The sequence below is a fragment of the Rhinolophus sinicus genome, chromosome 1 (genome assembly GCF_057876585.1).
Source record: "Rhinolophus sinicus isolate RSI-liver-muscle chromosome 1, RSI-T2T, whole genome shotgun sequence".
NCBI classification, from domain to species: domain Eukaryota; kingdom Metazoa; phylum Chordata; class Mammalia; order Chiroptera; family Rhinolophidae; genus Rhinolophus; species Rhinolophus sinicus.
In genome coordinates this window covers 54,705,140-54,759,311 of record NC_142501.1, presented here as the reverse complement: position 1 = coordinate 54,759,311, position 54,172 = coordinate 54,705,140, and the positions used below count along the sequence as shown (strand labels likewise).

At 49.8% G+C, this 54,172-nt stretch overlaps 2 protein-coding genes across 3 annotated transcripts; both read left to right on the top strand.

The window, feature by feature from the left end:
- The first annotated feature begins 5,553 nt into the window (after positions 1-5,553).
- Positions 5,554-18,282, top strand: KRT74 (keratin 74). 2 transcript variants are annotated; one of them, XM_074319132.2, is made up of 9 exons: positions 5,554-7,261; positions 7,856-8,070; positions 8,533-8,593; positions 9,070-9,165; positions 13,614-13,778; positions 14,980-15,105; positions 16,596-16,816; positions 17,223-17,257; positions 17,785-18,282. In XM_074319132.2, exons 1-9 carry the CDS (start codon positions 6,791-6,793, stop codon positions 17,985-17,987), a joined length of 1,593 nt encoding a protein of 530 aa, XP_074175233.2. In that variant the 5' UTR covers positions 5,554-6,790; the 3' UTR covers positions 17,988-18,282. The 2 variants fall into 2 exon arrangements, with proteins under 2 accessions (XP_074175233.2, XP_088653782.1); XM_088797656.1 differs by lacking the exon at positions 14,980-15,105.
- Positions 18,283-29,422: 11,140 nt separating this feature from the next.
- Positions 29,423-39,572, top strand: KRT71 (keratin 71). The gene is made up of 9 exons (XM_019724503.3): positions 29,423-29,866; positions 32,265-32,479; positions 33,174-33,234; positions 34,160-34,255; positions 34,622-34,786; positions 34,974-35,099; positions 36,502-36,722; positions 37,398-37,432; positions 38,210-39,572. Exons 1-9 carry the CDS (start codon positions 29,423-29,425, stop codon positions 38,419-38,421), a joined length of 1,575 nt encoding a protein of 524 aa, XP_019580062.2. The 3' UTR covers positions 38,422-39,572.
- Positions 39,573-54,172: the final 14,600 nt, after the last annotated feature.

Sequence of the window (54,172 nt, the reverse complement as noted above, 5' to 3'; positions counted from 1 at the left end):
GTTTACACTCTGGCCCCAGCCTCAGGTGCCAGCACTGAGCATCACTTAAGCCCCACCTGTCCGAGCCTCTACATCCTCGCCGGTTTGCATCCTAGAGGGTGGTGCTTAGGGCCCCTGGGCACAGCAGTGAGGAGGTTCCTCCCACCCAGGCTGGGCTGGGATTGTGAAGGACTCAGTTCAAGTCCCTGCCTCCAGCCTCTGGGCTCATCCTCCACCCTCTCTGCATTTTTAGCTCCTCCCCCCAGGACCAACCCATCCCTCCCCACTGACCCAGTTTTTTCTAGTTCCCTTTTCCTAAAGCACTCACTTAGTTTTCGTATTTCTTTCTTGACATCCCACTTTTACATTTTTCCTCTCAGTTCCTACCTTGCCTGGGTGTTTAATCTCTTCTCCTGTCCCCCTCCTAGCTTCTTCCCATCCCAGGGCCCAACAGACTCGGTTATAATGTGGGCACAGGGAAGGGTGATAGCCATTTCTCCCACCCCTGAGGCAGGTGCCCCCTCTCCAGGGGCTGCTCCTTAGGGGATCAGGTGGGGGTAGGGATGGCCTCCTTCCTCCTGTTTGGAGAGCGCTGTGTGGTGCTCCGATGGGAGATAGAGACCATGTCATTACTGCTGACTGGCTTAATTACCGCCAGCCATGAAGCCCAGCTTGTTTGCTTTGGAAATGGGCAAAGGAAGAGGCGGATCAAGATTCAAACTTCAGTCAGGATCAAAAGATTAAGGTACTTCCTCCAGCCTCTATTTATTCTCTTTCACAAAAAGAATCATGCAACAAAGGAGGTCGGGTCAGAAAAAAACCTTACAAACTTCCTCCAGAAGTGGCTGGGGTTGCGGGGGGGGGGGGGGGGGGGGGGGGGGAGGGGGGGGGAGGTAAGAAGATGGATGAAATAATACAGGAACGGGGGCCTGGTGGTATTTTGAAATGAGTAAATGGAAGAAAACGTGTCCTTCCCAGAACAAGACCGCGCTTGTCTGACATACCTCTGTGCATTTGAGCTTAAAGGAAAGTTCCCTGTGATGACAGGGCAGGGGGTGGGGTGGGGGGTGGGGGAATTGTAAAGAGTCCAGAGAGCTTGACTTTTAAAAAAAAGAGGAAAGAAAGAGAACTTTAGAGTGCTTGATTGACACTAAAGGGCTAGGACTCCGTCCTGTCATAAAGCCTGAAAATCCGGAGTAGGAGGAGAGGGAAACAAGACTGGAGGAACTTAGTGAGACACACGCAGGATGTGCTATGGGCAAAAGGACACTCAGGCTGGGAAAAATCAAAATGAGTTTTCAGGTCCCTAAGCCAGAGGGAAGTAGGGCAGGGCAGTTCCCAGAGAGGACAGAAGTGGGAGTTGGGGGACCATCACTTTCCCCGAGGGCTCAGAGAGGAAAAGACCCGGGACTGGAAGACAGAGAGTAGCCAGCCTTGGAGCAGTGGAGAAGCCAGGTGACACTGATGACCCTCCCCTTGGGAGGAGGAGAATTCAGGCCAGAGGCTCCAGCTCACCAGTATAACATGAGCCTCTCCTTGAGATTTAAGCAAGCCACCTAGCCCTGAGGGCCCTCTGGGTCGTGCCTGGCACTAGGGCCCGGTGAGGGGTGAGTGGGGGCTGGAATTCAGCTATGCACCCAGGCAAAGGGCTGCATCTGCCCAGAGGAAGGGGCACCTCTTCTAATTAGCACAAAAGCACCCTAAGGGCTCTTCAGCCACTTGATTAAGCTGCTGTGAGTTTACTCTCTTGAGGTGGGAAGGGCGGGACTGCTCCTCCTGATCTGGGCTGCTGCAGAGGGAAGGAAACGCTAATGCAGAGGAGAGGACGGGGAAGGCCCTAGACTCAGAGAAGGGTGTTTGTGGAGCCATGACTAGGAGTACCGCTAGAAAGTTCTAAGACGAACAGTGTTAAGGAAACCACCACCAGGTGTCAGGTTACTAAACATCCTCTGCTAAGTTTTAATAAATAGAGGCTTACTGGCCAACACTAAACTAACGTGGCACCAACAGACGGGGATTTGGGCCATGTTGATTGCCTGTCTGGGATTTCACTCAGCGCCATGCCTGTAACAGCAGGAATTTATTTAATAAATGAGAGTGGAATTGAATTTAAATTGATCTCGTCCAGCTACCTGTTTTCTTAGTAATCTGGAGAATTCACATTAACACGTGTGTGTGTGTGGGGGGGTGTGAGGGGAAGAGGGATAGTAGGGATAGTAGTGAATCGCTTGGTATTTAAGTTTCACAGACTTGGAGAGATGTAATTTCAGTGACCCCTACAAACTACTGGAGTATCTCATACTCTGAACTCTGCGGTATAGTGGGTGATGTTAAGGTAATCCACCGTCCAGGTTTTCCAGAACTGTCCAGGTTGCAGCACTGGAAGCCCTTTGTCTTGGAAAACCCTTCAGTCCCGGGAAACGACCATAAAACGGTCGTCAGCTAGCTGCTCCCAATTGTCTTGTCTGGGGTGCTTTTCTCATCTTCTGTGCCCCGTGTTGCCCCTTCCCCTTGTTACTAACACAGAACTTTCTGCCTCACTCTCTCCACATCCTCTCCCACCCTGCCCCCATCCCCATTTCTAGGGTCCCAGACCGCAGCCATAGGCTCTGCCCCTTCTCTGGGTGCATATTCTACCTGCCGGGGAAATCATAACGCCAGGACCCAGAGAATTTCATGTCAGAAAGGTGACAGGTGTTGAGAGGGGTGTGGAGGGAATAGGGAAAAGCAGATGAACCTCATTGTTTGAGCTAGCTAACTTTGGATGTGGATGGAAAAACAGGCTCCTTTCAAACTGGTTCAGACAGGCAGAGAGCATTAGGTTTCTTTGCTGAGCTCATTTTCAAATAATCAGAGAGCTCAGTTTCAAGTCCTTTCCATTTCTAAGGTGCTATGGTTTGTCTCCAAGTCTTGTCACCGCAAAGTTAGCTCAAGAATCTTTCAAGTTTCTTCCTCTTTCTATTAATGACCTTGATCTACAGAATGTTGGTTTCCTCAAATGTACCCAGCAGTCAAAAGGCAATGAACTAGAGTAAAATGACCTTTAGCATCCATTTCCCAACGAAGCAGAAATGATTTTGTATATGTCCATTTGGGGTTATTCATGGCACTGCTTTCTATTTACCTCCAGTGTGGTGTGCTCTGCGAAGCAGGACTTTTACCTTCCAGCAATATCCTTAAGCAAGATGGCAGTAGGTTATGGTGCAAATGGACTCAGCTCCTTTGGGGCTCTCTGGGGTCCTGTCTCTTGCAGAGTTCTCCTCTTGTAACACAGAGCCTGTTCTTTAATCTAAAGCACTGGCTCTGCGATGTTTCTTCCCCTCAGGACCTCACATGATTCCACACTATCTGTAGGGAGAAGGGAATTGTCTTGGCCACCATCTTTCTCCCATTAACCTCTGCTCCCCAAGTCAAACCTTCCCCTACAATCCACTTGGGCTGCTCACTGTTTCTTAAATGCACTATGCACCTGTCCAGTCTGGCCCACCTTCCAGTTCTCAACCTCCACCTCACAGAGCCCAGTGTATTTTATTCTGAGTTTTTTTAAAAATCAGAATTTCAATGACCGCTTATCTGAGTCACTCAAGTACATTATTGAATACGACATGTGGCATTAAACTACAGCAATAACAAGAGCAAAACAACTTTCACGGGCTTATATTTTGTCTCCTCCAGTCCAATTTCAGTTTCTTAGAGGGGGAGGAGAGTGTCTTAGATGTCTCCATCTTTCAGTGTCTAGCATTGAGTAGTACACACACTAGGCACTCAGTTTTACAATTGTTAAATAACGCAATCTCTTCAAGCCCTGGGACACGCATTAGTCCAGCGAACTCAAAGACTGGGGTGTGGAGTGTGACATTTAATTAAAGGGTGGCTAACATGGTGAAAATTGGAACTGTCAGAGACCCTACTGTGTAGGTCAAAGGAAAGTCTCTGCAATTAAAATCCCTAGGAATCAGCTGGGAGGGGCACCTGTGTGTGGTCACGGTCACAACACTGTTGTCAGAAAATCACCCTCTGCCTCCTCCCCTTTCCTCTGCATCACTACCACCACCGCCACTGCCATCATCACTGTCATTACCATCACTAGACCCTTGTTGACCAGCCCCTAGCACGTGACCTGGCCCAGGAAGGCACTCATTGCAAGTGTGTGGAATAAACATAAAAGGTGCTGGGACCCCAGCCCTAGTCCTGGCTCTCCCCAGCCTATTGCTTCAGAGTGTGGATGGGCTGAGTTCATTCGGCAGCATTTTTCCTGGGCACCTGAAACTCTGCTTTTTATTTACCATAAGTGTTCTCCAGCCTTGAGGATCCAGCTTTGGACCTTTCCTACTTCATAAATGTTCTTTTGTTAAGGTCCCGGTAAGAGGTCTAGCTTCCCTAGTAGATTGGGGTTCATACTCAGCCAGACAGTAGAGATGCAAACTTGGTCCAGGAGGCTCAGCTCATGTGTATTTCCCATTGGGAGCCCCTCAGAGAAGGCCCAGCTCCTGGGCGGTTCAAGGCAGAGGTGTCTAGAATAAAATAGTTCTGCATGAAACTGAGTCTTTTCCATTTTCTGCCCATCCCCGTTTCGGCTGACTTTCTCTCTGAACACTAGAGAGACATCTAATCTAGAGCAACTACCTTCGATGAGCCCCCAGTTCAGGGGCAACCTCCCCTTCTCCTCGTGTCATCAACTCATCTCAACAATGTAAGAGGAACACCACCACGAGGGACTCCGAGCCCGTGGGGCTGTGCCTGCCTCTGCATTGTTGGCCCTGACTCTCATCTCTATGGCAATACGTGATGGCGATGGTTAGGAACACGGACTTGGAAACCAGACACACCTGATTCCAGTCCTAGCCCTGGCTTCCTAGCTGACTGACCTTGGGCAAGTTCCTCAACATCTCTAAGCCTTAGTTTCTCCAACTATTAAGTGAACCTATTAAAGTAACCTAAGGGTTAACTGAGAAATTTTTACAGTGTTTGGCACAACGTCTGGTACACGCAAAAGGAACAATCAGCGTGAACTCTTGTTGTTACTGCTCTCCCTGTGACCACCTCTGAGCCTACTGCAGCCACCATTGTCCCTGGTACAGCAACTCAATCCTTCAATCCCCTGTGCCTGGGAGCACCTACTCAGGCAGCCCCTGCAGTGAGCGCCATTGTGGGTATACGCCTGGCCTTTGGGAGGTGCCTAAAACCCCTAATCAAAATTAGCCCCCCTCCCCAATGCACCTCTAATCCCTGTTCACAATGCTCTTTTGCTGTTCTCAAGCTTTGGCCCCAGATTAAGTTCTTTGCATAGATTCCTCTCATTGCTCTGCAGGCACCTGGGGGGCTGGGGCCACATGTTGGTCACCCTGGTCAAAGGACTTGCACCGTTTGTTGGCGTTTGGAACATCAGCACTCACAGTTGGGTGGGGAAGAGCATAAGAACCCACTTCAGTTAGGCCTTCTCATGCCTTAGGGCTGGGCCCTGCCAGGAAGGCTGGGAGACAGGGTCCCTGGAAACGGAGCTTCCACCACTGCTTCAGGGGCTGAGAGGAGAACACTGAAGGGAAAAACCCTGTGAGGCTGCATTCTAGGCCTAGACCCATTCCACTGCCCAGCTTACTGTCTCCCCCTTACCCTCTCCAGCAGTCAAAGCAGTTGGCTACTACTCTGTGGATGATGCCAATAGGTCAAGGCTCCCAACTTAGTTCCAGAAGTGGTCAGAGTCCTGCATTAGGGCAGCTACTGGTGCTTGTTTCTGAAATAATTTAACATTTCACCCCCAACCCCAACCCAGGACTACTTGAGGTATAAAGGGCTGGTCTCTTCTGTTCCAAGATTGAATAGCTTCTGACATGAATCAGGAAACTGGCAGAACAGCCCACCCTGAACCCAAGACTGAGCACTAGGGTCTCCTGTACCTTAGTCACTGGGCATGGAGTGTTTCCCCAGGGAGTGTGGGGGCAGACATTCTCCCCAGGGAGAGAAGAGCTAATGTCCCAGCTCCTAAGCCTGACCTCCTAGGATGGATGGAAGAGATCATCTTCTCCAGGACAAAAACTTCAGCCCCTGGAACTGCCAGCTGCCTGAAAAAGTTCTCACTACGGAGGAGGCAACATCAAGGTCAGCACCGTCCAGGCCCTGCCCAGTACAGAAAGCCTCAGACGTTGCCCCTAATAGGGAGCCATGCAGCCATTTCTGCTATTTTCCTGGGGTCTGTGCTATTGCTGGACAGCTGTGGTTCTTAGAGTGACCCCGAGAGCGGCCCCTGGAACTCCTTTCTTGGATCCATATCTTTGAAGACACCCATTGTGTCCTTTCCGAGTTTCTTCTTCTCAGGCATGAACACCCCAGCTCCTCAACAAGACCAGATAGTAGGGAGATGGGACCTCTGGGGAGAAACCTGGGGTTTCTCAGATGAGCCCTCTTGGATAAAGCCAGGCATTTCTCCTTCTCCTGGCTGATAGATAAGCTAGAAGGAGGCAACCCTGGAAAAATAAAGCTAGGAGATCTCTTGTGGGGATAACTCTCCAGGTCCTTAATTAGAAGCACAGATAAATGCGCGATTAGACCCCTGCAGTCTGCAAGGGCAGCATATCCCACTCGCTATCAGAGGCACTTTGTTGCTGCAAAGGGCTTGGAAATCTCTGTTCCACAAATTGCTCAGGGCCCCCAGGCCTTCAGCAGGAGAAAAGACGATAGCAGCAGAGAGACGCCCTTTTCCGGTGTCCAGAGCTCCACAGGATATAAGGAGCCCGCGCTCCGGGTGCCCCATCAGTGTTCTCTGTCTGTGGGTGATCTTTTCTCCATCTCTGTCCACTCCCTCTTTTCCACCATGAGTCGACAACTGAACGTGAAGTCTGGTGGTGACAAGGGTGGCTTCAGTGGGCGCTCAGCCGTGGTGCTGAGGAAGGCTATGGGCAGAGCAGCTTCTTACCGTGCGGCTGGCAAAGGAGCTGGGGCTGGCTTCAGCAGTCAGAGCCTCTACAGCCTCAGAGGGGATCAGTGTATTTCCCTCAATGTGGCTGCTGGTGGAGTTTGGAATGGAGGTTACAGCTTCCGGCCTGCCTCTGGGTATGGAGGGGGCCAGGCCACTGGCTCTGCTGGCAGCATGTTTGGCAGTGTGGCCCTGGGGCCTCTGTGCCCATCCATGTGCCCACCTGGGGGCATCCATCAAGTCACCATCAACAAGAGCCTCCTGGCTCCCCTCAATGTGGAGCTGAACCCCAAGATCCAGAAACTACGTGCCCAGGAACGGGAGCAGATCAAAGCTCTGAACAACAAGTTCGCCTCCTTCATTGACAAGGTAGATTTTACAGGAGGAGGATAGAACAGTCCCGTGAGATACGAGCGATTCCTGGCTGCCTGGGAGTGGACAGGGCATTGTAGGTGGGCAGGTTGCACCTGGACCTCAGGAACGGTTCCCTGAACATCAGAGGGAGAAGAACAGACCTGTAAGCTAATTAGCACAAAAGAATAAATGAATGTGTTGCTTTCTTTGGGGATTTTACAGGGAAGGATGGGAAATTGGGTAAAGTGCAGCTGTTTAGAAAACTTGAGAAAGAACTTTAAAGAAGACAAAGGGCTAACAGAAGCAGCACAGTTCAGAGGGAAGGACTCATGGTACAGAAGAAACACCTAACTGAGACTCAGGGAAGAACATCACCTGGGTTCTGGGTTAGGTGACAGAAGAAAGCTGTGAAATCTCCTTCAGTGAGTTTTCAGTGATTGGTTTTGTCCAGAAGGCTATAGAATGAACCCTTGTAAAGGGTCTAGTTTACCTGGAATTCCATGAGTGGAGAGTAAGGACTCGAGCTAAATAACTTTAGGAAAATCTACATAACCTAGGGCGTCAATGGTGTATGTCCAAGGGACATGATAGCATCTCTTGTGGTTCTAGGTGCGGTTCCTGGAGCAGCAGAACCAGATGCTGGCGACCAAATGGGAGCTGCTGCAGCAGCTGGACCTGAACAGCTGCAAGAAGAACCTGGAGCCTGTGTGCGAGGGCTACATCAGCACCCTGCGGAAGCAGCTCGGAGTGCTGTCCAGAGATAGGGTGAGGCTGGACTCGGAGCTGAGGAGCATGCGGGACATGGTGGAGGACTACAAGAAGAGGTGAGCGGGGACCACCAAGGGTCATGGGTCATGGGTCACGTTCCCAGAGGCTCCTGTGCTCACCCAGTCTTTGTGCCACCTTAGGAGGGGAGGGAGCCAGCACCAGGGTCAGGCGCTCACACCCTTTCCCTGGTTGTGGGGGAAGGACCTCTCCTGTTGGATGAGAACTTCTTACCTGGGTGATGGGGAGGGAAGAGTTCCTATGCTCACTGGTCCACTGCCTGGTTCGGCGGCTGGTTGGGGAAGCCTAATAGGCACCTGGCTATTTTCCCAGATCCAGCAAGTGGACGGAAAGTGAGGTAACTCAGGGACATAGTACTGTGCCCACCAGCCTCTGCAGTACTCGCCTCCAGGAGATCCTGGGGGGACTCTCTATTCTGAGCATGTACCCAACCTGGGGGAAGAGGAGGTGACTTGGCCAAGGGGACTGAGGCCTCTGCCATCTGCTCTCCTTGCCCACAGGTATGAGGCGGAGATTAATCGGCGCACAGCAGCTGAGAATGCGTTTGTGGTACTCAAGAAGGTAAGGGAGAGAACAGCCTATGGACTCTGGTCTTTCTTGTACCCCCATACTAACCAACTTTGCTCAGGACTTCAGCCCACGCCTCCTGGGAGGTGGCTGGTGCCTGAATGTGGATGGAGTCAGATGTTGGAGAGGCAGGACATACACCCAGGAAATGGACAGAGACAGGCAAGAATTCTGGTCTGGGAATTGGGAAATTCTGGTCCAGCTCAGCCTTCCTGTGTGACTTCAGGAAACTCACTCCACCTCTCTGGGCTTTGTTTTCTCCAGGTGTAACAGGAAGAGTAGGCCTCATTCTCCTTTCCCTAGTCTCAAAGATTCACTGAGTCTGAGAGAAAAGCAATATTAAGTGATTTTATACAATATGCTTCCCTTTGTGGGCAAAACATAAAAAATCAAATGGCTTTGGGGCAGGGACAGGATAGCTGACGGGATGAGGGTTTTATTGACTGATGGCTCTGGGTGCCTCTTGGCAGGATGCAGATGCAGCCTACACCGCCATGGTGGAGCTCCAGGCCAAAGTGGACTCTGTGGACAAAGACATCAAGTTCCTCCAGTGTCTATACGATGCGGTGAGGACATTTCCCCCCTCCCCATCCTTCCTCTTCCCAACCGAGGGCTTCATCTGGCTCTTCTAAGGAGATGCCACTAGGAGGGATTTAGGATAAACAGAAGGAAGGATGTTTTGATAGGAAGGTGCAAAACCCTGCACTGGGAGACCATGGAAGTCTAGGACCCTAGTCCCCGGAGACCACACACCGGAGACAATCCCATCTGACCAAGATAGTCGTCTTGCCCGCAGGCAGGGAGACATGATCCCATGAAGTCCTCCTAAAGCACAGGTTCTTTCTTTCTTTCTTTCTTTCTTTCTTTCTTTCTTTCTTTCTTTCTTTCTTTCTTTCTTTCTTTCTTTCTTTCTTTCTTTCTTTCTTTCTTTCTTTCTTTCTTTTTTAATTTATCGGGGTGACAATTGTTAGTAAAGTTACATAGATTTCAGGTGTACAATTCTGTATTACATCATCTATAAATCCCATTGTGTGTTCACCCAGAGTCAGTTCTCCTTCCATCACCATATATTTGATCCCCCTTACCCTCATCTCCCACCCCCCACCCCCCTTACCCTCTGGTAACCACTAAACTATTGTCTGTGTCTATGAGTTTTTGTTTCTCATTTGTTTGTCTTGTTCTTTTGCTGTTTTTTGGTTTATATACCACATATCAGTGAAATCATATGGTTCTCTGCTTTTTCTGACTTATTTCGCTTAGCATTATACTCTCAAGATCCAGCCATGTCGTCACAAATGTTCCTATATCATCTTTTCTTACCGCTGAATAGTATTCCATTGTGTATATATACCACAACTTCTTTATCCATTCATCTATCGAAGGACATTTTGGTTGTTTCCATGTCTTGGCCACCGTAAACAAAGCTGCAATGAACATTGGAGCACACGTGTCTTTATGTATAAATGTTTTCAGATTTTTTGGGTAGATACCCAGGAGAGGGATTGCTGGGTCATATGGTAATTCTATTCGTCATTTTCTGAGGAACCTCCACACTGCCTTCCATAACGGCTGCACCAGTCTGCATTCCCACCAACAGTGTATGAGGGTTCCTTTTTCTCCACAGCCTCTCCAACACTTGTTACTATTTGTCTTGTTGATGATAGCCATTCTGACTGGGGTGAGGTGATATCTCATTGTGGTTTTGATTTGCATTTCTCTGATGATTAGTGATGTTGAGCATTTTTTCATATGTCTATTTGCCATTTGTATGTCCTCTTTGGAGAAATGTCTCTTCAGGTCCTCTGCCCATTTTTCAATTGGGTTGTTTGTTTTTTTTGTTGTTGAGTTTCATGAGTTCCTTGTGTATTTTGGATATTAGCCCCTTATCGCAGGCACTGTTTGCAAAAATCTTCTCCCATTCAGTTGGTTGCCTCTTTATTTTGTCGATGGTTTCTTTTGCAGTGCAGAAGCTTTTAAGTTTCATATAGTCCCATTCGTTTATTTTAGCTTTTACTTCCATTGCCTTTGGAGTCAAATTCATAAAATGCTCTTTGAACCCAAGGTCCATAAGTTTAGTACCTATGTTTTCTTCTATGCAGTTTATTGTGTCAGGTCTTATGCTTAAGTCTTTGATCCATTTTGAATTAATTTTGGTACATGGTGACAGATAGCAGTCCAGTTTCATTCTTTTGCACGTGGCTATCCAATTCTCCCAGCACCATTTATTGAAGAGGCTGTCTTTCCTCCATTGTATGTTTTTAGCTTCTTTGTCAAAAATTATCTGTCCATATTTATGTGGTTTTATTTTTGGGTTCTCAATTCTATTCCATTGGTCTATGTGTCTGATTTTCTGCCAATACCATGCTGTTTTGATTATTGTAGCCCTGTAGTACAAGCTAAAGTCAGGGAGTGTGACACCTCCAGTATTGTTCTTTTGTCTTAAGATTGCTTTGGCTATTCGGGGTCTTTTGTGGTTCCAAACAAATCTGATGATTTTTTGTTCTATTTCTTTAAAAAATGCCATTAGGATTTTGATGGGGATTGCATTAAATCTGTATATTGCTATGGGTAATATGACCATTTTAACTATGTTGATTCTTCCAATCCATGAGCACGGAATGTCTTTCCATTTCTTTGTGTCTTCTTCAATTTCTTTCAAACATATCTTATAATTTTCAGCATATAGTTTATTCCTAGGTATTTTATTCTTTTTGCTGCAATTGCGATAGGAATTGTTTTTTGTATTTCTTTTTCTGAGATTTCACTGTTAGTATATAGGAATGCAATGGACTTTTGTACATTGATTTTGTAGCCAGCAACTTTACTGTATTCGTTGATTGTTTCTAATAGCTTTTTGGTGGAGTCTTTAGGGTTTTCTATATATAGCATCATGTCATCTGCAAAGAGTGATAATTTAACTTCTTCATTCCCAATTTAGATGCCTTTTATTTCTTTCTCTTGTCTGATTGCTCTGGTGAGGACTTCCGACACTATGTTGAAAAGCAGAGGTGATAGGGGACAGCCCTGTCGTGTTCCTGAACGTAGAGCAAAGGGCTTCAGTTTTTCACCATTAATTATGAGATTAGCTGAGGGCTTGTCATATATGGCCTTTATTATGTTAAGGTATTTTCCTTCTATACCTAATTTATTAAGTGTTTTAATCATAAATGGATGTTGTATCTTGTCAAATGCTTTTTCTGCATCAATTGATATAATCATATGATTTTTGTCCTTTATTTTGTTTGTGTGATGTATCACATTGATGGATTTGCGAATGTTGAACCATCCTTGTGCCCCGGGGATGAACCCCACTTGGTCGTGATGAATAATCTTTTTAATGCACTGTTGTATTCGATTTGCTAGAATTTTGTTTAGGATTTTTGCATCTGTATTCATCAGAGATATTGGTCTGTAGTTTTCTTTTTTTGTGTTGTCCTTACCAGGTTTTGGTATCAGGGTAATGTTGGCCTCATAAAATGAGTTGGGGAGTGCTGTCTCTTCTTCAATTTTTTGAAAGAGTTTGAACAGGATTGGTATTAGATCCTCTTTGAAGGTTTGGTAGAATTCACTAGTGAAGCCATCTGGTCCCGGACTTTTGCTTTTGGGAAGGTTTTGGATGACTGATTCAATTTCGTTACTGGTGATCGGTCTGTTTAGATTTTCCAGTTCTTCATGGTTCAGCCTTGGAAGGCTATATGTTCTAAGAACTTGTCCATTTCTTCTGGGTTATTGAATTTGGTGGCATATAGTCCTTCATAGTATTCTTGGATGATCCTTTGTATTTCTGTGGTGTCCGTGATAACTTCCCCTTTTTCATTTCTGATTTTATTAATTAGTGTCTTCTCTCTTTTTATCTTAGTGAGTCTAGCCAAGGGTTTGTCAATTTTGTTAATCTTTTCAAAGAACCAGGTCTTTGTCACATTAATTTTTTCTATTGTCTTTTTGTTCTCTATTTCATTTAGTTCTGCTCTGATTTTTGTTATTTCCTTTCTTCTGCTGACCTTGGGTTTCACTTGTTCTTCTTTTTCTAGTTCTTTAAGGTGTAACATGAGGTTATTTATTTGGGATTTTTCTTGTTTCTTGAGATAGGCCTGTAATGATATAAATTTCCCTCTTAAAACTGCTTTCGCTGCATTCTAAAAATTTTGGTAGGATGTATTTTCATTGTCTTTTGTTTCTATGTATCTTTTGATCTCTCCTCTAATTTCTTCTTTGACCTGGTCATTCTTTAAAAGTGTCTTGTTTAATCTCCATGTATTTGTGTTTTTTCCTGCTTTCTTTTTGCAGTTGATATCCAATTTCAAAGCCTTGTGATCAGAGAATATGCTTGGTATGATTTCAATCTTCTTAAATTTGCTGAGGCTGATGTTATGTCCTAATATATGGTCTATCCTTGAGAATGTTCCATGTACACTAGAAAAGAATGTATAGTCTGATGTTTTAGGATGAAGTGCCCTATAAATGTCAATTATGTCCATTTCATCTAATAAGTCATTTAGGGCTGCTATTTCATTATTTATTTTCTGTTTGGATGATCTATCCATAGCTGTCAATGATGTATTTAAGTCCCCCAGTATAATTGTATTTTGGTCAATTTCTCCCTTTAGTTCTGTTAGTATTTGCTTGGTATATTTTGATGCTCCCTGATTGGGGGCATAAATATTGATAACTGTTATGTCTTCTTGTTGTATAGTCCCCTTTACCATTATGAAATGTCCATCTTTGTCTCTTGTTATCTTTTTCACCCTGAAGTCTGTTTCATCTGATATGTTTATGGCTACACCTGATTTTCTCTGGGTACCATTAAGCACAAGTTCTTGATTCTGTGAATGGAAGGAAATGCTTCCATGTCCTGCTACTGTAAGCCTTCTCCCTTGGCTCCAACTGACAGATCTCCAGCAGGCACTTCTTCCTTCCACTTTGGCTTATTCTGCCGGGGGCTGCAGGACCCGACAACTGATGGGCAGGGGAGGAGGCTGGGAGATCCTGACTTTGACCTCACCTCTCAACTCAGGAGAAGGCCCAGATTCAGACTCATGTCACTGAAACCTCCATCATCCTGTCCATGGACAACAACCGTTCCCTGGACCTGGACAACATCATCGCCGAGGTCCGGACCCAGTATGAGGACATCGCCCTGAAGAGCAAGGCCGAGGCCGAGGCCCTGTACCAGAGCAAGGTGTGCACCAGTGTGGAATGTCCCTCCTCCACCATCCTCTCCTTTCCTGGGAAGGGACACCTCCACCAGTGAATGCGAGAGGTATCTTTATAGATGTACTGAATGAAAGAGTGATTATAACCAATGGTTTAATGACATTCTATACCAAAAAAATTCTCGGTAGATACCATTATGAAAAATAAATTAAAAAACTGGTGTGGGTGGGCACATCCAACAGAGGATAGGCAATCTGCTGGTGAAGAAAAAAGCAAGGTGTTCTTGTCATAAAGGAAATATATTTCCAGGAGTTGGGGCATGTCGCCAAGGGACAGAAGGAGAGGAACAGACATGGAGGAGAATGGCTATGGGTGAGCTGGGGCAGGGGAGATATGAGAAGAGGAAGCCAGGAGCTGTTTTCTGATCAGTGTGGGAAGACTTCCAAGAGGAGAAAGTAGAATTCTAGGAGGCTTCTGGGTAAGGGGACATATGCTTTGGAGTAAAACCCTTCAGAGCTGTCACTGAGAAGACCCTTTACCGGGGGGTCTTTAACACCCCTTTTCACCTTCGTCAAATCCCACCAACAACATGGTCACACCTTCCTTGGCCTGTCCATGGCCATGTCAGCTGCTCTTCTTTGAAGGACTGGCCAAGGGGACAGGGGAAGTTTTGAACTACAAGTCCGGAGTCAAAAATGCCACCCCCCCAAAGGTACATGCTGCCCTTGGCTTCCCTGGCCCTCTGCCTGTCCCTACAAAAGGGCTGCAGGAGAACATAGATTTCATGGGGGCAAGGACCTTACCTACCCTCTTCATGGCTGTATCGCCAGTACCTCAGCAGAACCTGGCCTTTCAAAGATGCCTCTATAAAGAGATGCTAAATGAGTGGAGAGGGTCAGTGCTCTTATTACCTTTAGGAAGTGCTTAATAAATGTGAAGTGCTTCTTTCCCTTATCCAGCTCAGGAAAGACTGTAGGCAGGGTGAGGAGAAGGAGGATAGGCCCAGCAAATAGGGTCTGCTGAAAGAAGCAGGTGGACTTCTTGGTCAGGACCATCACCAAACAGCTGGGAGGATACCCAGGTCCGGGCTCCATCACCTCCTGCTCCAGAGCCGCCTCCCCAGGCTCATTCCAGTGGTGGAAGTGTTTTCTCAGGACCCTTCCCCTTCCTTGATTGAGGGGCTCGGCTGTCATCTCATTACCAACTTCCTGTTTCTGGGAAATCAGATCCAGGAGTTACAACTGGCTGCCGGCCGGCACAGTGACGACCTCAAGCAGACCAAGAACGAGATGTCAGAGCTGACCAGGCTCCTTCAGAGGATGCGGTGTGAGACTGGGGACATGAGGAAGCAGGTGGGCAGCAACCCCGCAGAGAACACCAGAGGTCAATTTCACCCTCTCTGATGGAGAAACCGAAACCAGAGCCTTTCAGTAAAAAGCAAATCGCCACCACCTGGGCTCGGAACCCCTTGGCCATATACAGTCCCTGTCTCCCACCCTGCCGCGGGAACGTCTGCAGTCAGAGCAGGCGCCCTGTTCAAAACTGGGAGGGGCCTCGAGCTTCTTTCATTGGACTCCACAGTTTAGATAAGGAAACTGGGCTGGAGAGGGGAAGTGACTCACCCAGGGCCCCCAGCAGTTTTTTTTAGCAGAGTCAGCATTAGAATTCAGATTTCCTCTTTCTTTTCCCCCCTCTTTATCAGACTCTCCTGTGTGCACCAAATCTGCCTACATCCCCTTCAGGTGTGTCCTACAGCGGGCAGGCTCCCCGCCTCCTCCTCCTCCCACTGGACGCTCAGTACATGTGGGGTGTGTGGGGTGTGAATCTGGACGTGTCTGTGGCTGTGTTAAGTTCCTGCCCTCAGGATGGGGCATGGTCCTGGTGACAGAGTGAGGATGACAGGGGGGGAAGCCCTCCTGAGTCCCTTGCCCTGGGCCACGATGCCATTTCCATGTCACCTGGGTATTCTGTCTTACCTGGAGGCAGCAAAACCTTAAACATCAGGTCAGTGGGGAGATGATTTTGGGGGGGTGAAATTCCTTCCCGTGTCCTCCCCCCCAATCCAAGTCAACTCTGCTAGTGACAGAATTGCCAAACTGAAAGATCAGAATCTGCTCTTCTCCCTGTGCCCCACAACTTTCCATGCCAGGCAATGTGGGGAACACGAGGACAGCTTTGTGACCGTATGTAAGGCTGATTTGCAGACTCCAGGAGGACCGTTCTTCCCCATTAGGACTTGTCATCACAGGGCTGCTAGATGTTCGTCAGAGCCCAGTTTCTGAGGCTGCGGGTCTAAATTCAGGCCCTTAACCTGCTCTAAGGAAAGGCTCCTTTATCCATTCTGGCCAGACTCGGGGAGCATTTAGACAGACCCTCCCTGTCCAGAAGCATTCATGCTTAGTGCTGACAGGTAGGAAGGGCTCCCACTCGGAGAGGTCCTGCAGGCAGGAATCTGGTCAAAGTGGCACTTGGCACGCTCTCTGACCCTCAGAGCCATCCTAGCTGGGGTCTCAGCATGATTCTTCTGGACCTGGCATACTTGGAACCTACAGCCATTGGTGACCTCCAAGCCCAGGAACTAGACAACTTTGCAAACATCAAAGTCTCTGTTTACATTTCTGAAATGCAACAGCTCCAACAGCTTTTCACAACTCCTATAAATATTTGTCTGCAATAGAAAATAGAGGAGATCCAGGTTCTGACGTTGGCTCTGCAGGTACTTCTCACTGTCACCTTGGGTGTAAAGTGAAGGGGTTGTAAAGTGAAGGGGTTGTGCTACCTACCCTTTTAGATCTAAAAACTATTTTGTGTTCTGATAGTCTCTCTGTTCTTTGCCTCTCAGTGCTCCAACCTGGAGACGGCCATTGCCGATGCTGAGCAGCGGGGGGACAACGCCCTGAAGGACGCCCGGGCCAAGCTGGACGAGCTGGAGGCCGCCCTGCACCAGGCCAAGGAGGAGCTGGCCCGGATGCTGTGCGAGTACCAGGAGCTCATGAGCCTGAAGCTGGCCCTGGACATGGAGATTGCCACCTACTGCAAGCTGCTGGAGGGCGAGGAGTACAGGTGAGGGGCTGGGCGTGGGAATGCCACAGTGCCAAGGGGAAAGGGGCTATGGGTGGCTCCCTGATGGGATGAGGGGCCTTTTGGGAGCTTCCTGCAAGAGGAGGGCAGATGTGAGCCACGAAGCTCAGGTAGTTGTGTGGTACTGTGAAAAGAGCCAGTGGGGTCAGACAGACCTGGGATTAATTACTGGTTTGCCACATAATAGCTGTATGGTCCTGGTAAATCGTTTAATGTCTCTGTGCCTCTATTTTCTTACCTGTAAAATGGGATTATAAATTCCATCTTGCAGGTTGTTATAAGGATAAATTAAAAGACTATACATATAAAAGCAGGAGCCCATCAAGGCTTTGCTGAATCTGGACACTTCCCTGAGGTCTTCTCTCTTCTCTAACTTTCCATCTTTCAGGATGTCTGGGGAAAATCCATCCTCTGTGAGCATCTGTGAGTATCTCTGAGAGATGGGTCAGGTAGGAATTCTGGCTGGGTGGGAAAGCTGAGTACGTACCTGAGGATAAGGCGATGCCATCTTCACTCATCGGCTCCCCCCATCTGGAAGCTGTTACTGTCTGGTGAAGGTTCTCTGGCTTTAAAGGAAACCTAGTCCTAGTCCTCTGTTGTCCCATGGAAACAGTGACTGACGTCATGTCCACCCCATGTCATTTCTGGCTCTCCCCTGGGGCATCATCATCAAGAGAAAGAGTTGAGAATATGGCCCTGGGAGCCAAATGGTCCTAGAATCTCCAGGAGGGTCAGGAGCCTGTCCATTCTGTGTGGTCCTCATCTCACCTAAAGCTGGGTGCACAATAGGGTCTCCATTCATCTTGTGGTATTTCTTTGTTTTTCTTTTTTAGACTTTTTGTGTGTGTGGTATTTCTTAATACTGAGGGTTGCTGTGGGAACTAGGGGGCCATCTCCCTTGCTGACTGACCCAGCTGCCCTCCTTCCCTGCTCTGGCCCTTCCTCCTCAGCCGTCATCATCAGCAGCAGTGCAAGCAGCTACCAGCCCGGCTCCTCTGCGAGTGCCGCTCTTGGTGCCAGTGGTGTGGCAGGCTGTTCCAGCAGCACCCAGAGTGGGCAGACCACAAGCAAAGGGACACGAGTGGGAGGCCCCAAGGACTCTCAAGGCAAGAGTGCTCCAGTCAGTGCCCCAGCCAGAAAAGCCACCAGATAAGCCACAGGGCCCCACTCACCTCAGCATCTGGGAGAAGAGATGGCCTTGCCGCCACCCTGCCTGAACATGTCTGCCACACCCCAAATCTCCACCCCCAGTCGAGTGCCCTCAGCCATTTGCACCGTGGCCTATCTTACTGTCAAGTTCTGATCAGAGCCATCACCTCCCTGTTTCCTCAGGTCCCTTGTGGACTCTCATTTCTCCCTGTTGCCTTCAATTGGCAGGGGGCACAAGCTATAATTATCTTCTTGGCCTTGGGAAGTTATCATCATCCTTAGAGAGAGAGGAGAGGGGAGAGGGGGGAAAATACGGGAGGGGGGAGAGGGAGAGAGAATGGAGGGAGAGATGGGAGGGGAGAGGGAAAGGTTTTTGCAGAATGACTCCATTATTTAGGAGAAAATGTGTATGCTCTCAGACAACCTGCCATATCCACATTCACAAAGCCACATGAAAGAGAACTGGGAATCTTCTGCCACTCTTGTCACTACTGCCACCTTGATTAGCAGTAATAGCTACTAGTGTATGTCAAGCACCTACTATGTGCCAGTCTCCCGACAAGCATTGCCTCTAATTCTTACCCATCCTGTAAGGTAGATGCAATCAACATCCTCGGGACAGACAAGAAGTCCCATCCTGAGAGGCTGCAGAACTTGTTCCCGTCACCCACTAAGTTTCAGGGTCAGGAGATGAGCCTAGACCTGGCTGACCCCAGGGTCTGTGTTCCTTTCATGGCATGTTACTGCCTCTTTAACAAAGGCAATGCCAATTCATGGTTCTTTGGATGAGGGCAGCATCATTACATTGCCTTTTTGTCAAAGACTGTGGGCATGTGTGATTTGGCTTCTCTCTGAGCTGTGTTCTGCAGTCGTTTCTGACTCTCAATTCCTGTTACTATCAGGTGTGTTCAGTAAGGGGAGCTTGATCTCTTTCTGGTGGTACCTCCCAGCCCAGAAGTCGTGGCTCTTGATGTAAATATTCCCGAGAATACTTAACACCCAGTCCCTCCTTTGCTTCAGTCAAGGACTCTGAATTTTTGCTGTATACTCAATAAACTGTCCCTGAGTAATGTCAGTACACTCCTGCCAGTGTGCCAATCTCTCCAAATCGCCCATCCCTAATGATGATCTTCCCACCTCACACATGGGCACAAGCCTTTCGGGAGGCTGGAGGCCGACCAGAGCACGCTACTCTGGGGGTGATCTCAGGCTGAGGGGAGAGACAGACACACATGAAAAGCACTCATACAAATCAGGGAATGGCAGCCTAGTGCAGCAATGTTGAGAAGTGACCAAAATGGAGGGGCTAAGCAAAGAAGGCTTCCTGGAGGAGGAGGAAAGTTGAATCAAATAACCAGAAAGATGGGCGCATAGATTACTAGAAAGAAATTTAAATCAAATCATTCCAGTAGAATTAGGTGCAGGTTTTGTGTGCTTTTTTGGTGTGCGCGCACGCGTGTGTGTGTGTGTGTGTGTGTGTGTGTGTGTGTGTGTGGAAGGGACTCAGATTTTCTGGTCAGTAGTGGGGCTGGATGAGTTTCCAAATCTCTTGGCTTTGGTCAGCAGAATTCAGCCCAATAGTTAGATATCTGATCCGTCTTGTGTTACAGGTGTCCACAGAGCTCTTACATCTCTAGCCCTTCGATCAACAGGGACCGGGCCTTGTGAAGGAGGGGCCTCTGGCCCTAAGGGGGCGCCTCCATCGATGTCACTGTCCTTTCATGTATTAAGGAGGTCCTCTTCTGTGTGTCAGGGTACAATAAGGCTTGGGAAGTACAAGAGCTCAGGAGTCTGGGAGGCTTTCTACCCCAGTGCTTCCCTCTGATGTCATTGCTGCCATCTCTGTGGAGACTGGAAGTAATGCTCTGGGTCACCTGTTACACTTAGATCACACCAATGGCTCTTAACCTTGAGGGCCATGAACCCCTCTGAGATCTGATGCAGGTTGTGGGCCTGTTCCCCTTGGAAGTGTAGAAAATTCCACCCGCATGCTCAGAAGTCCCCACCCCTGGAGCTCATCCATGGACTCCTTCGGTCATGAATCCCAGGACCAAATACCCGCTAAGGCCCTTCCCGTGCTCTGTGCTCTGCCTGTCTCAAAAGACCAAATTCCAAGGGACAGAGTAAGAGGAGATGGGGTGAGGGAGTGGATGGGACCCTCATCCTGAAATAGACTTTAGAGGAATCTGTGAAGTATCTGTGGCATCACCTCCTCCAGGGTCAGGGTGTAGGCAAACCTCTGACCACTGGCCTGTGAGGCTGAGGGCTGCACCCAGCCCTGGAAGCCCAGTGAAGGACCCAGAGCCTAGGTGGATGTGATCTTGGGGGACAGAGAGAACGTTTTGTGTGCTGGGGTATTGAGGAGGGCAGAGGGGACAACTTTTATTGCTCTTTAGAGATTCTGCTCCAGTACCCACTCCTCCTGGAAACCTTCCTGAACCCCCAGGCTGGGCTAAGTACCTGTCATCTAGGATCTGCAGTGCTCATAGCTCCTTTCCACGGTGACAGTTCCACTTGTGACTGAGATGATCTTTCTGTGTGACTGAGCCCATCGCCACCAGACCTTGGGTCCCCAAGGGCAAGGACTGGCCTTATTCTTTGCTGGGCTTAGCAATTAGTAGCCACTTAAGGGAGAATCTAACAGAGATACCGAAGGATGAGGCTTCTAGGACCTTTCTACCCAGCACAAATATGTTTACAAGATTTTTCGGGGTAAAACCCATACATCTATAGCCATTTTACAAAGGTGCCAAGACCATTTAATAGAGAAAGGAACAGTCTCCTCAACAAATGGTGCTGGGACAACTGGATATCCACATGCAAAAAAATGAAGTTGGACCCTTACCTAACACCATATACAAAAATTAACTCAAAATGGACCAACAACCTAAATATAAACACAGAATAAAATATAGGGATAAAGCTTCATGACCTTGAATTTGGCAAAGGATTCTTAGATATGACACCAAAAGCACAAGCAACAAAAGTGAAAATAGATAAACTGGACTTCGTCAAAATTAAAAACTCCTGTACATCAAAGGACATTATTAAGAACATGAAAAGACAACTTCAGAATGAGAAAATATTTGTATATTACATATCTGACAAGGGTCTAGTATCCAAAATACATAAAGAACGCTTACCACACAACACAAGTCAAACAACCCAATTAAAAAATGAGCAAAGGACTTTAATGGACCTTTCTTCAAGGAAAATATGCAAATGGCCAAAAAGCACATGAAAAGATACTCAACATGGTTAGTCATCAGGGAAATACAAATCCAAACAACAATGAGGTACAATTTCACACCCACTACAATGACTATAATAGAAAATAATGGCAAATAAAAAGTGTGGGTCAGGATATGGAGAAATTGGAACCTTCATACATTGCTGGTGGGAATGTAAAATGGTTCAGCCATTGTGGAAAACACTTGGGCAGTTCGTCATAAAATTAAACATTAGATTGCCGTATGACTGAGCAATTCCACGCCTACGTGTATCTATCCAAAAGAATTGAAAATAGGTGCTAAATAAGTACGTGCACAAGTATGCTCTTAGCATTACTTTTCACAGTAGCCAAAGGTAGAAGCAGCCTAATATGGTCTGAATGTTTATGTCTCCCCAAAATTCACATGTTGAAATCCTAATCCCCAAAGATGATGACATTAGGAGGTGGGCCCTTTGGGAGATGCTTAGGTTATGAGGGTGGAGACCTTGTGAATTGGAATTACTGTTCTAGTAAGAGAGACCCCACAGTGCTCCCGCGCACTTTCCATCATGTGAGGACATAGCGAGAAGCCACTGGCAGTGAACCAGGAAGAGGGTCTTCTACAGAATGTGACCATGCTGGTGCTTTGACCCTGAACTTCCCAACCTCTAGAGCTGTGAGGAATAAATTTCTGTTTTTTATAAGCTACCCAGCCTGTGGTATTTGTTACAGCATCCTGAAAGGACGAAGACACATTCCAAATGTCCATCAACGAATAAATGGATAAAAAAAATTGTGGTATATACTTTACAATGAAATGTTATTCATCCATGAAAAGGAATAAAGTACATGCTACAGTGTGGATAAACCTTGAAAACATTATGCTAAGTGGAAGAAACCAGACACAAAAGACCGTGTATTGTATTATTCCAGTCATCTGAAATGTCCAGAGCACATAAATCCAGAGAGATTTGGTGGTTGTAGGGATCATGATAGAAGGAATAAAAAGTGCCTGCTAGTGGGTACTGTGTTTCCTTTTGGGGTGATGGAAATGTTTGGAACTAGATAGAGGTGATGGTTGTAAAACATTGTGAATATACTAAATACTACTGAATCGTTCACTTTAAAATGGTTCATTTTACGTTATGTGAATACCACCCAAATGAAAAATAAATATTTTTGGTGGTGGGGGGTGTAGCAGAGAAGAGGCCAGAGAAATTGTGTTCCCAGACTTTGCCCCCAGTTTTTCCCAGCATATGGCAAATAGCAACCTGGATTAAAGACAGGGAAAGCAGTTGGGGCCAGTAGGAGGACAGAGATAACTTACCCTCCATTTAATTAATCAAGGGCCACCCTGGGGGACTTGGGATATGTGGCAAATGTCTGGCACACAGAGGTTGCTCAGTAATTGGAGAATGAATCACTGATTGCAAAAGACAGCAATCACGATGTCTGTGCCCTGTCTCCTGGACCCTTATCTTCCCTGCCGCTCCTCTCTGTGCCTTTCCCTCTGCCTCCTGCCTTCCCATTTCCTGATCTTTACAAATGTTCTCCATAGATTCCAAACTCGATATAGTGTAAGCCTTTAACTGATTCATACATGTTCACTGGTAGAGAAAGTCTTATTGAAATGGTTGCTCTGTGACCTTGAGAAGTCACCTCGTCCATCCTCCTTCCCCTGGGAAGGAAAGTTCTTTCAGGCCCATCTAGTCGGAATCTCTCCTGCTTTCATGGTCTCAGGGATGTTGAATGAATTAATGAATTTGATTCCCTTACTTGGTCGCCAGCTATGAGTCACCACATCCCCCTATGGCTATTATTGAAAAAGAATATAGTGAAAATGAGACGATCGCCTCTCACTTGTGTTCCACTAGTGGAGATGAATGGAAATATCAAGGGCAGCAAGCAAAAGCTAATTCAAGATGGGGCCCATTGTCAGGTGGGTGGTCATCAGAAACCTATGTACACACCCATAGACACATGCTCATTGGCTCACAAGCTCATGTCTACGAAAGATACTGAAACTATTTAACAAATGGTATAATCAGGCACTAACCCTTCACAGTAGACATCAGCCACAGACAACTGGGACAGTCATGCCACCTCCCACTGACTGAACACCCATTTTGCTCATATCCAGGTTCATATCTACGCTTATACAGATGTGCACCCACACGTGTCCTCGGACACGTCTGTCGGCTGCCAAGCAGCACTCACAATTCATGCCACAAGGCCTGGAGCCTAGGGCCACAGGAGCGGAGAGTATTGCCCGGCCTTGGAGGGGCCTGTTAGCTCATCGCAGGCTGGAGGGATGCACAAAGCACGGGAGTAATACAGTTATGTGCAGAAAGGTGTAGTGGGCCCTGACAGGGAGAGTGCGGAAATCTGGAGAAATCAGGGAGGGCTAGGGGAGGCTTCTTATAGGAGGTGTGTCTTGGTTTGTCTTAAAGAACAGGACAAGCCTGCCTTAGTGGGCGGGAGGCTGGGAGAGCAGCCCAGAGCATGACATCAAGGAAAGCATGATTTGTGTGGGAAACATGTAATTGTCTCACAAGCACCCCCACCCCATCTTCACCCAAGTCCTGAAATTATGTTAATTGTCTTCAGAAGAGCAAAGAAGGCTGAGAAGAGGAGTAAGGGGTTAGATCTTGCTGGCTGAAAGGTCTGTGACAGGGAGAAAAGAATCTGGGAGAAGTCCGAAGTGGACTTGCACTTCGTGGAAGGGGTCAGATGGGCAGAGCAGGAGAGGATTGCCCAAGGGGCTCCTGCCAAAATTCTGAAGGGAGAGAGGCTGGGGTGCAGCCTGGGCCACAGCAGGGGTGATAGGGACAGAGGAGCCATGGCAAGAGAAGGCAGGTGACTTCCCGAAGGAGGCGAACACCTGGGAGAATGGGGCTGTGGGTCCCCGTGTGGCGGAGCCCATTATGATAGGAAGTTGGAGCTCAGTTTTCCACACTGTGTTGTAGGTGTAAGAGGGGCAGCAGGAAATAGGACTCGGAGCTTGTGGGAGGCTGGAGTGGGGCATGTGCCCCTGGAATAGGGCAGGGCCCTGTGCTGGACATTAGTGCATGAGAAAGCCAAGACAGTGAAGCGGCTAAGAGCGCAGGTTGCAGCAAAGCCGCCTGGGTTGAACCCTGCTGGAAATCCTGGCTCAGCTACTCACTAGCTCTGTGACCTTGAATAAGTTACTTAACTTCCTGTGCCTCAGTATCTTCATCTGTAAAATGGGGATAATAATAGTACCTGCCACATAGGGCTGCTGTGAAAATTAAATGAGTTAATATATGTGACGTGCTCAGAGCCTGGCAGAGCTCACACAGTGTGTTAGCTATTATTACTGTTATTCTTGTTAATATTATCTTTATTATTATTATTTACAAGGTTCCTGCCATCCACCTTGGAGAGTAGGTGGAGCAGGTATTCGCATCTTCCTTTTTAGAGATGTGGAAACAGAGGTTTAGGAAGTTGGGTGATCAGCCCGTGGTTACACGGCAGGACCAGGACCTGCGTCCTCAGAGCGCCAAGCGCACACACTTTGCCAGAGGTTTGGGGTAGGGCTGAAGGTAAGAGATGGCCAGCAAAGCTTAGAGGAGGTGCTTCCAGCCACGAAGCTGAGTGAGGAGGGAGGAGAGGCAGCGCTGCCCCGAAAAGCATCTCTCTGGCAGCCATAGTGCAGGAGGGGAGCGAAGCAGAGGGCCTGGCAAGGCAGTCCACCTCTGTCCTTTATATCCCAGCTCCTCTGGGGTGAACTCACCTTTGCCCTTGCCAGCTGCAAACCTGTTGAACAACTGTCCTGCCCCCAGATGAGTGGCTTTGATTGTGGCCAAGTGCCCCAGGGACTGTGCTCCATCCAGCTGGCTTGGGGCTGAGCATCTTTCCTGCCTGAAACGACAGGAGTATGTGGGGGTGCAAGGAGGGGTACTTGTAGGAGTTCCCAGACGACGTGCTCATTCCCTGGGTCCATCTGTTCAGGAGGGTTGGCAGGGCCTGCGCTGATGTCATTCAAACAGCCCAGCTCATTCTCTAATTTTGGAGACAATTATTTGCTTAGAGAACTACCTGCCCCTCTTTCAGTGCCTCCAGCCTCTCCCTACCTCCACTATGCCTACCTCCACAGCAGCTGGATTCTGCTTCCTGGAACATGTATGGCTCAGGCTCTGCCTGGCTCAAGAGCCCTCAGTGACCCCCGACCACTCGCCCTATCCCATGCACAGCTTGGGACCTAGGGTGCCTTCACCCACGGTCACTCTTCACTTTCATGACCCCAGAACACTGAGGAGGGAGCCAGTGGGTCCCAACTGGGGCCAAGGGATCCCTGCAAACACGTCAAACTGATCTTCATCACAGACATTGAACAACACATACAAAGAAAGCTACACATTTGTGTGAACCACATAAAACAGTTGGTTATAAAACCAAGAGACACACAAGTGTAATTTATTTAATACACAATTTAAATTTTCCTTCAATGTCTGAGCTTCATGATCCCAGTAGATTGGGGGTTTGGTTCTCTGATCTGACACAATTCCTTCCACTTTTCAAAGAAGAGTAAAATTGTGGCTCAGAGATGTCCGCGGCTGGCCAAGCATCACTCAGAATTTAATTCCCACTTAGAAAGCTGGGAGATCCCACCAAAGGGCATGAAGGGAAAATGAAGCTGGAATACAGTAGATCACATTGTGCCTCCCCCCGCAAGCATGACAGGCCTCCCCAAGGAGGGGGCTCTTCCTCCTTTTGACCCATGTCTCCCCAAATCTCAATTAAGGCTGGCGAAGGGCCTTTGCAACCCTGGTGAACTGTGGCCCTGCCCTGGTTTCCTTCAATACCTCCCTTTTTCCCTCCAGCAAAAAAAAAAAAAAAAAAAAAAAAAAAAAAAAAAAAATCCACAAGCAAGCACCCAGGAGCCCCACCTGGGCCCACCCTTCCTGTGGGTGGCCAGAACTCTCCTCCTTCCTGTTCTATCATCATCCTCATCAACAACATTGGGTGTTTCATACCTAATGGCCAGTATCTGATTAACTAATTCATGCTAAGGTGTTAATGACTTGCTAATAGCTTGATGAGATGCTTTTTCCCAGGACGCCTGCATTTGGAGGGATCCAGAAACTAAGTTCTTTGAGGGCAGAATACTTTGTGTTGACCCCCTCAGCCCTTGGCAAATGCTCTGTAAATAATTGGTGAATGGATCAAACCAAGAACTCGATGTGTGAAAAATGCTTCCTCCTGAGTTTTATACTTGGCAAGCACTTGTTAGACAGGGGCTTTATTATTATTATTTCTAATGGTGAATTTTCTATGATCAGAGATGGGCTGAGGGGAGAGATTCCTTGAGCCTGGGACCTCTGGGAATGCTACCCCCTCCTTGTCTCCATGAGCAGATGGCACTTTATGGGAATGTGCTGATCCAGACATTCTCCCCCAGAGGAGAGGAAGAAGAGAGAGGAGAAGAGGAGAGGACAGAGCGATTCCTAAATTCTACTCTACTCTCTTCTTCTAGTAATTGTTAACATTCATCGAACACTGACTATGTACCAGGCACTTACCAAATGCTTTACATGGGTTAACACATGTAGTTGCCACAAGTACCCCACGAGGAGTTTCTTATCCCATGTATAGTCGGGGAGCTGAGGCTTAGAGAGGTGAAGCAGAGTGACACTGCTGGAGTGGAATGGTGGACTAGAATTTAGACCCCAGGGGCAGCTGCGGGAGCCTGGGCTCCTACCTGGTGCCATTGTAGGTGGGTGCTGGCCCAGCAGCTCCCTGCAGATGCACCTTCCCTGCCATTTGCTTGCTGCTCCAACCACCACGGGTGTTCCCACACCTGGGAAGGGATGTCCAGATGCTGTCCCGGGCCCTGCGCAAAGGCACAGAGGGAACAATCAGCTGGGGGACATGGAACGCTCACCCAGGTCCCAGGCTCTAGGGAACACAGCAGCCTACACACAGGTGTCAATAGACAGAAAAGTCCAGGGCACGGAGGAGAGGAGATGGAGCTAAATCCAGGGTTTTAGGAAGGATGTTGAAAGAGCAAAAGGATTTGGATCAGAAGAGATAGGGAGAGAAGTTATTCCAGGCTGGATAGAAATAGTTTGGCAAAATTTTGGAGGTATTTGAAGATGTAACGTGTGTGAGATGTCCTTGGCCGGGGTAAGGGCAGGGCAGCAGCTGCGGGACATTAAAGGCTGGGCTGTCACACATGTCAGAGAAACATACAGCCAGCAAAGCCGCAGAGGGGGATCACCGTGTGGGGACTGGGTTCCAAGAGCTGTGAAAGGCTTTTAGCATTATACCACAAGCTCCTGTGTCCCCAGCACTGGGCACAATGCCTGGTGCACAGTAGGTGCACAGAGGTTTACTGAAGGGAGAATGTGAGGGAGAGAGGGAGGCATATACAGTGGTCTCTGATCTGGAGAACTTTCTATTCTCCTTACAAAGTGAAACCCAGATGACACGTGACACAGCCTTCAGAGGAACGTCGTGGCAGCTGCCCACAGTCACTGTCCTTCTAGCTCACACTAAGGATGTATAAGAGCTGAGGGAGACGAGGTAAGCGCAGAGCTGGGCTATGCTGACTCAGGGAGACTCCCAAGAAGAGGGCAGGTGAGCAGCCATAGAACAAGAGGTGGCCAGAGACAGAGGGAATGATGGATGGAAGATGGAGAGGATGCATGGAGAGAGAAGGAAGGGAGAGAGAAATTCTGGTGGTTTCAATAAGAACCATGAAGACAAAATGGCAGGGAGAAGGGTAGGGAGGGATGTTGGGGATGGAGAGGGAATGGATTCCAGATCCACTCCCTAAACTGAGTGGGAATGAGCCCCCTCCAGCCTGGCTCCTAATTCTCCTCCTTCCTGCGGCCACACCCAGGCAATGGCCCATGGGTGGGCAATCTCCAGGGACAGTGTCAGCCGTGGGAGGAACAGTGGACACAGCAGCAGTGATAGTCTTGGGGGAGGACCAGAATGCATCACCAGAGCCAGGGATCCAGGATGGAGGGACAGCAGGTAGAATCTGGAGCAGCAGGTCACAGGAACCACAGGATGGTTTGGAGCAGGATGGCACTGTGTTCAGGAGCCACCCTTGTGGGGAGGCCGGCACTCCTGGGGAGGCCCCAGCCAGCCCGCGTTCTTGGCTCCCCTGGGTCTGGAGAGATGCAACAGTTCAGTCTCAGCTTGACAGCGCTTCTTTATTTGAACTCTAAACAGATGGCTCATTTCCTCAAGTTGCCCTTAGTCTTCTTAGCAGATACACATTAGAAGAAAAACAGAAATGATGAAATAGACCCCCCACCCCAGGAGTCTCCTTGAAACCTCCAGGCCCTGGGTGAGCCTCTCTCTGTTGTCTCCTCCCTCCTCCCAGTGGACTCCCTGAACTTCTCAGCCATGCTCCCCAACTCCGTCTTCCTCTTTTCCTCTTTCTGTCCAGTGCGTGAAGGATTGGACGTCAATGGTCCCTTGCTCATCCTCTAGCCTGCCTTATTGTAGGAGCTTGAGAGAGGTGAAGCGTGGAGATTCCTTTCCCTGGGGAGCCTGCAGAAGCACACAGACCCCTGTGTCCATGGTTGGCTCTGGCCTGGGCTGCTCATGTCCCATGCTGGGGAGAGGGTCACTCCATTCCTAATAGTCCAGCAGAGAGAGCTGCTGTCCTCTGTGGGTTAGGAGAAGAGGCCATCAGTGAGGTGTGCCTCCAAGAGGTCTGGGGAGGGGTGAATGATCTGCCTGTTTCCTGAAAAGAGGAGGACACAGCTCTGGCTGGAGCCCTCAGATGCTCTATCCAGTGGGCTGCTCTGTCCACAGCCGTCCATCCTCTTCTGGCCTCCTGACTCCCAAGGGCAGGCCCACAAGCCAGAGAAGATGAATCAGGACAGGGAGGTGAAGGGCCAGTGACATCCCCCTGGAGAGGCTGCGCCTGGGGCAAATTACCTTATAACAGCAGGTTAATTAGATAAGACCCAAATTACATGAGCAAAGCTTGCAAGCCCAGCACTTTGAAGGTTTCATGTTGTTTCAGAGGTGGGGAGGGCTTGATCTCTAGCTCAGCATAGAGAAAATGACTTCTTGCTCCCAGGCAAGCCAAACCCACGAATTAAGCTCTTGATGGCCCATCCACGAGCCCCAGTGCCAAGCACATATAAGGAAGGGCACCTGTCAGTCCTCACAGCAACCTGTGGAACCTCTGTGGGATTTTGCCTTTGTCCCTCCTGCATTTGAGCTCCACTTCCACCAGCAGCATGAGCCGCCAATTTACTTGCAAGTCAGGAGCTGCCAAAGGGGGCTTCAGCGGCTGCTCCGCCGTGCTCTCAGGGGGCAGCACGTCCTCCTTCCGGGCAGGAGGCAAAGGGCTCAGCGGGGGCTTTGGCAGTCGGAGCCTCTACAGCCTGGGGGGCGCCCGGACCATCTCCTTCAACGTGGCCAGTGGCAGTGGGAAGAGTGGAGGTTATGGATTTGGCCGGGGCCGGGCCAGCGGTTTTGCTGGCAGCATGTTTGGCAGTGTGGCTCTGGGGCCCGTGTGCCCAACCGTGTGCCCGCCTGGAGGCATCCACCAGGTCACTGTCAATGAGAGCCTCCTGGCCCCCCTCAATGTGGAGCTGGACCCTGAGATCCAGAAAGTGCGTGCCCAGGAGCGGGAGCAGATCAAAGCTCTGAACAACAAGTTCGCCTCCTTCATCGACAAGGTGGGTCTGCTAGGATTTGGGGAACCTATGAACAGCCTTCTAGTCTCTTCTTAGAATGTGAGTTTTTGTTACAGCAGGAGGGATTGAGGTTAGATATGTGGAGGCGCTTACTGTGGACAGGGCAGGTATTTTCTATCATCAGGGTGACTTGTGTAAGATTCTCTGTGTAGTTGCTCTCTAGAGAGGCAGGTCAATCTCTACTGACAGAGGCTTATCAGGGTTAGTGGCAGGAGCTCCAAAGGGAAGAGCCCTGCATCGTATTCTCAAGGGCCGGCTTGGTGCCATTGCTAAGGCTGGGCCCACACAGGCTTTGTACACAAAAACCAGTATGAGGGAATCTCCCCCAGAATAACCAAGGAAGCTGTCCTCCCCCTGTCCATTGCCAGCTGATCTCGTCCTCTGGTCATTTGACCAGTGGCTCAGGAGCATGAGGGTGTGGTCATTCCTGGGTGGCTTTGCCAAGGGCATTTATTTCGGTTGGCTGAGGACCATCTTTCAAGAGGTAGAGGAGTGCAGTAGAGAAGAGGGATCCATGAGTCTCTGAAGTTAGACCTGGCTTCTACCCTGGCCCATCACTTACCAGTCGTATACTTGGGGAGAGTTATATATCCTGTCTGTGCCTCTGTTTTCTCATCTCTATAATGGCGATAATAACTTCTTGGGGTTGTTGGCAGGTTTATACAGGAAAACGCATGTGAAGGTCTTGGCATAAGGCCTGACACATATTAAATACTCCCCAATGGTCGTTGTTGCTACTATCATTTTTATTTCCGGAGATTTAGTGGAGGGGTGCTGGGAGGGAGAGGAATCAAAGGTCTGGAACAGGCCTCACAGGCTCACCCAATCCAGATAAACCCTGACTTTTGGTGGATAAGAAATTCTTGTTCCCATTTTATGAGTCAGCAAAAACATCGAGATGAAGGCCATGCCCAAGGGCATAGGGATGGGGGAGGGGAGGATGAGGTTGGATGCTCCTGCTTCCAGACCCAGTACTGGGGACTAGAGGGCTATGTTGGCTCTGTGACAGTCAGACACCAAGGACAGATCAGCCCAGGACAAAGCCATTGGTTGACATGGTCGGCAACCATCAGGCACCCTGCACCCCAACTCTCGACTCCTGCCTGGGGAGGAGTCCTCACTGCCCCTGCTCACCTCAGGGGCCAGCACCGTCTCTGTGGCTGCTACTTCTCTAAGCCTTTTCCCATCTGGAAGATCAGCTATTCTGAGGTTTGGGGCTGGGGGATGGCAGTGGCCTGAGCTTTGGTTGGGCTGGTCCAACCTCATTAAAGGATGAAGTGTAGAGACACAGAAAGAAAGATGAGCATGAAAGTAGTCACCTCTGTGAACAAAGGTGGTCTGACTGGAGTGAGGAAGAAGTAGGCTCAAAGGCCTGGGCGGTTTCCAAACCATTTTAGTCTCTAGAGGAGTAAAATCCCATAACCCAGGCAGCAGGGAAGGTGGGTACATCTTCCCAGTGATCCAGCTGTGTCCAGTGTTGGGTCCAGGTATGTACTGTGGTGTCCTGCGTGTAGGGTTTACTCTGTGGTTAATGCCCAGCCTCGTGGATATACATTCAAAAGTCAGGATTGGTTAAACCAAACCAAATGCTGGCGGATGTGCCTGGGTTGAGCTGTTTGGTGGCTCATCGCATCCCAACATTGAATTCCAGACAGTTTTCCGATGTCCTGTGTTTCTGACACTAGGGAACACGACCTTATTTAAATAGTAGCTGTGCTCATGTCGATGAAGGGAAGTCACATTTAAAAACTGTGCCCTCCCAAACCAAACAGGACAGGTGTGTGCAGAGCCACGCCCTCTGGTCAGCGTCCCGACCCAGGGAGGCCACAGTGGCACCGGGAGCTCCTTCAATCCTTCTTGTCCCACACGCCATGCTTGCTCTAGGGAAGGTGGTTCTGAGGCGCAGGACTAGGGGAGGATGAAGAGGCCATGAGCAAAACGGAACTGGGGCCTTGCAGGAATTGAGAATAGAAGATCTTGGCCCACTGAGTCTCATTGAACTTGATGTGTTATAAAATGAAGAGCAGACCTCTTCTTCAGAGTGGTCAACCTTCCCAAAGATAGACCCAGCCTGAGTCTGTCCTGGCACCTTCAGGCATGCCCTGCCCTGCCCTGGTTTGGCCGTGGTAGGTTCTGAGTGACAGGATGCATGGGTTGTAGGGACTCGTGTCTGGGTTCCATTCTGGGCTACAGCACTCATGAAACCGTCAGACCTTGGAAAGGGGCTAAACTTCTCTATGCTTCAGTTTCCTCTCTGTTAACGATTTGCCCACTTTGTGCAGCTGTTGTGAGGGGTAAAGCGTTTTGCACCATGCCCTGTGAGTGACAGGGGTGACTATTTCTGTGGGGGACTCAACCGTTTCTGGGCTTTGGGTTCTAGGTGCGGTTCCTGGAGCAGCAGAACCAGGTGCTGGAGACCAAGTGGGAGCTGCTGCAGCAGCTGGACCTGAACAACTGCAAGAACAACCTGGAGCCTGTGTACGAGGGCTACATCAGCACCCTGCGGAAGCAGCTGGAGACGCTGTCCGGGGACAGGGTGAGGCTGGACTCGGAGCTGAGGAATGTGCGGGACGTGGTGGAGGACTACAAGAAGAGGTGAGCGAGGAGGGGACCCCGGTAGCTTGACAACTGCCCCGTCCCTCTGAGCTCATCCTTCAGAAGCGGGCCCCTCAGGGCCCTGGCATCTACCCCCCACTTAAAGTGTTTGGAGGTCGGAGTGGGGGAGGCAGTGTTTCTCATCATACCAAGCAGAATCACTGCAACAAAACTCTGGAACTTGCTCTCTGCCCTTCCAGCCTCTGGCTTGGCACTTAGTTGGACAATGGGTAGAGGATTATGGGCAGAGGGAAACCTTGGGTAACCACTCACATGTTACCAAGCTGTGTCCTCATTGGTGAAAGCAGGCTTAAATCCACCTACCTCCCAGAACTGCTGTGAGAAGTAACTCAGGAAATGCTCCCATTCCTTTGTAAGGCTTTATGCAAATTTTGAGGGAGGGGGTTGCTTCTTGCTTCCTCTGAGATATCCCACAAGACATTTGCTCCACATGCTCTTTCCTCATTTTCGAAGTTGGATATTCAACAATCTCCTTCTTCCAAGCTTGGTCACCACACAGTCTCTCCCATGAAGCTTTGCGTGCCTGGGTGGGCCCACTAGCCCAGTACGCCACAGCCCTGCAGCAGCTGTGCCGTCTGATAAGCACGCTGCCTGCCCTTTGCTCAGGGTCTTCCCTGGGCAAATGAGGCTTCGCAGAGATGCATGAACCGACTGAGCCTTGGCATTCCCACAGGTATGAAGAAGAAATCAACAGGCGCACAGCTGCAGAGAACGAGTTTGTGCTGCTCAAGAAGGTGAGGGGGAAGGCAGGCCCTGGGCCGGGGCTGGCCTGGGAACTGGAGATGAAGAGCCTACAGTATGCTCTGCTCTCAGAGAAAGGGAGCTGATTCAGAGATAGTGAGGTAGGGCTGGCCCGGTGGCTCAGGCAGTTGGAGCTCCATGTTCCTAACTCCGAAGGCTGTTGGTTCGATTCCCACACGGGCCAGTGGGCTCTCAACCACAAGGTTGCCGGTTCAACTCCTCGAGTCCCGCAAGGGATGGTGGGTTCCACCCCCTGCAACTAAGATTGAACACGGCACCTTGAGCTGAGCTGCCGCTGAGCTCCCGGATGGCTCAGTTGGTTGGAGCATGCCCTCTCAACCACAAGGTTGCCGGTTCGACTCCCGCAAGGGATGGTGGGCTGTGCCCCCTGCAACTAGCAATGGCAACTGGACCTGGAGCTGAGCTGCGCCCTCCACAACTAAGATTGAAAGGACAACAACTTGACTTGGAAAAAAGTCCTGGAAGTACACACTGTTCCCCAATAAAGTCCTGAAAAAAAGAAATAGTGTGGTAAAGGCAGGGAACTGGGATGAAAAACTATCCAGAAAAGAGGAGAAAATGGCAGGGAGGATGATGGCCTTCCTGAGTGTTTAATGTGGATGCGGTTTGTCCATAATGAAGAACAGTAGATGACGACACACAGGGGCTCCCCCTGCAGCCTTAGAGCTTGCTCAGACATCACAGGATCCCTTCCTTCGAGGGGTACCCATTCCTGCTGAGGGAGCAGAGTCTCAGGATGAGGCAGGGTTAGGCCTTTTGCTCCTCCCTTTCCTTTTCCATGGGCCCCCATAAGAGAAGAAGGCAGCCACATACCTGTGCAGGGCACCCAGCCTGGGGCAGCTGTTGCCTCCTTGGCTGCACTGGCAGTGACCGGGCGATGGCTGGGTTATCTTTCAGGACGTGGACGCAGCTTATGCCAATAAGGTAGAGTTGCAGGCCAAGGTGGAATCCATGGACCAGGAGATCAAGTTCTTCAAGTGTCTCTTTGAAGCTGTAAGTCTGTCTCTCCACTCTGCCCTTCTGAGGGCAGCCAGTGGGGAAAACTCTATTCTGGGGACTGCGAGAGGCACCGAGGCCCTCACTCTCAGGGAGGCCCCCCTGCTTAGCCATTGAACTCCCGTCTCAGCCCTGAGAGACGCCTCAATATCTGTCTTCCGGGTGGGAAGGAAATGGGCCAGGCCCTGGCTCCATGGTGGCGGGAATCCATCTGGGGCCCAGAGGAAACTCGCTCTGCCCAGTGAGCAACAGCCTTGGTTCAGAGCCTCACAGCTGGCTTCACCCGGGTTTGCTCACCTTGCTTAGGGGAGGTTTTCAGCCTCTGACAGTCAAGTCCTGAGACCATCCGTGTTTCCCCTGCAGGAGATCACTCAGATCCAGTCCCACATCAGCGACATGTCCGTCATCCTGTCCATGGACAACAACCGTGACCTGAACTTGGACAGTATCATCGATGAGGTCCGGGCCCAGTACGAGGACATCGCCCTGAAGAGCAAGGCCGAGGCCGAGGCCCTGTACCAGACCAAGGTGAGCTGGCGGGAGAGGGCAGCTCCAGCAGGCCTGAGGGCTGGGCCTGACCGTCCCAGAACAGAGGCCATGTCCAGTTAAATGTGCAATGTGCCCTGCCCCCCTAACACCGCAAACCCAAGACATCCTGTACTTCCACGATGCGTTCCTCATGCTCGTCCGTGGTTCTGTGCTCTGGGCTCCCCAGTTCCAGGAACTGCAGCTGGCAGCTGGCAGGCACGGGGATGACCTCAAAAACACCAAGAATGAAATCTCGGAACTCACCCGGCTCATCCAGAGAATCCGCTCGGAGATTGAGAATGTGAAGAAGCAGGTGAGGGGTCCAGTTGCCTGTGGCCTGAAGTGGGAGGGGGCACAATTGGAGGGCGGATGAGTTGGCTGAGGACATCAGCCTCCCACATGTCCACCCACGAGAGGAAAGAAGCCAAATGAGGTCACTGCCTCAAACACTTACAGCAGACATCCCTGGGGTGTCTCAGCTCCTACTCACCCCAAGGACCTTTGCTTTGACGCCTCCTCCCCCAGGAAGCCTTCTCTCATCCCCCAGGCTGTGCCAGGACCATAGTCCTCTGTCCCCTCTGCCTCAGTCAATGTGCTCTCCAGTCACCTGTGCTTTTCTTGTGCTTTTCATAATTCTATAATTGCACCTGCCTGTCCCTTCATTCACCAGACTGGAAAGAGGCAGGGAGCTGGCTACTTTGTTCCCTTTGTTTTCCTAGCACCTAGTACAGCATCTGGTGCCTGATTGCTCCTTAAGAAACATTTGTTGATCAAATGATCGAGGAGAAGTGGGCTCAGAGAGCACCCATTAAAGTGCCTTCTGAGGATATTTATTAAGGCCTTACTCAGACTTACTCCCAGGAATATAGGCTGCAGCCTCAGCTTCCGTGGGTGGCGAGACTCGAGGCACATATGTACTAACAATAGCCATAGTTTCTATCGTTTTATCACATGGAATCCTCACAAAGACTGAGGCAAATGTCACCCATTGTTACAGATGAGGAAAGGGAGGCTCAGAGAGGTTAAGTGGGTTGCATAGCTGGTAAGCGGCAGAGCGGTGATCTGAACTAAGGTCTCCTGACTCCCAGTCCAGTGCTCTTTCCACTGTCTCATGGACTTTAACACTTGCTCACCAGTGATGTTGGGCAAGTTCCTTGTCCTCACTGCACAGGGTATTGTAAGGACGGGAAGCGCTAAGGTATATAAGAGCTAAGGACAGAGGGCTGAGTGTTGTGCCAGGTGGACAGTAAACACTTGGGAAATAAGAGTTGGCCCTGGGGAATCTCCTTCCCTGTGCCTCTCATCTGAGGTCCCATGCACCTGGGCAGCCACTGTCATTCCAACAACCTCTACTCCCAGACTTTAAACAATTCAAGAGCAGAAAGCAACCTGACTCTTACTCATTTTATACCCTTGGCACAGGATAGCCAAGTAAATGTCTTTGTAATGACTGAAGTGGTGCTGAATTGGCCATCATCTCAGTAGGGAAGGATGCACTATTTGTCATCACCACCAACATCTAAACACAGGGAACAGAGACAGAGCTGAGGAAGGACTTATCAGTGCCAGAAGGAGCCCCAGCCAAGAAGAGGAGCAGGGGATGGAAGGGTGGAGGTGGGCATCTCTGCCTGGAATCTCAAAGAACGAGTGGGTTTGGACGTAAGTGACTCCAATGACCCTTTCCAGTTTTCCAACTTCTTCAATTCGTCATTTAGGCTTCTAACCTGGAGTCGGCCATTGCCGATGCCGAGCAGCGGGGGGACAACGCCCTGAAGGATGCCCGGGCCAAGCTGGACGAGCTGGAGGCCGCCCTGCACCAGGCCAAGGAGGAGCTGGCCCGGATGCTGCGCGAGTACCAGGAGCTGATGAGCCTGAAGCTGGCCCTGGACATGGAGATCGCCACCTACCGCAAGCTGCTGGAGGGCGAGGAGTGCAGGTGAGGGGGTCATGCTCTGGCAGGAAAGCCCTAAGAGTTTGGGGAGGACTTAAAGAGAAAGCCTAGCACATTATAATCCAGAAAACACGAGCTCTTGGGGAGTGAAGGGGCGGTGATGACAGAAATAATAATAGCAATTAATAATCCCTACCCAGGCATGAGTGCTTACTTCATACCAGGCACCGTACTACCTGGATTAGCTCACTCAATCCTCAAAACTTTCCTGGGTGCACCTAAGCACATACCCCCACCCCCAAAATAAAACACGAAAAAACCATTACTATGTTAGGCCTTCTTGTTTCATCTTCCTTACCTGTCCAGGTACAACATAGGCTTGTCGGAGATGTCCCAGGGCAGGCATCCCGGCTTCCCCAATGATCTTAGAAGATGGAAAGGCTCAGTGCCAAGGCCTGACCCTTGGGAAGTGTGTATCCCACCCCCTCATGTGCATCTCATATGAACTATTGCTTGACTTGGGTTGCTGCCTTTTTATCCCAAAGATTCAGGAGCCCCTCAGTTTCTCAGGCTCTGCTTACGCTAAAGAAAACCTGGAATTTCCACAGGTGCCTGTTGGGTTCAGCAACCCACATCAAGCTAGTGGGGGTACTAGCTCTCAGTTTAATAGATTGTGAGTTGCATGATTGCTCGCACTTATTTTATTTCTCTCCTTAACAGGATGTCAGGAGAATTTCCCTCCCCTGTCAGCATCTGTAAGTACTTACATACGTGGACCTAAAATTGTAGAATCTGCAGACAGGAAAGGGCCTTTGTCACACCCTGTGCATGTTAATGAGCAATCTAAGAACCAGAGAGGGAGAAGCAGCCTGAGATTACAGTTAGATTGCAGAGCACGCCAACAACCGGGCCTCCTGCTTACCCGCCTAAGGCTCCTTTCTCCTTATCACTCTGTCTCCCCATTCCCAGGGGCTCGCAGCCAGGAAGGCTGTGACCACTGGGAAGGGGAAACAAAGGACATGTTGCAAGAAAATGAGTGTGGGTGTCTGTGAGGCTTGGGGAATCACATTTGCAAGTTGTGGTGGGACCTGGGCTGGAACTTACAGGAGGCCGAGGGAATTATTAGTGAATGGGGGACCTTGGAAGTCAAGCTGACAGTGATAGATCTCTGGGTTTCTCATTGGAGCTAAGACAGTTAAACTAGAGCTTCTGAAAGATCCGTCTGTGGGACAGCTAGCAGAAGGAGAAGTTAAAGGATGATAAGTTTAACAAAAAATGGTAATAGAAAGGGCAGGGTGTGAGTGTCCAGAATGACAGGTGGGTGTATTGGTCAATGGACCAAAAAGACGAGCCTCTGAGAGTTAAGAATCGTCCAGATGAGGTATAAGCTGAGCAGGACGTGGGGGAAGCTGTCTCAGGGATATTTTTACCTGGGGGTGGGGGCAGCTGTGACTGGAGCCCTGACCCAACCCATGGATCCAAGAAGAGCCCCCAGCTCTAGCTGAGGGTGCTGACCCACTCTTCCTCTGCAGCCATCATCAGCAGCACCGGCGGCAGCAGCGGCTATGGTTTCCGGCCGAGCTCAGTCAGCGGTGGCTACGTGGCCAACAGCAGCAGCTGCATCTCTGGAGTGTGCAGTGTCCGTGGTGGGGAGGGCCGGAGCCGGGGCAGCACTAGCGACTACAAGGAGACCCTGGGAAAGGGGTCCAGCCTCAGTGTCTCCTCCAAAAAAGCCAGTCGGTAGAGAGGGCTGCCCAGTGCCCTCCCACCCCCCGTGTCCCCAGCGGCTCTGGCTCCCACATGTGCTCTCTCCCCACCCTATCAGCCCCATTCCCACCCTGCTGACCCTGCTCTTGTACCTCAGCTCTGGCCTTGGCCCCTCCACTTGACCCAACCTGTGTCTTCCTGAACCTGGATAGGTGTGGACGACTAAACCTGGTGAAATTCCTTCCTGCACACACCCGATGTTTACCTCCTTGGCGGCAGTCCCTCAGCCATGACACCGGCTCAGCCGCTGGCTCCAGCCTCTGGCTCAGCTGCTAACTACTCTGTCTGGCCCCTGCATCTCAGACCAAGGCCCGTTCTCACATCGGGGCCTTTGGCCCGGCTCCTGACTATGCTAGGAGCTGGCTCTCTGTTCAAGACACGGACCGAAGGACAGACAATCAAGAGAGGCCCAGCCCACACCCCACCCTGGCTCAGACTCATGGCTCATTCTGAGTGGGACCAAGCACAACTCAGGGGCTCTTTCTTCACTCTCCTGTACCCAGAAGCAGAGAAGAGGAGGCCCATTTGCTTCTTTCTTCTTAAAGGCCCTTCTGTTGCATTCCCAATAAACAGCACAATCTGATGGCTTGGTCTCTCTGAGTTGTCAAGGTGTGTGGACCTCCATTCAGATCTCCACATGAGCAGGCGCCACACACAGCACATCACCGCACATCTCCTGTGTGGCCCAGAGTTCTAGACTAATTTTCTCTGTAGAGCAGAAACAGAAGAAGCTCAGAGCAGACATGGCAGGGGGGCTGAGAGCACTGTTCGTGCTGCAGCAAGAAGAGCATGAAGCAGAGTTTGGGAGGAGAGAGAGAGGAGGGGCAGAGACAGAAGAAAGGAAAAACATAGGAAGGGTATGGGTACAGCCTTTCTGAGAACTGGGTCTTTCCTAGAGGGAAGGTGGGGACTTGGAGGACAGCTGTCTGCATTTGTTCAATCCTTTCCTCCCTGAGCAGAGACCTGGCTCCTCAGGGGCTGTCCAGGAGGGGTGGAGATGGTTGGGAATCCACACTTTGGGCCTCTCTGCTGGAAAGTCTAAGGAAGATAAGGAACAAGTTCTTGGCACCTGAGGCTTGACTGGGGTGGAGTGAGTTGGGGGTAGGGGCAGGCTGTGAATTTCAGTGATTGTCGTTGGCGTCTCCCCAGACACCTGTTCACCCTGGAACCACAGGGTGGTGGCCAGTCCTACCCTGTGGTGAGGAGAGATGGAAGCAGGACAGCTGGGCATTTCCCAGTGGCCAGCAGGAGCCTGCAAACCTCAGCCTCAAAGTCCTTAGGGGCCTGCGGGGCATCCAAAGATAAAGGTGGAGAGATTTGAGAAAGGGATGGATGGGCTAGGTTGGCAGGTAGAACTTCAGAGTAGTGTCCGGGGCTAAGAGCAAAGGCACAGAGCCAGGCTTGAATCCCCCCACTACCCAGGAAGTGACCATCAGCCAGAGCCTCCTGGCTGCCCTCAACCTGGAAGCCAACACCACCATTCAGCGGGTGTGAGTGGAGGGAGGAGGGCAGATCAAGACTTAGCAATAAGTTTGCTTCCCTGGTCGACAAGGTGAGATGTGTGTGTGTGTGTGTGTCTGTGTGTGCGCGCGCGCGTGTGTGTGCGCGTGTTTCCAGAATCGGGTGGCGACACTGCTATTTCCTCAGCAAAGGATCCACATACACCTGCTGCCTCTGTTCCCCTCCTCTCTTTGCAACGGTGAGGACTAAGGTGGGATAGCAGAATGAACTTTCCAGTCAAGAGGCTTAGAAGAAATGCTAGATTCTCAAGTGTGGAGATGAAGGGCGCTTCTCTAGAAGCTGCTGGTTTATCACCCAGGTCTGGGGTGGAAGTGAAGAACTCTCCCATATGCCTTTGTGCCCCAGGGCTCACAGAGGTCTCCTAGGGGGGTAGGGTCATCCTGGGTTCTGAGTCTGTTTTCTCAAGCAACAGACCGAGGTGCTGGAGAAGAAGTGGATCTTCGAGCAGGAGACAGGACTTGAGTTATGTCAAGTCCTGCAGTGAGAAGGCTCGGCTGGATGTAGATTACAGACCAGGCAAGACCTGGTGGATGATTTTGGGACAATTTTAGGGATAAATGACTAGCAGGTAGGGTGGCCACTAGGTTACACGCTCCTACATGGTCATTTGATTGTGGCAGCCAAGAGCAGCGGCTCTTTACACAGGCTGAAAAATAACCTGGAAACTTGAAAAAAATGCTGATGTCTGAGCCCCTACCCCAAATCAATTAAAGCAGGCTACTGGGGTAGGACCCCAAGCATTTATTGGTGTCTTTTAAAAGTTAGTGAAGGGATTCTAGGGCGTACTGGTTGAGAAGGACTGGCCTAGAGTATAATCTTGAGGCTGCTGCAGTTGGGTCCATACCCACAGGGAAAGAAAGGCCGTGATCAGTTAGCAATGCCTGCCATGGCCACCGTGGAGGGGGTGGTGACACACAGTGCCTCTCTCATTGGTGCTTATCTGTGCTTTACAGTTTACCAGGTACCTTCCCACCTATTGTCTGAGCACAACACTGCTATTGCCATTTCACAGATGAAAACGCTGAGGATCAGATCCCCTGCCTCCCTCCAACCACGCTGGGCTAGAATAGATCCCAAAGGTACCCTGTCCATTGCCTGCCTTTTAGGGGGCTGAGTGGAGAGTGGGTGCAAGGCTCTGACTCCAGCTCATGAGTCTGGACGGGAGTTGGTCCTTGGCAGTGCTGCCACCTGCCTGCTCTTCCTGGCTGGAAGCTTCCAGGAGGAGAGCAACTGCAGGGTAATGTGGAGGTGGGCTCGGTGCTGCCCTGACTCCTCTCACGGCCCTGATGTCCTGATGTAGGGCCCTCTCTCCTGCACAGCAGGAACTGCTCTATTTATTGCACCAGTGAAGGAACTGAGACCCAGACAGGGGCAAGGGGCTCATCTAAGGTCACCTAGGTTTTAGAGGCACAGCCAGGCTCAGACCCCAGAGCTTCATGCTCTTTCCAACACGCTCATGGTAGGGTGGCACTGGTCTCCAACATGCGTGAGGAGGTCGTGTCCCTGAGGTGTGCAGGTTGTCTCAGGAGCAGATGGGATTCTGGACACCAATACAGTCCAACAATTTTATAGTGTTCAGTGGCACTCAGTGGGGTGGAGGAGGGGAGTACAGGTGGGGCCTGAAGCGAGTCAGGGAGGCTGGAGGCCGCATGAGAAGGGAGGCAGGGCAGAGGCTGTCTGGGGAAGCCAGAGGGTATATCATGTGCAGCTAGTTGGCTCTTTCCCTCTCAGTCCTGGCTCCCTGAAGCCCAGGAGGAACAGAGGGAATAAACAGGTTCTCTGGAGACATCTGAGTCAGAGGCAAGGGTTCAAGTTCACACTGTAGCAGGGATGAGGCCTACGACCTTTCCTCCCCTCAGGGTGTGGAGGGGCCTTCAGTAGGAAAGTAGAGCTGGAGGCCCAGACGGAGACCTGCGCAGGAGACTAGCTTCCCAGGAGTGTCACGGGGGTTCCCTGGGAGCAGGAGTTACAGCTGAGCCAGTCCTGGTTTCTCCCTGAATGATAGATGCCTTTGGGTGCTGTTGGAGTTATGCACAGCCTGGCTTTCCTCTGCTGCTCAGCTGCTTCCATCTTCCTCCACCTCCAGGACCACATCCAGGGCTGGAAATATCATGGCCAAGTCCCACTCACGTAGGCCAAAACGGAGCCTCAGAAAGGATAAGTGACCAGACCTCTGTCTCCGAATCCATCGTGCCTTGTGTGTTACTACCTGTCATAACAATTCCTGCTGGATCCCCACACCCAGCTTGCATGAGGACCAAAGGGGCAAAGACCTGCTCACGTGCATCCTGAAGCATGAAATGCCACCCTAAGTCAGGGAGCTCCTCACGCTGCTGTGTCAGGAAAGCTGGCCTGTTGGCCTGGGGCTGAGCTTCCCGTCGTCTTGCAAGAGGGGTCAAACTGCAGGCCTAGGTCTCAGGCACGTCCATGTTCCTGTCCATAAGCAACAAGCACCATCTCAAGGTGCAACCCCAAGGGGGAGAGCACGGTTCAGAGGCAGGAGGCCCAGGTCCCAGAGGACCAGGGGCTCTGCAGCGCTCCCTGGCTGGGCTCCCTCTGCCTTCTGACAGCTCAGGACAAAAATTGGTAGTGCTGAAATCCAGATTTCAAAGACATCAGGCTGGAAGATGAATAAAAACTGGGCAGGAAAATTCCCAGAAATGGCATCTCCCTTGGCCCCTGAGTGAGTTTCTATGGGAGGTGGGGTTAGGGTGTATTCCTGGGGTGCTGGCTCTAGCTACTGAGTTCCTGGAGCCATGGTTGTGTAATAGTAAGAGATGGGAAGTGGGAAAGCTGAGGACAAATGTGACATGGGGGTACCTTGCACTGAGGGACTGGAGTAAACCAGACTCAAGATGGAACGGACTACGTTAAGAGACAGGGTACTGACCGTTATGGGAGATGCTCAAGAACAGACTCAGCAGCTCTTGCTGTGCATCACAGGAGCTCAACAGCTGCGGGGATGCTTTGAGTAGATGCTTATCAAGTTTTAATTTGCATATCGGTCTTCTGAGGATCTTATTATGATGCACCTTATGCTTCAGTAGGTCCGCATGGCCCCTGGGGTTTCCATAGAAGGGGCTGAGGCCTCCTGGCCTTGGCCACGGCTCAGCTCCTTTTCTCCATCTGTGAAGCCTCATCTCCATGACTGTATCCTACGCTCTAGGACCAGAATACCATACGGGTGTCTGAGAGGAGAGAATGGACACTGACGTTTATGGAGCACCTACTATGGGCCAGAATCTCCCTGGCTTGGGCACGTTACCTGCACCACCTCTCTGAGGTGGGTGTTGTTATTCTTAAGACAGAAACATGCTGAATCCAGGGTGAGTACATGGAGCCAGGATTCTGTGAGGTCTGTCTCCCCAAAGCCCACACTTTTTCCATGTTGCCACCCTGCTTCTGGATATGGGAACAATTTGCCTCTGCCCACTCACCCTGCCCTGACATCCTGTGGGCTTTCTGCTCATTATGTTGGGACTTCTAGCCCTCATATTCCGTCATCTGAAGCCTGATGTCTCTGAGTCCTAGGCACTGGGCTGAGTTTCCTTTTCCCTACTGATTGCAATGTAGGGAAACCCATCGCAGTTTCCCTAGCACAAGCTGCCTACAAGGCTGTGGCCAATCCCCTTAATGGTGAGGGCATTAAGGAAGCACCAAATCAAGCTCCCCTTGAAGCCCCAGTCTCCTGGGCCAGAGGCAGCCGGGGCAGCGGGTAGTGTTGGCCCTGGAACAGGAGCCGGAGAAGATGAGGAAGGTGGCTGCAAGGAGGTGGGCTGGGGAGTGGAGCCAGTGCGCGGTTGGAGGTATGTTGGGAGGGACTGGGCTGAAGCAGACTGGCAGTTTATCCTGAGAAGCTGCCTGGCTCTGGGAGCAGCAGCATCAAAACAAAATCCTAGACCAGTGAGAAGAATCTGGAGAAGTGCAAAGGAGATAGCCTTGTCCATGTGAATGGCCTCTCTGGGCACTATCTTTTCTCCAGACAGTGGTGTGGTGGCCAGGCCAGCCACCTCTGCAGCTGCCCCTGGCAGAGGAGTCTCCGCTTTTCGTAAGCACTTTCTGAGGAGACTCCAGAGTCCTCACGTCTCACAACCTGGCCTGAGAAAAACTGCTTCATGTCTGACTGCGACCCCGCCAGCTACACGGGACCTTGACTCCCTGTCACGTATGTGTTACCTTGCCCAACAATAAAGACTGTCTCTTACCTGCCTCACTTACCTGTCGGCCTTTTCAGGGGTGAAGGTTCTTGGGTCATGTAGCCTAAACCCAATTCTCTAATGTTCCCTCATTCAATGGTGGCCTTATCACAACACCAGCTTGAGGAGAGAATATATTTTTTAAGTCCAAGTTTCTCCCTTTCTATGCTTTAGTTATTTCTCATCCCCCCCACCCCCGCCCCGATTCTAGTCTGGAATATAATCCATTGCCAGTGCTAGTGGAAGAGGGAGAAAACGCCATCCAAAAATGAAGGCTAGGTCACAAAACAGATAATTCAGAAGCACAGATGATCCAAGGATTATTTTCATTTACGAGAAATAGAAAACATTTATCTTGTAGGAATTAGCTCACCCAACTTGGTCCTGATTTATTTCTGGTTTGAATAGATCTTTGATGGTCCTGGAGTTCAGCCAAATCAGTAGAGAGGGGTGTCTAGTTCTCATAGAAAATCCTCAAAATAAATAAAAGGTGGATGAATCGTGGCTTTGATGGCCCGAGGGACGGATGGGACAAGGGTGGGTTGTGGGAAGATTCCTTTCGATTTTTTTCCCACAGTCAAGCAAGTGGAGCATCAGGGAGAGGGGCCTCATGCAGGCTGAGGCAGGTTTGAAATAGGGGGTTGGTGGGGACGCCACACCCTCTGAAACCAGAAAGATGGGGTGTTCCCTCTGCACGTCCTTAGCTCGTAGGTCAGTCCAGGCCCAGGGCTCTCCCTTTATCCACGGTCAGGGGTAATGGAGGGCGTCTTCCCAACTTGGTGGGAGGCAGGGTGGCACCGCCCTTAGCACATCCTTCATGTTTTCTCCGTAGCATAGGTGCACTGAGGTAAATGCCTCGGCTGGGAGAGGTGCGTGGCGAGTGCTGAGCAAGCCCCCGTGTGCCAGGCCAGGAGGGTGGGATGTGGAGACTCCATCATCGACTAAGATTTCAAGTCAGATGCGAGAGCCACCAGCTTTTTATTTTGCTGAAATGGGACATTTAAAAAAAAAGCAACAATTACCATTGGCTGCCTTCATCACTTCATAAAAGAAGGAGACAATTTAACAGCAGAAAGGACACTCTCTCAGAATAAGTTCAGTTCTTTAGATTAAACAAAGTTAGCCACACTTATTTTTCTCCGTTAGCTCCAGATTAATGAAAACTGGTCCCTGCGCAGCATTCATTGTATAACCTCTTTGTATCTCAGTATCCTTACCTAAACAATGAGAATAAAACCACTCAGTCAACTATTCAATACTTAGAAAATCATCAAAAGGGATAATGAAGGGGAAGCCTGTAGAAAAACAGCACGAGCTACAGAGTGAAGGAGTGAAGGACAATCCTGAAGAAGCAATGCCGTGTGGGCTTCAGCCCCGGGCTCCATCCGTCCGGCAGGGCTGTGCCTTAGAGTAAGTTCATTACTCTTTCTGTGTCGGTTTCCTCTTCTGCAAAAATGTGAATAATTAATAATAATAATAATAACAACAGCAACTGCATCCTAGCGTTGTTGTGGTTGAGACCTAAAATGCAAGGCCCGTAATAAATGTTAGCTATTATTATTATTATTATTACTGTTATTAGAGACAATGAGAGCAAACCACCGGTAATTTTTAGTTCACTGGAAACTCAGATTCTAACTTGATTTCCCAGCAGCAAGAGTGTTTTTCACCTCCTTCCTTCATCTTGTCCCCTAGACTGATGTATTTGAGCCCATCTTTCTGAAACTTGGCTTCCTGCAGGGAGCTAACCCATTTCTTCAGAGCCCATGACTTCCTTCTCAGTCTCTCCTCATCATAATGGAGCTATTGTCCCTGCACGTTTCCCTGAACCGCACCCCTGGAATCTCCTCCTAAAACCACGCCTTGCCCCTGACATGTATATATTGCTTGTAGTTTACTTTAAACAGGATTGCTGATTTGAGCCCCAAGTGTCTCCTGCCTTTTAATAGTCTCAATCGATGTGTTGTTTCCTCCGCGGGTCCCTGGTGGGCAGACAGAGCTGGAGAGGTGCAATGTTTTCTTGTTCAGTGTTCAGGACAGAACTGCCATAAGCTGACTCAGCATTTTAGATGATGGTGGGTACAAGAAACCTGCAGAGCTGTGTCCCCAGTGCTCACCTGCACCACACCTGTCTCTGCAGCTCAGCCACCCCTCTGTCTCTCTTCAGAGCGTTCCTTGATGGGGCTGGGAACAGCTACCTGACATCTCCGGGGCCAGGCACGCCAGCAGTCACCACCAAAGCTGACTTCTAGCCGTGAGGGTCTGAGGGCAAGAGCAGACAGGCAGGACTCTGGCTCAGTGCCAAGCCTGGGAATGGAATTTTTGTGGCACCACGGTTGACTTTTTAGGGCTTCTGTCTGGAAACTGGGATGTGAGCCAGGACAGATGAGAGAAGAATAGACTAAAAGAAGGTGTCCTGAGTGAAACAAAGGGAGGAGGCAGAGGGGCCTCTAGTTACATATTTGAATCTCTGCAGATGTGGAAAGTGAAGGACAGACAGGGACAGACTCTCAGTGCCACAAAGCCCAGGGCCTGGGGAGCAGGCAGGAAGCAGGAAGGTGAGAGACAGTGGTGTGCTGGTAAATGCTTAGCAATCAGCTCTCTGAAAACAATGTGTATACACAGAGTAAATACACACACATACATACATGTACACATGTATAGATGTCCGTATGTATACACACATATTTATACGTATGTATGTACAAGTTTATTATAAAAGTTTTACTAATATATAAGCTATGTAGCACACACTTTATAAGTAATAATAAAATATACACTACTTTTTATTATAAACTCTATAATGCCATCTGAGTCTCATAAAACGCGTTCAGTTGATTTTTGCTAAGCTTTTATATCCATAGCTAGCCTGTGGTTACAACTGACAAACAAGTATCGCTCCGGCAGGAACATTCATTCACATTTCGTCCTAACAATTAAGACAAAAGTGAAACAGTGAAGATGGATGTTGTAACTTGGCTCATTCCTCAGTGATGTGAGTGACTTTTTTGTTAAATCAGATCATAGTTTTTAAATGCTGGAAGATAATTTTGTCAGTTCTTTTGGCTGTTCACAGTGTAATGGCTACAGACAACAACACACTTTTAAGTTTAATCTGTGTAACATTTTCTTCGTCACTTAATTAAATCTAGACCAGGGCTGTCCCATAGAAGTATAACGCGAGCCATACATGGAATTCTTAATTTTCCAATTGGCACATTAAAAAAAATAGCTGAAATTAATTCTAATAATATATTATACTTAAGCCAATATATACCAATATTATCATTTCAACATGTAATCAATATAAAAACTGTAAGCGATGTATTTTACATCCCTTTTCATACTAAGTCTTCGAAATCCAGTGTGTATTTTACATTTACAACATACCTAAATTTGGACCACCCACATTTCAAGTGCTCAATAGCCACACGGGGCTAGTGGCAGCTGTGATTGACAGTGTGGCTCTAGACTATCAACAAAAACAATAAATCACGATCTAATTTGCAGTGTTTGGCGATTCTTTGGTGTAAATGCTCGCACGATGGTGATTTCAAGCTACCAACACGATATCACTAATCACAGAGCTGTAAAGAGATGTGCAGTGGCCCATGGTGGTATGTCATTCCCATCATACAGATTCAACAGATATAAACAACCTAGAGGGCTTAAATAATAGAAAATAAGTAGGCTGCGGTGGGGTGGGGGCTAGGCAGGGAATTCTGGGATCTTAGTTATCTTAGCTGGCTGGTCTAGAGGGGAGTGTGGCTCCAAACGTGCTTATCTCTGTGTCCCTGCAGACTCCTTGCTCTGCGGGGAGAGGACAGCTGGAAGGGGCCAGAGCAGAGGCTGCTGAGGTGGGGTCCAGGGAAGTGGCCCTTGTGACTAAGTCAGAGGGGGCTCCTGGATACAGGACCTACCCTTGGGACACTGGCTGGAGCAGAACTAGGCACCTACGCCAAGCCCTGGGTGTCAGTGGACAGGAGGGTGGAGCAGGCAGAGGGGCAGTGCTGAGCCCATCAAGGAAATGGGAAGTAAGTACAGACAGAAGCTTGGAAGGTAGGAATAATGACAAAAGCTTTGTCTATTGAGGGTGTCGTGTGTGCCAGAACATGGGTTAGGTTAATTTTTAATTTAATATTTCCTTATTAGATCCTTATCAACAACTCCATTAACAACTCTATTCTATATAAAGGAGGAAACTTAGGGACTATAAATGAGCTTACGGTCACCAGCCGTAAGTCTGTGGGATCAGGAGGCCCCCCCACTCGCTCCTACCCTGACAGTGGACAGTGTGCTGGAGGAGGAGAGGAAATGTCACTGTGTTCTCTTGCATCTGCTTCAGGGCTTGGCTCTGTCTTCAGGAGCCAAATCTGAAACATCGGGGTTGGGAGAAATGCTCCAGAGAAGCTGGGGACTCCGTGTGGGACCAACGACATGGGTCTGGGAGGGCAAACTGTGGACTGGGCAGGACTGCCAGATAAGGTCAAGGCCACCGAAGGACTCGGATGCCCACGTGGTCAGGGTTGTCCTTAGGGGGTGGCCCGTGTGGCCCCGGTCACAAGGTTTGTGCACTGGGGAGAGAGCAAACCCCTCAAGGTGAGAAACCTTTCAGGAATTTCTCCTGGGTTCTGCCTGCGGTTAGGGAGAATGGTTCTCAGCATCTCTAGGAAGGCACTACCTCTCATCGGTGCGGTGGGGTTGGGCCCCTCAGCCATCCCCTCTTCCCTGACACACACCTGGGCAGAACTGCCCACGGCCCCAGTTGTTTTGACGGCCTGGTCAGAAGCTACTGCTTGCTACACTCACCCTCTCACCTTCTAAGGACTGTAATTTGGTTTTCTAAGTGCTCATTTGTGGTTTCCAGACACTCGATGGTATAATTACAGAAATGGACTTGCCACCTCCCTGACTCTGTGGCAGGTGTACTTGTTGATCCAGGTGCACACTGGATGTTCTAAGGATGAAAGCAGCCCAGGCACTGCCCCTCGCCCTTCCCCTACTCCCTGCCCCTTCCTAAGCGCCACAGAGTGGGCACTGTTTGGTGGGAGACGAGGCCTGAGAACAGAGAATGAGGCCTGGCCTTACAGCTGGAGAATGGATGCAGAAAGTCAAGAAACAGAGGGGAGTCCCTATCCCTATTCCCCAGGGTCCTGGAAGGAGGAAACCAGAGGCATGTGAGGAAGGGGTCTGGGGCAGAGGCTTGAGAAAGGGACAAGTGAGCAGGGAGGGACCCTGGGCCACAGCGCACTCCCTGCGGACGTGTTAAAGCTGTGCTTTCCAAAGCAGAGACAACTAGCGCTGCTGGCGCATTAAATCATCTCAGGCTGTGTCACAGCCTGTTTTATAGTCCTGGTGTTATACGGATGTGTATTAGGAAAGATATCATTCAGTAGTTAACAAAGTTGTCTTACAACATACATACAATGGATAAACTCACAAGCCAGTTTAGAAAAAAAATATTAAAGAAAACAATAGTACAGGTGGTTCATGATTATGGGCAAAATCATGATGGTGGCACTTGAATGACTGTAGTTTGGGAAATATTTAAGGAGTTGTGTACATATTAGAGAGGGCTAAAGAGGCTCTGGCTGGAGAGGCCAGAATCCTAGCATGGGGTTGGGTTGCCTGCAAGACCAGCAGCCAGCTCTGGGAGGCTGTGAGAAGGGCAGGGTGAAACAAGCTGCTGCAGTGTGGATAGCTTGGGATATACCCTCAGTATTCTCCCTGGGGGTTGGTGTCCTCCGAGTCAGAGAAGGGTCAGGACTAAGCAATGTCCCCAAACTTATAAATTTGCCAAAGGGAAAGAGGAATTGATCCTCTTCCGAGTAACGCCATAGAGCGGAACCACGACTGAAGAGCGAATGTTGGAGGGAGGCCGATTTCAACTCACAATGAGGAAGAACTGTCTTCTAATGAAAACTCTCTGAAAATGGGTTTGGTGGGTCTGGGGAGAGGACAGTTCCCATCACTGACCTCTTGCAGGGCTGGGGAAGGGGACCTCTCTGGTTCCTCCCAGCAAGTGCAGTGTGACCCTCCAATGAGGGAAGGCTGAAGAGAGACAACCATTGTGTTCTCAGAGGCAGGCTGAGGAGAGGGTCTGCAGCCAGGTGGTTGGGGGCCCGTGTTCCCAGGGCCCAGCCATGTGCCTGAGAAGAGATGCTTACCCATCCAGTTGAAGGCCAGTTCCAGTTGCTGGGCGAGGAATGAATGAGAACCGGGAGAATGAGACTCTGTGAAACCTGAGAGAAGCTGTTCCTTCCCTCAGCCTTCAGATTTGTGAATGTAGACCCTGCCTCCGACACCTCAGGGTTGTCCATGGAAAACAACGCCAGCCTGGATCTGAACATGCCAGAATGAAGAACGTGGCTAACCTGCCTCCCAGCCTGAGGCCCAGCTTGAACCCTGGTACCAGACTGAGGCAGGTAATCGATGGTGCTGGAGGCCTTTGGAGGTGCCTGCGCAACTGACTCATGAGGTGGGGCCCAACTGGGTAATCTGAACCTGATGTTTTGGTGTTAGAACATTCCTGCTGGATTGGTTTCCTTAGAGAGCAAACCCAAGATATTATTTACTCTGCTCCTTCCACTTCCATCTGGGGCCGTCCACCACCAGTGAGAGAGTCGTAACCCACGCTCAGTTTCATGGAGGGATGTGGAGGTCACAGGTTGTGGGAATCCTCACGAGGGTGTAGGGTGAAGCAGAGGTAGAATTCACCAGCAGCCTAGAGCTATTGTCAGGTGAAGGACTGTCATTAGCTTGTGCTCCCAGCTGAGGTAATTATGAGATGAACCCATTAGGCCTGTCTGTGTTCTCCTCAAAGAGCAGAACCTCTGGCAAAACTCTAACACAAAGGGTTCTGTTCTTGCCAAACAAGAAGGCTATAGGGCTTTGGGAAGATGGATGGAGCCTATTCTGTTTGGGGTAAACCCTCAAGGGACTGTCTGGGGAAAGGATGGGGGTGGTTTTTGCTGCCTCCCCCACAAGAAACTATCAGCACTTCGTTCACCAGGCCAAATTCCTCAAGGAGACACAGATCGTGGTGTCGTATTTCTGGATAGACACATTCTTCACCAGCTGGCAGAGACTCTTCCCTACAAGCTGCCATCTTGCTTTTCTTGGCCTCAGCAGTGTGAAGCCCTGTAGCTGACATTAGGGGATGTGGGGAGAACCCAAGATAGACAAAGGCAGCAATGAATGAAGTCAACTGTCCAGGAAATAAAGCCACCAAGCTGCTGAGAGACCAATCCCCTCAAACAAACAGGATGAAGCCTGGCAAGGTGGGGTGCTCTTCACCAAGCAGCCTGGGCCCACCCCAAGAGGCCCGACCCCAGGGTGGAGCAGGCATGGGCTTGATGGCTCATTCTCATCAAATGATAACTGAAGGATGGGTCTGATTCTGGCCTGAGTTCTTCCTACCCTCTCAGCCAACAAGTGAGCACTTGAATTTGTCAGTTTGTGATTGACACTGCTCCTGCTGAGTCTCGGGGCAAGGAAATGTGGAGGGGTCGGGAAGGAAAGGTCAGTACTGAGGAAGGTGGACTCAGGGACCCAACCCAGAGTGAACGCTATCTGATTGAGACCAGAGGACAAAAACCCAGAATGCATACAGACCCTGAGGCAGGAAAACATGCATCCAGCAGAGCCTCCCCTGCAGATGGTGAATGTAGCCTGTTTACTGCTGTTCCATGGCCCTAGTCCAGGGACTGGTGGTACAACACGTAGAATAGGCTGCTGAATAAGACGAAAGGGGAGCTTCTGCAGTGGACAGTTTTTGGAGGGGAGCTGTGAGGAGAAGAATTCAGGACGAAGGAGAGGCACGTTGGGCTGGGTGGAAGAGGCAGGGAAGATATCCTGAAGTTGGGAGAGGGTCACCTGGCTGTGGGGGATACAGAGTAGTGTCCCTTGACCAAAGCAGACTCTGGATAGAGATGGTGTGTTTATTTCCTGTTGCTGCTGTAACAAATTGCCAAAAAAGCAAATTAATTATCTCAGAGATATGGAGATTAGAGTTTGAAATGAATATCACTGGGTTAAAATCAAGGTGTTGGTAGGGTTATATTTCTTCTGGAAGCCCTAGGGGAGAATCCGTTTCCTTGCCTTTTCCAGCCTTTAGAGGCTGCCCACATTCTTTAGCGTATGGCACCTTTCCTCCCTTCTTCAAAGTTGACAACAGTGGTCAAGTTCTTCTCACATGGCATCACTCTGACCTCCTCTTCTGCCTCTCTCTTCCACATTTAAGGACCCTTGGGATTATACTGGACCCACCTAGATAATCCAAGATAATTTCTTTATTTTAATGTCAGCTGATTAGCAAACTTAATTCCTTCTGCAGCCTTAATTTCCCTTTGCCATGGAGCAAAACATAATCACAGGGTCTGGGGATTAGGGCGTGGGCATCTTTGGGAACCATTATTTTGCTACCATAGATGGTGGGAGGGATGGTGAGAAAAGACGACCCAGAGGAATGAGGAAGTGAGCATAAGCCTAACAGGTAGCTACCATGAGCACTTGCGCAAAGGAGGGCCATGCTTCACGGACAGACTGGGGATAACCTCAGTTCTCAGGGTTAGCATGAGATCATTTTCCAGACTCAAAACAATGGAGCCATGCATGTCTGAGGTCTTGCAGACCATGACACGTTATTATTCTCTGCTGAGGGCAGTGTGCCAACATGCAGGAGTCCACGGTTGGTGCCAGACTGAGGGGGCCCAACCCTCAAGGACGCCCAGGTCAGCTGATGGCTGGAGACTGCCCAGGAGCCTGGGTAGGTCATGTTGTTCTGGCTGCAAGGCATGGATAGCCACTGAGTGTTTCCCTAGGCCTGGGTGGGTGGAACAATCCCTTGGAGCAGACTCGGATACCTGTTGGGAGTCCTATGCCACTGAGGAGGGAAGACGGGCATGGTGGGGGTGGGAGGAGGGTCATTGTGAATGGAGCTTTTGTTCATACCTTGGCACATATCCTGCCGGGGAAGGCTGATGGCTAAGTGAAGAATACTCAGGCCTCAGAGATCCAGAGAGTTGCAGAGTTCCATCGTGTGGGAGTACTGTAGTGCTGATGGCCCTAGTGGTGTCTCCAGAATTTCTTCGAGTAAGACTTGAGGTTTACAGGCTAGATCTAGTTAAAAAGAGGTGATGGAATGGCAAACCTGTCTGAAAGCTGATTTGCAGAGGAGCACACCTTTTCATTTAGGTGGTCTGTTGAGTTGAGGAGGCTTAGGGTACTGGGCTCCTCGAGGTCCCCTGGGCGCCAGCACTTGAGCGCTGGTTGAGATCATTGATTGGCTCTAGGAACAGCCAGACCTGGGGTCAAATCTCAGGTTCAACACTTATTAGCTGTGTGATCTTAAATTAGACACAGTTCCTTTCTGAGCTTCAGAAAACAGGGATAATAATAGTGCATTATCACCATTGGATAACACGAGTGGTAAATAAGACAATGCCTGTTAAATCATAGCACAATGTCAGGCACACAGTAAGCACTCCAATAGCCATTCATTTCAAAAAGGGGCTGGAGGAAATCAGGCCCAATGTCACCAAAAGAAATGAGGCTGCTTGTCTGAATGAAATGGGGTTAATTTCTCATGCAAGGAGTTGGTCCAATGCCTGTGAGGTCACTGGGTAGCTTGACCTATCCCAAATCAAAAATTCTAAATAACCCTCAGGCTGGTTCAGCCCATCTCTTCCCCTCCTGTGTGTGGCCTCTGCTCACCCAGAGCAAAGTTCTGTGGGGTCCTGTCTTGGTGGCTTGGCCACAGGGAGTTTCAAGGTTGGGAGAGATGAGAACTAGAAGGAAGAGGTGAAGGCTGTAACAAGACTCCAGAGGAGGTATTGGGGGAGCAGTTTGCAGACACTACTTGGCCATCTGGAAGACGCTGCCCCAGAAGCATCTGGGTCTTTGCCCCATCTGGTGCCAGGGAGGTAGAGAGAGGAGTGGCAGTAGTTGATCCCCAAGCTTTACCCCCAGGAATGTTATAGAGAAAGGCCCCAATCCACTGGAGTCTTGCCC

Excerpts from the sequence above, each read along its gene's own strand:
- KRT74 (XM_074319132.2), top strand. The coding sequence starts at position 6,791 with ATGAGTCGACAACTGAACGTGAAGTCTGGTGGTGACAAGGGTGGCTTC. Across the intron at positions 7,262-7,855 it reads TCGCCTCCTTCATTGACAAG|GTGCGGTTCCTGGAGCAGCA; the intron begins GTAGATTTTACA and ends TTGTGGTTCTAG. Across the intron at positions 13,779-14,979 it reads AGGCCCTGTACCAGAGCAAG|ATCCAGGAGTTACAACTGGC; the intron begins GTGTGCACCAGT and ends CTGGGAAATCAG.
- KRT71 (XM_019724503.3), top strand. The coding sequence starts at position 29,423 with ATGAGCCGCCAATTTACTTGCAAGTCAGGAGCTGCCAAAGGGGGCTTC. Across the intron at positions 33,235-34,159 it reads AGTTTGTGCTGCTCAAGAAG|GACGTGGACGCAGCTTATGC; the intron begins GTGAGGGGGAAG and ends GTTATCTTTCAG. Across the intron at positions 36,723-37,397 it reads CTGGAGGGCGAGGAGTGCAG|GATGTCAGGAGAATTTCCCT; the intron begins GTGAGGGGGTCA and ends TCTCCTTAACAG.